The sequence below is a fragment of the Panulirus ornatus genome, chromosome 50 (assembly GCF_036320965.1).
Source record: "Panulirus ornatus isolate Po-2019 chromosome 50, ASM3632096v1, whole genome shotgun sequence".
NCBI lineage: Eukaryota > Metazoa > Arthropoda > Malacostraca > Decapoda > Palinuridae > Panulirus > Panulirus ornatus.
In genome coordinates, this window is record NC_092273.1 from 28,203,515 (window position 1) to 28,275,603 (window position 72,089).

Genomic DNA, 72,089 nt, shown 5'->3' on the forward strand with positions numbered 1-72,089 from the left:
TCGGTTTCCATTTTAGAAAGTTAATAAAAGGAGGGGGGATTTGGGGCCACCGCTCCGTCCTTAGTGCTTTTACGACACGCGAGGAATAGTGGGAAGTATTCTTCACCTATCCCCAGGGAAATATACATTTTATATACCACAAAACACACACCTCATTCACACACATACGCACATACCCCACACACACACACACATACATATATATGCATTTGAAAAAGTAAGAGAAAATTTTTGAAAAAAAACTTTTGGGCTTGAAAAGAATGAAAAATGAACGCAATAATGGTTCAACCTCTGGCTATGGAAAGGAAATTTTACATTTTTCACCAAAGTAAATAGCTTTTTCTCATCAATTTCACCACTAAATCAATAAGCTTCAATGTTAAGTACATTTTTTCAACTTCATATTTTTTTTTGGCCCAAAAACATGCATGAAAACATCCCCCAGTAAACAACTATAAAATTTACTTCCCTTTAAAAGTTTGGGGAAGTCTGTTCGATACACTGCGGCGAGGCGACGGGGACGCTGACACAATCATGTAAACATATCATTCCCTGCCTTTCAAGCGTTGTTTCGGGGAAATTTAATTTTCGGGTTGCTGAAGTCGCATAGGCGGGCCGATAGGGGGCCACATCAAAGACTAGGAGCCGGCCCGGGTTGTCCACGATTCAAAAACGCGCGTCGAGTCTCCTGGATCTTTTACCTCGTCGAGCGCGCGGTACACCGGTGTGTTGTCATTCACTGGGGCCGTGTTTAAAGTGTATATTTTATTTTAAATTATACTGGTTTTATTTTTTTATTTTTTTTTGTTTGTCGCTGTTTTCCCGCTTAGCAAGGTGCGCAAGGAAAGACGAAAGAATTTACCCACCGCCCACATACACATTTTATTACATACATGTCCACAAACGCACCCAAATTTACTCCTATACATCTAAATGTATACTTTTTATTTAAAACACAGGACTTATACATTATAAAATGTACATAATTCTACTGTCTGCCTTCATTTGTTCCATCGCGACCTCGCCCACGTGGAACATTCCCCCCCCCCCCTTCATGTGTGCGAGGGGAGCGTTGGAAAAGACACAAAGGCCACATTCGTTCACACTCAGTCTCTAGCTGTCTGCAATAATGCACCGAAACCCCCAGTCCCCTTTCCATACAGGCCCACACACTTTGCAGGGGTTTTTTCCCCGGGGCGCTTCACAGCCTGGGTTTAATCCATTGACAGACATCGACCCCGGTATACCACATCGTTCCAATTCACTCTATTCCTTGCACGCCCTTTTTCCCCCCCCTGCTTTTTCGGCCCCCCCTCCTCAAAATCTTTTTTACTCCATCCTTCCACCTCCAATTTGGTCTCCCACTTCTCCTCGTTCCCTCCACTTCTGACACATATATCCTCTTGGTCAATCTTTCCCCACTCATTCTCTCCATGTGAACAAACCATTTCAAAAGACCCTCTTCTGCTCTCTCAACCACACCCTTTTTATTTCCACACATCTCTCTCACCCTTACATTACTTACTCGATCAAACCACCTCGCAACACATATTGTCCTCAAACATCTCATTTCCAGCACATCCACCCCCCTGCGCACATCTCTATCCATAGCCCACGCCTCGCAACCATACATCATTGTTGGAACCACTATTCCTTCAAACATACCCATTTTTCCGACTTCCAAACATTCTTCAAGGCTCCCAGAATTTTCGCCCCCTCCCCCACCCTATGATTCACTTCCGCTTCCATGGTTCCATCCGCTGACAGATCCACTCCCAGATATCTAAAACACTTCACTTCCTCCAGCTTTTCTCCATTCAAACGTACTTCCCAATTGACTTGACCCTCAACCCTACTGTACCTAATAACCTTGCTCTTATTCACATTTACTCTTAACTTTCTTCTTTCACACACTTTACCAAACTCAGTCACCAGCTTCTGCAGTTTCTTACATGAGTCAGCCACCAGCGCTGTATCATCAGCGAACAACAACTGACTCACTTCCCAAGCTTGCTCATCCACAACAGACTGCATACGTGCCCCTCTTTCCAAAACTCTTGCATTCACCTCCCTAACAACCCTATCCATAAACAACTTAAACAACCATGGAGACATCACACACCCCTGCCGCAAACCTACATTCACTGAGAACCAATCACTTTCCTCTCTTCCTACACGTACACATGCCTTACATCCTCGATAAAAACTTTTCACTGCTTCTAACAACTTGCCTCCCACACCATATATTCTTAATACCTTCCACAGAGCATCTCTATCAACTCTATCATATGCCTTCTCCAGACCCATAAATGCTACATACAAACCCATTTGTTTTTCTAAGTATTTCTCGCATACATTCTTCAAAGCGTATTAGTGAAAGAGAAGAGAGAGGCATTTGGACGATTTTTGCAGGGAAAAAATGCAATTGAGTGGGAGAAGTATAAAAGAAAGAGACAGGAGGTCAAGAGAAAGGTGCAAGAGGTGAAAAAAAGGGCAAATGAGAGTTGGGGTGAGAGACTATCAGTAAATTTTAGGGAGAATAAAAAGATGTTCTGGAAGGAGGTAAATAGGGTGCGTAAGACAAGGGAGCAAATGGGAACTTCAGTGAAGGGCGTAAATGGGGAGGTGATAACAAGTAGTGGTGATGTGAGAAGGAGATGGAATGAGTATTTTAAAGGTTTGTTGAATGTGTCTGATGACAGAGTAGCAGATATAGGGTGTTTGGGTCGAGGTGGTGTGCAAAGTGAGAGGGTTAGGGAAAATGATTTGGTAAACAGAGAAGAGGTAGTAAAAGCTTTGCGGAAGATGAAAGCCGGCAAGGCAGCAGGTTTGGATGGTATTGCAGTGGAATTTATTAAAAAAGGGGGTGACTGTATTGTTGACTGGTTGGTAAGGTTATTTAATGTATGTATGACTCATGGTGAGGTGCCTGAGGATTGGCGGAATGCGTGCATAGTGCCATTGTACAAAGGCAAAGGGGATAAGAGTGAGTGCTCAAATTACAGAGGTATAAGTTTGTTGAGTATTCCTGGTAAATTATATGGGAGGGTATTGATTGAAAGGGTGAAGGCATGTACAGAGCATCAGATTGGGGAAGAGCAGTGTGGTTTCAGAAGTGGTAGAGGATGTGTGGATCAGGTGTTTGCTTTGAAGAATGTATGTGAGAAATACTTAGAAAAGCAAATGGATTTGTATGTAGCATTTATGGATCTGGAGAAGGCATATGATAGAGTTGATAGAGATGCTCTGTGGAAGGTATTAAGAATATATGGTGTGGGAGGCAAGTTGTTAGAAGCAGTGAAAAGTTTTTATCGAGGATGTAAGGCATGTGTACGTGTAGGAAGAGAGGAAAGTGATTGGTTCTCAGTGAATGTAGGTTTGCGGCAGGGGTGTGTGATGTCTCCATGGTTGTTTAATTTGTTTATGGATGGGGTTGTTAGGGAGGTAAATGCAAGAGTCTTGGAAAGAGGGGCAAGTATGAAGTCTGTTGGGGATGAGAGAGCTTGGGAAGTGAGTCAGTTGTTGTTCGCTGATGATACAGCGCTGGTGGCGGATTCATGTGAGAAACTGCAGAAGCTGGTGACGGAGTTTGGTAAAGTGTGTGGAAGAAGAAAGTTAAGAGTAAATGTGAATAAGAGCAAGGTTATTAGGTACAGTAGGGTTGAGGGTCAAGTCAATTGGGAGGTGAGTTTGAATGGTGAAAAACTGGAGGAAGTGAAGTGTTTTAGATATCTGGGAGTGGATCTGTCAGCGGATGGAACCATGGAAGCGGAAGTGGATCATAGGGTGGGGGAGGGGGCGAAAATTTTGGGGGCCTTGAAAAATGTGTGGAAGTCGAGAACATTATCCCGGAAAGCAAAAATGGGTATGTTTGAAGGAATAGTAGTTCCAACAATGTTGTATGGTTGCGAGGCGTGGGCTATGGATAGAGTTGTGCGCAGGAGGATGGATGTGCTGGAAATGAGATGTTTGAGGACAATGTGTGGTGTGAGGTGGTTTGATCGAGTAAGTAACGTAAGGGTAAGAGAGATGTGTGGAAATAAAAAGAGCGTGGTTGAGAGAGCAGAAGAGGGTGTTTTAAAATGGTTTGGGCACATGGAGAGAATGAGTGAGGAAAGATTGACCAAGAGGATATATGTGTCGGAGGTGGAGGGAACGAGGAGAAGAGGGAGACCAAATTGGAGGTGGAAAGATGGAGTGAAAAAGATTTTGTGTGATCGGGGCCTGAACATGCAGGAGGGTGAAAGGAGGGCAAGGAATAGAGTGAATTGGAGCGATGTGGTATACAGGGGTTGACGTGCTGTCAGTGGATTGAATCAAGGCATGTGAAGCGTCCGGGGTAAACCATGGAAAGCTGTGTAGGTATGTATATTTGTGTGTGTGGACGTGTGTATGTACATGTGTATGGGGGGGGTTGGGGAATTTCTTTCGTCTGTTTCCTTGCGCTACCTCGCAAACGCGGGAAACAGCGACAAAGTATAAAAAAAAAAAAAAAAAAAAAAAAATTCTTCAAAGCAAACGCCTGATCCACACATCCTCTACCACTTCTGAAACCACACTGCTCTTCCCCAATCTGATGCTCTGTACATGCCTTCACCCTCTCAATCAATACCCTCCCATATAATTTACCAGGGATACTCAACAAACTTATACCTCTGTAATTTGAGCACTCACTCTTATCCCCTTTGCCTTTGTACAATGGCACTATGCAAGCATTCCGCCAATCCTCAGGCACCTCACCATGAATCATACATACGTTAAATAACCTTACCAACCAGTCAACAATACAGTCACCCCCTTTTTTAATAGATTCCACCGCAATGCCATCCAAACCTGCTGCTTTGCCGGCTTTCATCTTCCGTAAAGCTTTTACTACCTCTTCTCTGTTTACTAAATCATTTTCCCTAACCCTCTCACTTTGAACACCACCTCGACCAAGACACCCCACATCTGCCACTCTATCATCAAACACATTCAACAAACCTTCAAAATACTCACTCCATCTCCTTCTCACATCACCACTACTTGTTATCACCTCCCCATTAGCGCTCTTCACTGAAGTGTCCATTTGCTCCCTTGTCTTACGCACTTTATTTACCTCCTTCCAAAACATCTTTTTATTTTCCCTGAAATTTAATGACACTCTCTCACCCCAACTCTCATTCGCCCTCTTTTTCACCTGCACCTTTCTCTTGACCTCCTGCCTCTTTCTTTTATAACTCTCCCACTCATCTGCATTTTTCCCCTGCAAAAATCGTTCAAATGCCTCTCTCTTCTCTTTCACTAATAATCTTACTTCTTCATCCCACCACTCCCTACCTTTTCTAATCAACCCACCTCCCACGCTTCTCATGCCACAAGCATCTTTTGCGCAATCCATCAGTGCTTCCCTAAGTACATCCCATTCCTCCCCCACTCCCCTTACCTCCTTTGTTCTCACCTATTTCCATTCTGTACTCAGTCTCTCCTGGTACTTCCTCACACAAGTCTCCTTCCCAAGCTCACTTGCTCTCACCACTCTTTTCACCCCAACATTCTCTCTTCTTTTCTGAAACCCCCCCCAAATATTCACCTTTGCTTCCACAAGATAATGATCAGACATCCCTCCAGTTGCACCTCTCAGCACATTAACATCCAAAAGTCTCTCTTTCGTGCGCTTATCAATTAACACGTAGTCCAATAACGCTCTCTGGCCATCTCTCCTACTTACATAAGCATACTTATGTATATCTCGCTTTTTAAACCATGTATTCCCAATCACCAGTCCTTTTTCAGCACATAAATCTACAAGCTCTTCACCATTTCCATTTACAACACTGAACACCCCATGTATACCAATTATTCCCTCAACTGCCACATTATCACCTTTGCATTCAAATCACCCATCACTATAACCCGGTCTTGTGCATCAAAACCACTAACACACTCATTCAGCTGCTCCCAAAACACTTGCCTCTAATGATCTTTCTTCTCATGCCCAGGTGCAAATGCACCAATAATCACCCATCTCTCTCCATCAACTTTCAGTTTTACCCATATCAATCTAGAATTTACTTTCTTACACTCTATCACATACTCCCACAAATCCTGATTCAGGAGTAGTGCTGCTCCTTCCCTTGCTCTTGTCCTCTCACTAACCCCTGACTTTACTCCCAAGACATTCCCAAACCACTCTTCCCCTTTACCCTTTAGCTTCGTTTCACTCAGAGCCAAAACATCCAGGTTCCTTTCCTCAAACATACTACCTATCTCTCCTTTTTTCTCATCTTGGTTACATCCACACACATTTAGACACCCCAATCTGAGCCTTCGAGGAGGATGAGCACTCCTCGCGTGACTCCTTCTTCTGTTTCCCTTTTTATAAAGTTAAAATGCAAGGAGGGGAGGATTTCTGGCCCCCCGCTCCCGTCCCCTTTAGTCGCCTTCTACGACACGAGAGGAATGCGTGGGAAGTATTCTTAATCCCCTATCCCCAGGGATAGGGGATAGGGATATATAATCCCCTATCCCCAGGGATAGGGATATATATATATATATATATATATATATATATATATATATATATATATATATATATATATATATATATATATATATATATATATATTTTTTTTTTTTGCTTTGTCGCTGTCTCCCGCGTTTGCGAGGCAGCGCAAGGAAACAGACGAAAGAAATGGCCCAACCCACCCCCATACACATGTATATACATACACGTCCACACACGCAAATATACATACCTACACAGCTTTCCATAGTTTACCCCAGACGCTTCACATGCCCTGATTCAATCCACTGACAGCACATCAACCCCGGTATACCACATCGATCCAATTCACTCTATTCCTTGCCCTCCTTTCACCCTCCTGCATGTTCAGGCCCCGATCACACAAAATCTTTTTCACTACATCTTTCCACCTCCAATTTGGTCTCCCACTTCTCCTCGTTCCCTCCACCTCCGACACATATATCCTCTTGGTCAATCTTTCCTCACTCATTCTCTCCATGTGTCCAAACCATTTTAAAACACCCTCTTCTGCTCTCTCAACCACCCTCTTTTTATTTCCACACATCTCTCTTACCCTTACGTTACTTACTCGATCAAACCAACTCACACCACACATTGTCCTCAAACATCTCATTTCCAGCACATCCACCCTCCTGCGCACAACTCTATCCATAGCCCACGCCTCGCAACCATACAGAATTGTTGGAACCACTATTCCTTCAAACATACCCATTTTTGCTTTCCGAGATAATGTTCTCGACTTCCACACATTCTTCAAGGCTCCCAGGATTTTCGCCCCCTCCCCCACCCTATGATCCACTTCCGCCTCCATGGTTCCATCCGCTGCCAGATCCACTCCCAGATATCTAAAACACTTTACTTCCTCCAGTTTTTCTCCATTCAAACTTACCTCCCAATTGACTTGACCCTCAACCCTACTGTGCGTAATAACCTTGCTCTTATTCACATTTACTCTTAACTTTCTTCTTTCACACACTTTACCAAACTCAGTCACCAGCTTCTGCAGTTTCTCACATGAATCAGCCAACAGCGCTGTATCATCAGCGAACAACAAGTGACTCACTTCCCAAGCTCTCTCATCCCCAACAGACTTCACACTTGCCCCTCTTTCCAAAACTCTTGCATTCACCTCCCTAACAACCCCATCCATAAACAAATTAAACAACCATGGAGACATCACACACCCCTGCCGCAAACCTACATTCACTGAGAACCAATCACTTTCCTCTCTTCCTACACATACACATGCCTTACATCCTCGATAAAAACTTTTCACTGCTTCTAACAACTTGCTTCCCACACCATATATTCTTAATACCTTCAACAGAGCATCTCTATCAACTCTATCATATGCCTTCTCCAGATCCATAAATGCTACATACAAATCCATTTGCTTTTCTAAGTATTTCTCACATACATTCTTCAAAGCAAACACCTGATCCACACATCCTCTACCACTTCTGAAACCACACTGCTCTTCCCCAATCTGATGCTCTGTACATGCCTTCACCCTCTCAATCAATACCCTCCCATATAATTTACCAGGAATACTCAACAAACTTATACCTCTGAAATTTGAGCACTCACTCTTATCCCCTTTGCCTTTGTACAATGGCACTATGCACGCATTCCGCCAATCCTCAGGCACCTCACCATGAGTCATACATACAATAAATAACCTTACCAACCAGTCAACAATACAGTCACCCCCTTTTTTAATAAATTCCACTGCAATACCATCCAAACCTGCTGCCTTGCCGGCTTTCATCTTCCGCACAGCTTTTACTACCTTTTCTCTGTTTACCAAATCATTTTCCCTAACCCTCTCACTTTGCACACCATCTCGACCAAAACTCCCTATATCTGCCACTCTATCATCAAACACATTCAACAAACCTTCAAAATACTCACTCCATCTCTTTCTCACATCACCACTTCTTGTTATCACCTCCCCATTTGCACCCTTCACTGAAGTTCCCATTTGCTCCCTTGTCTTACGCACTTTATTTACCTCCTTCCAGAACATCTTTTTATTCTCCCTAAAATTTAATGATACTCTCTCACCCCAACTCTCATTTGCCCTCTTTTTCACCTCTTGCACCTTTCTCTTGACCTCCTGTCTCTTTCTTTTGTACATCTCCCACTCAATTTCATTTTTTCCCTGCAAAAATCGTCCAAATGCCTCTCTCTTCTCTTTCACTAATAATCTTACTTCTTCATCCCACCACTCACTACCCTTTCTAATCAACCCACCTCCCACTCTTCTCATGCCACAAGCATCTATATATATATATATATATATATATATATATATATATATATATATATATATATATATATATATATATATATATATATATATATATATATATCCCTGGGGATAGGGGATTAAGAATACATCCCACGTATTCCCTGCGTGTCGTAGAAGGCGACTAAAAGGGGAGGGAGCGGGGGGCTGGAAATCCTCCCCTCTCGTTTTTTTTTTTTTTTTTTAATTTTCCAAAAGAAGGAACAGAGAATTGGGCCAGGTGAGGGTATTCCCTCAAAGGCCCAGTCCTCTGTTCTTAACGCTACCTCGCTAATGCGGGAAATGGCGAATAGTTTGAAAGAAAAGAAAAGATATATATATATATATATATATATATATATATATATATATATATATATATATATATATATATATATATATATATATATATTGGTGTCTGCCCATCTGAAGTAAGTAAATTCCACACCGTTTCTACTGGGCGTCCGTTCGTTCGTTCACTTCAAGTGGCGTGTTTCATTTCGTGACCCGCGGCTGCCTGGCCTCTAGGGATATTGCCTCCAGTCTCACCTCCCCACATCACTGCCTTACTCCACTGGACAACTGCACCCTAAAAATACCTTTTCATAAGACTGTGTGCAGCTGCCGGCCCCCCTCCCCCCTTTCCGACACACAATTTCAGCCCATCCCTTTCCCAGTCTCTCTCTCTCTCTCTCTCTCTCTCTCTCTCTCTCTCTCTCTCTCTCTCTCTCTCTCTCTCTCTCTCTCTCTCTCGGGGGGTGAGAGGGAGTGATCCCTGAACCCCCCGCCAGCTCCCAAACTTCGACAATGTCGCCGTCAGAATAACACAGGCTTGGGCGACCTCCGCCTAAGCCTGGGAATATTTCTCATACCCGACCATGTCCACAATCTACATTCACACAATGAAGGATACACAGCCATTACTGAAGTAGCATGTGAATATGTATAAAATGTCATACTTACCATCAAAACTATATATACAACAGAAACGTTTCTTTTCACAAATGTGAACATATGAAACGTTAGCGCTGTATGTGTGTGTGTCATGAGCATCCTCCCTGCATTTTACCAGAGGCTGACAATAATGCTTCCAAGTATCTGAGATCCAGTACCAACATCTACGTCTTTTCTTGAGGTTTTACACATTGCATGAGAGGGGCGGGACACACACACACACACACACACACACACACACACACACACACACACACACATATCGGCAGGCATATTCTGTACCTAAAAATCCCCATGTATAAAGTCATTACAAGGCATGCAAAATAGCAGCACCTTGATATGAAACGCCTCTTGTATATCTGGAGACTATATCACTCACTAAACATCTTACATACCTTACGACTTATAGGGAGACTACTGGGGTGAAGCGCCCTAACACAGACACACACAGACACACACACGAGGCTGCTCTGCTCGACAGGGCCTTTCTTATGAGTGGAAGCCAGACCATCAACCACCACCTGGATCACCAACAACACCGGGAGTACCCGCGGGAGGGAGGTGGCCGTGGTGGAGGGCGGTCATCTGGGGTCATACTTCTAGCAGGGTTTAACACACACACACACACACACACACGCGCGCGCGCGCGCATGGGGCGTGCCGCAAGGAGCGCGTCTCGAAGTGCTGCGCGGTCTGGATGAAGGAGGAGGGGTGGGCAGGCGCGGCGCCAACCGGGGTGGGAGAGATGCGGTCCTCTACATCATCCATCTCAAGCAGCTCTTTCCCGATACCCTTAGCCATCCCACTGACGTGAGATCCCCCCAGGAGGTACAGCAATCCTATCTAAAGAACCCGTGAGTCCTGAAGAACTTTTGGGAAAGAGGGGCGGGTTTCTGCTGCTCTGGTGATAACCGACCCGACCTCTCTCGGTCTGCGACACAGCAATCCACCACCAGGTGCACAGTCCCGGTCACCTCCCGCAGCGCTGCTCATCATGTCTTCGGCACAGACAACAGACCTTTTCCCAAGGTCGTGACTTCCTCAGAACGGTCCTGCCATAGGGGATTAAGAATACTTCCCACGTATTCCCTGCGTGTCGTAGAAGGCGACTAAAAGGGGAGGGAGCGGGGGGCTGGAAATCCTCCCCTCTCGGTTTTTTTTTTTTTTTTTCAATTTTCCAAAAGAAGGAACAGAGAATTGTGCCAGGTGAGGGTATTCCCTCAAAGGCCCAGTCCTCTGTTCTTAACGCTACCTCGCTAATGCGGGAAATGGCGAATAGTTTGAAAGAAAAAGATATATATATATATATATATATATATATATATATATATATATATATATATATATATATATATATATATATATATATATATATATATATATATATTATATATATATATATATATATATATATATATATATATATATATATATATATATATATATATATATATATATATATATATATATATATATATATATATATATATATATATTGTTACCAACGAAACCCAGGTTTTGTTACAGAATCCCAAAAGATAATAAAAGCATAATCCACCTTACTTTCCTTCTAGACTAAATCATTCTAAATAAACCTGCCAATACTGGTAACTACGGGACTTTCAAATATAAAATCAAATATTTCTATCCACGAGGAACTGATTCCCCTTCACCTGCCTAACACCACACACTAAACAGATCCAAACCTCAAAATGGGCAGAAGCTTCAGCCTGGACCCTGATCTACTAACGGGTAAAATATAAACAGAACATCCACGTTACAATATCATGGGACGTGTTTCATACTGCAGTCCACCTCCGTACTTCAATACTGGCGCGGGGGGGTTCATGTGGTCTGTCTCCTCTCTGCGCAAAAATGTCCACAAAGGAACTGTGTTGCGTATGAAGCCAACATGGAACAAAGAGACACTGAGATCCCAGCCAGAGGTTCTGTAGGTGATGACTGCAACCCAAATGCAGCACGACGGTTCGACCATGGAGAAACACTGCATGGCTAACGAAGGCACGACCTCTAACCAGGCCAAAGACCAGCCCATTAATACCACAGGGTCGCACCGTCGACCTGAAGAACTCAAGATTCACTAATTCAACACTAGAAGTCAAGTCCTAATTAGGCGCATAACTCAAGCATCAACTCACGGCATACTTATATATGTATGTATATATGCATGTATATACATACCTTAGCCTAAAACAGGCAACCAATCTATCGGCCATTCCATTGGGGAGGATGCATATTATAAGTTGACTAGACCGACTGCTGCAACCAGGATTCGAACCTATTGTGCTCGACCCTGGGCGACGCGTGAATGCGTCACTGTCCATTATGCTAACCGATACACCGCAGAAGTTTACTGTGGGTAAGTTTAGAGAGGATAGGACAATATGGATCATCACCCGAATATCCATAATACAATCTTGAAGTCAACAGCAAGTCCTTTAAGCGAGAAAATACGACCTAAGAACATGACGGTTGACTTTCAAGTACGACGGGACGACCTTTGAGAAAGACGGCACAAATATAGAACGCGACGGCACAGTCTTTAAGGCCGACAGTACGACCTTCAAGCAAGACGGTACAATCTTTGAACACGAAGGTACAATCTTGAAGCACATTTTTACTACCCTTAATGAAGACGGTACAACTTTTGAACACGATGGTACAACCTTTAAGTACGACAGTACGACCTGAGAGCACGACGCTACGATCTTTAGTTTAGACGGTACAACCACTGAGCACAACGGTACAACGTTTGAGCACGACGGTACGACCTATAAGCGATATTGTATAACGTTGCAGCACAATGGTAGAACTCTGTACCAAAAAGAATGTTTCTTTATCCTTTGACCTGACCCTCAAGTGTCAGGTCACAAGGATCAGACTATCATACCTAAAGGTGAAGCTCGAGGGATAAAAATGTACCGCCAGCCATGTAGGGACCTCCTGCACTACCTAACCATCTCTCCACCTTACAGAGGTGGACCACTATGATTCACCTGTGGTCAGGATGATAACATTAGTAAACATCCTTCCCCGGGAGGTCACACATCATAACAATACATTAATGTATATATTTCAATGTTATTTGCTAATTAGACTCTGGAAGCTGCAGCAGAAGATTAATTTTGCTCAGGTTAGGATTCCAGTAAATACAGTTTCTAATTACACTTCATGATGAGCAACTTACAGTTTTAAAGAGCGTGGAAGAGGTAGGTGCCTCACTGGATTCTCGTTCTCCATCGTAATATAGATTATAAGGTTGTGTCTGAAGGTGATAACACCTGCACGGTGTTACGAAAGGAATGAAAAGTAGAGATTACTTTAGTAAGTTTGAATCTTTTAAACTATGAGTGATTCTCCATTATCAACACTTCATATCATCACCCATTGACTACATCAGAAGTGAAAGTTCAGATAATTGATATATATATATATATACATATATATATATATATATATATATATATATATATATATATATATATATATATATATATATATATATATATGGCCCATATATATATATATATATATATATATATATATATATATATATATATATATATATATATATATATATATATATATATATATATATATATATATATGGCCCATATATATATATATATATATATATATATATATATATATATATATATATATATATATATATATATGGCCCAGGTCATTGACCCAGCGTCTGTGCCACAGGGATGGCGTGAAGGAGCACGAGAGGCATGGCCGGAGCACATCCTCTTCCCATCCCATCCCATCCCTTCCCACGGATCCTATTCTATAAGGACAGGATTTAAGGACGCGTTGGATCGGGTCGAACCCACGCCTCCACACGTTCGAGAACACATCAGCCACTTGAAGCCAAGATGGATAGCTTCATTGGCGCCTGTTGGAGACCAGGAGACACAGGAGACATGCTACTGATCCATTGCTATCAGAGCCTGTCACAAATCAAGTGAAGAGAGTGATGGAGGGTACCGGCGCCCGCACTACATGGGACGTGGCCAAGAGGAAGGACGTGCTGACCAACGACTGCAACTTCCTCAACGCAGACTTCATCCTGTACTCGTCCATATCCTCCTTCTACATCCCCTGCATCGCCATGATCTACCTCTACTACAGGATATTCAAGGAAGTCTGGTGAACAAGCAACAAGTTTTGAAATGATGCTACTACGTTTGTAAATCGGGAACCATTGCAACACAAACCTCGCCAGGTGGTAGAGTTTCCCGCAGTGTATCGAGACAGACTTCCCCAGAACTTTTTTTAAAGGGGAAGTAAATGTTTATAGTTGTGTTACTGGAGTGATAGTTTTCATATATGGTGTTTTGAAAAGAAAATAGTGAAATTGGAGAAAAATGTAGCTTAGACATTGAAGCTTATTGATACAGTGGTTAAATTGATGAGAACTGCCATTGACGTTTGTGTAAATAAATTATACATTTCCTTTTTTCCATAGCCAGAGGTTGAACCATTATGTGACATTCATTTTTTTTCATTCATTTCAAGCTAGAAGTTTCAGTTTCCTAAATTGTTTCTTACATTTTCATATGTATATATATGTATGTGTGTGTGTGTGTGTATATGTGCGTATGTATGTGTATGTGTGTGTATGTGTATATGTATATATATATGTATATTATCCCTGGGGATAGGGGTGAAAGAATACTTCCCACGTATTCCTCGCGTGTCGTAGAAAGCGACTAGAGGGGACGGGAGCGGGGGGCCAGAAATCCTCCCCTCCTTGTATTAACTTTCTAAAATGGGAAACAGAAGAAGGAGTCACGCGGGGAGTGCTCATCTTCCTCGAAGGCTCAGAGTGGGGTGCCTAAATGTGTGTGGATGTAACCAAGATGTGAAAAAAGGAGAGATAGGTAGTATGTTTGAGGAAAGGAACCTGGATGTTTTGGCTCTGAGTGAAACGAAGCTCAAGGGTAAAGGGGAAGAGTGGTTTGGGAATGTCTGGGGAGTAAAGTCAGGGGTTAGTGAGAGGACAAGAGCAAGGGAAGGAGTAGCAATACTCCTGAAACAGGAGTTGTGGGAGTATGTGATAGAATGTAAGAAAGTAAATTCTCGATTAATATGGGTAAAACTGAAAATTGATGGAGAGAGGTGGGTGATTATTGGTGCATATGCACCTGGGCATGAGAAGAAAGATCATGAGAGGCAAGTGTTTTGGGAGCAGCTGAATGAGTGTGTTAGTGGTTTTGATGCACGAGACCGGGTTATAGTGATGGGTGATTTGAATGCAAAGGTGAGTAATGTGGCAGTTGAGGGAATAATTGGTATACATGGGGTGTTCAGTGTTGTAAATGGAAATGGTGAAGAGCTTGTAGATTTATGTGCTGAAAAAGGACTGATGATTGGGAATACCTGGTTTAAAAAGCGAGATATACATAAGTATACTTATGTAAGTAGGAGAGATGGCCAGAGAGCGTTATTGGATTACGTGTTAATTGACAGGCGTGCGAAAGAGAGACTTTTGGATGTTAATGTGCTGAGAGGTGCAACTGGAGGGATGTCTGATCATTATCTCGTGGAGGCTAAGGTGAAGATTTGTATGGGTTTTCAGAAAAGAAGAGTGAATGTTGGGGTGAAGAGGGTGGTGAGAGTAAGTGAGCTTGGGAAGGAGACCTGTATGAGGAAGTACCAGGAGAGACTGAGTACAGAATGGAAAAAGGTGAGAACAATGGAAGTAAGGGGAGTGGGGGAGGAATGGGATGTATTTAGGGAATCAGTGATGGATTGCGCAAAAGATGCTTGTGGCATGAGAAGAGTGGGAGATGGGTTGATTAGAAAGGGTAGTGAGTGGTGGGATGAAGAAGTAAGAGTATTAGTGAAAGAGAAGAGAGAGGCATTTGGACGATTTTTGCAGGGAAAAAATGCAATTGAGTGGGAGATGTATAAAAGAAAGAGACAGGAGGTCAAGAGAAAGGTGCAGTAGGTGAAAAAAAGGGCAAATGAGAGTTGGGGTGAGAGAGTATCATTAAATTTTAGGGAGAATAAAAAGATGTTCTGGAAGGAGGTAAACAAAGTGCGTAAGACAAGGGTGCAAATGGGAACTTCAGTGAAGGGCGCAAATGGGGAGGTGATAACAAGTAGTGGTGATGTGAGAAGGAGATGGAGTGAGTATTTTGAAGGTTTGTTGAATGTGTTTGATGATAGAGTGGCAGATATAGGGTGTTTTGGTCGAGGTGGTGTGCAAAGTGAGAGGGTTAGGGAAAATGATTTGGTAAACAGAGAAGAGGTAGTGAAAGCTTTGCGGAAGATGAAAGCTGGCAAGGCAGCAGGTTTGGATGGTATTGCAGTGGAATTTATTAAAAAAGGGGGTGACTGTATTGTTGACTGGTTGGTAAGGTCATTTAATGTAAGTATGACTCATGGTGAGGTGCCTGAGGATTGGAGGAATGCGTGCATAGTGCCATTGTACAAAGGCAAAGGGGATAAGAGTGAGTGCTCAAATTACAGAGGTATAAGTTTGTTGAGTATTCCTGGTAAATTATATGGGAGGGTATTGATTGAGAGGGTGAAGGCATGTACAGAGCATCAGACTGGGGAAGAGCAGTGTGGTTTCAGAAGTGGTAGAGGATGTGTGGATCAGGTGTTTGCTTTGAAGAATGTATGTGAGAAATACTTAGAAAAGCAAATGGATTTGTATGTAGCATTTATGGATCTGGAGAAGGCATATGATAGAGTTGATAGAGATGCTCTGTGGAAGGTATTAAGAATATATGGTGTGGGAGGAAAGTTGTTAGAAGCAGTGAAAAGTTTTTATCGAGGATGTAAGGCATGTGTACGTGTAGGAAGAGAGGAAAGTGATTGGTTCTCAGTGAATGTAGGTTTGCGGCAGGGGTGTGTGATGTCTCCATAGTTATTTAATTTGTTTATGGATGGGGTTGTTAGGGAGGTAAATGCAAGAGTTTTGGAAAGAGGGGCAAGTATGAAGTCTGTTGGGGATGAGAGAGCTTGGGAAGTGAGTCAGTTGTTGTTCGCTGATGATACAGCGCTGGTGGCTGATTCATGTGAGAAACTGCAGAAGCTGGTGACTGAGTTTGGTAAAGTGTGTGGAAGAAGAAAGTTAAGAGTAAATGTGAATAAGAGCAAGGTTATTAGGTACAGTAGGGTTGAGGGTCAAGTCAATTGGGAGGTGAGTTTGAATTGAGAAAAACTGGAGGAAGTGAAGTGTTTTAGATATCTGGGAGTGGATCTGGCAGCGGATGGAACCATGGAAGCGGAAGTGGATCATAGGGTGGGGGAGGGGGCGAAAATTCTGGGGGCCTTGAAGAATGTGTGGAAGTCGAGAACATTATCTCGGAAAGCAAAAATGGGTATGTTTGAAGGAATAGTGGTTCCAACAATGTTGTATGGTTGCGAGGCGTGGGCTATGGATAGAGTTGTGCGCAGGAGGATGGATGTGCTGGAAATGAGATGTTTGAGGACAATGTGTGGTGTGAGGTGGTTTGATCGAGTGAGTAACGTAAGGGTAAGAGAGATGTGTGGAAATAAAAAGAGCGTGGTTGAGAGAGCAGAAGAGGGTGTTTTGAAGTGGTTTGGGCACATGGAGAGAATGAGTGAGGAAAGATTGACCAAGAGGATATATGTGTCGGAGGTGGAGGGAACGAGGAGAAGAGGGAGACCAAATTGGAGGTGGAAAGATGGAGTGAAAAATATTTTGTGTGATCGGGGCCTGAACATGCAGGAGGGTGAAAGGAGGGCAAGGAATAGAGTGAATTGGAGCGATGTGGTATACCGGGGTTGACGTGCTGTCAGTGGATTGAATCAGGGCATGTGAAGCGTCTGGGGTAAACCATGGAAAGCTGTGTAGGTATGTATATTTGCGTGTGTGGACGTATGTATATACATGTGTATGGGGGGGGTTGGGCCATTTCTTTCGCCTGTTTCCTTGCGCTACCTCGCAAACGCGGGAGACAGCGACAAAGTATAATAAAAAAAAAAAAAAAAAATATATATATATATATATATATATATATATATATATATATATATATATAGATAGATAGATAGATAGATAGATAGATATCTACATATTATTTATTTATTTTATTTTGCTTTGTCGCTGTCTCCCACGTTTGCGAGGTAGCGCAAGGAAACAGACGAAAGAATGGCCAAACGCACCCACATACACATGTATATACATACACGTCCACACACGCAAATATACATACCTATACATCTCAATGCATACATATATATACACACACAGACATATACATATATACATATGCACATAATTCATACTGTCTGCCTTTATTTATCCCCATCGCCACCTCGCCACCCATATAATTACAACCACCTCCCCCCTCATGTGTGCAAGGTAGCGCTAGGAAAAGACAACAAAGGCCACATTCGTTCACACTCAGTCTCTAGCTGTCATGTAATAATGCACCGAAACCACAGCTCCCTTTCCACATCCAGGCCCCACACAACTTTCCATGTTTACCCCAGACGCTTCACATGCGCTAGTTCAATCCATTGACAGCACGTCGAGCCCCGTATACCATATCGTTCCAATTCACTCTATTCCTTGCACGCCTTTCACCCTCCTGCATGTTCAGGCCTCGATCACTCAAAATCTTTTTCACTCCATCTTTCCACCTCCAATTTGGTCTCCCACTTCTCCTCGTTCCCTCCATCTCCGACACATATATCCTCTTGGTCAATCTTTCCTCACTCATTCTCTCCTTGTGACCAAACCATTTCAAAGCACCCTCTTCTGCTCTCTCAACCACGCTCTTTTTATTTCCCCACATCTCTTTTACCCTTACATTACTTACTCGATGAAACCACCTCACACCACATATTGTCCTCAAACATCTCATTTGCAGCACATCCACCTTTCTGCGCACAACTCTATCCATAGCCCACGCCTCGCAACCATACAGCATTGTTGGAACCACTATTCCTTCAAACATACCCATTTTTGCTTTCCGAGATAATGTTCTCGACTTCCACACATTCTTCAAGGCTCCCAGAATTTTCGTCCCCTCCCCCACCCTATGATTCACTTCCGCTACTATGGTTTCATCCGCTGCCAGATCCACTCCCAGATATCTAAAGCACTTTACTTCCTCCAGTTTTTCTCCATTCAAACTTACCTCCCAATTGACTTGACCCTCAACCATACTGTACCTACAAACCTTGCTCTTATTCACATTTACTCTCAACTTTCTTCTTTCACACACTTTTACCAAACTCAGTCACCAGCTTCTGCGGTTTCTCACATGATCAGCCACCAGCGCTGTATCATCAGCGAACAACAACTGACTCACTTCCTAAGCTCTCTCATCCACAACAGACTGCATAATTGCCCCTCTTTCCAAAACTCTTGCATTCATCTCCCTAACAATCCCTTACATCCTCGATAAAAACTTTTCGCTGCTTTTAACAGCTTGCCTCCCACACTATATATTCTTAATACCTTCCACAGAGCATCTCTATCAACTCTATCATATGCCTTCTCCAGATCCATAAATGCTACATACAAATACATTTGCTTTTCTAAGTATTTCTCACACACATTCTTCAAAGCAAACACCTGATCCACACATCCTCTACCACTTCTGAAACCACACTCCTATTCACCAGTATGATGCTTTGTACATGCCTTCTCCCTCTCAATCAATACATACACACACACACACACACACACACACACATATATATATATATATATATATATATATATATATATATATATATATATATATATATATATATATATATATATATATAAGTGTGGAAGGTATTAAGAATATATGGTGTGGGAGGAAAGTTGTTAGAAGCAGTGAAAAGTTTTTATCGAGGATGTAAGGCATGTGTACGTGTAGGAAGAGAGGAAAGTGATTGGTTCTCAGTGAATGTAGGTTTGCGGCAGGGGTGTGTGATGTCTCCATGGTTGTTTAATTTGTTTATGGATGGGGTTGTTAGGGTGGTAAATGCAAGAGTTTTGGAAAGAGGGGCAAGTATGAAGTCTGTTGGGGATGAGAGAGCTTGGGAAGTGAGTCAGTTGTTGTTCGCTGATGATACAGCGCTGGTGGCTGATTCATGTGAGAAACTGCAGAAGCTGGTGACTGAGTTTGGTAAAGTGTGTGGGAGAAGAAAGTTAAGAGTAAATGTGAATAAGAGCAAGGTTATTAGGTACAGTAGGGTTGAGGGTCAAGTCAATTGGGAGGTGAGTTTGAATGGAGAAAAACTGGAGGAAGTGAAGTGTTTTAGATATGTGGGAGTGGATCTGGCAGCGGATGGAACCATGGAAGCGGAAGTGGATCATAGGGTGGGGGAGGGGGCGAAAATTCTGGGGGCCTTGAAGAATGTGTGGAAGTCGAGAACATTATCTCGGAAAGCAAAAATGGGTATGTTTGAAGGAATAGTGGTTCCAACAATGTTGTATGGTTGCGAGGCGTGGGCTATGGATAGAGTTGTGCGCAGGAGGATGGATGTGCAGGAAATGAGATGTTTGAGGACAATGTGTGGTGTGAGGTGGTTTGATCGAGTGAGTAACGTAAGGGTAAGAGAGATGTGTGGAAATAAAAAGAGCGTGGTTGAGAGAGCAGAAGAGGGTGTTTTGAAGTGGTTTGGGCACATGGAGAGGATGAGTGAGGAAAGATTGACCAAGAGGATATATGTGTCGGAGGTGGAGGGAACAAGGAGAAGAGGGAGACCAAATTGGAGGTGGAAAGATGGAGTGAAAAAGATTTTGTGTGATCGGGGCCTGAACATGCAGGAGGGTGAAAGGAGGGCAAGGAATAGAGTGAATTGGAGCGATGTGGTATACCGGGGTTGACGTGCTGTCAGTGGATTGAATCAAGGCATGTGAAGCGTCTGGGGTAAGCCATGGAAAGCTGTGTAGGTATGTATATTTGCGTGTGTGGACGTATGTATATACATGTGTATGGGGGGGGTTGGGCCATTTCTTTCGTCTGTTTCCTTGCGCTACCTCGCAAACGCGGGAGACAGCGACAAAGTATAATAAATAAATAAAATATATATATATATATATATATATATATATATATATATATATATATATATATATATATATATATATTGTTACGAACTCAACACTAATTCAGGCAAGGTCGCCAGTAACATGTTACAAATACTACTGTTCCTTGTCTTGCAAGGACGTTATAGATTTGTCAAGTTGCACAACTCAGGATAACACAATAATAAAGTTATGGGATTGAATTAAAGACCAGCATTACATTAATTCTACTTATAATGAAAGAATTCAAGTGTACAAAGATAGGCACATAAATTAAGCATGAAACGTAACGTTAACTTTGAAAGTGAGTTTAACATTGAACATAAGATTACATTCCAGATAAGATTTCAAGCCAGGAGTTCTCTTTCCTCTATGGCAGTTCTTCGATAACATTACACTGATGATTATAACGGGCTTACAGCACAACACTCGGGTAACGGGCTTATAGCACAGCAGGGCTTACAGGCTTACAACACAACAGGACTTACAGCAGGGGTGGACCACTTACCTCGTTGGGCTAGAAAGATGGAGACTCAACGGGTGTCATGGGTGTATATTACAGTAAAGACAAGCGTTCCCTGCTAGCTATACAACCTTACATTTTGATTGGCTATGGGACTCAGAAATATTCTGATTGGTTGGAGGAACAGTCACACAAAACTGCGTAGATCACCCTCCCTCTTGTAAGCCGACAGGGATGACATGTTCAGTACGGTGGTGAAATTAATCCCCCCGTCTCGGAGAAGGGTCGGGGTGCTCAAGGACAAATGACCATCTGGTTTCAAAATTAAATCAAAATTAGATTATTACGCCTAATGCTTGGTGTGAACTGAAGCTCCGAGGACGTCTCAGAGGGAGGCCTTAATCCTCGTCCTGATAAGAAATAACAACACCATACACAAGGACACACACACACGTGTCCCGTAACACCCACCTCCTTAAAGGAGAAAATTCCTGGAAGAGGAATTTTCTTAAGAGCGGGATAAACAATCAGCTAACACAATCTGTTAACACATGAGGTGTGCTGAAAACGATGTAACGTAAAAATTATACATAATTTAACAAGACCCACCTATTTAATTTCTGACTCCGTTCCCATAACTTGTGAACATTTTGAAAGGTTTGGTAGTCAGTACACTCTAAATTCATTGGCTGAAGAACACAAATATATAAAATGTTATAATACACATAACAAAAACAAAGGTTACTTCTACGATTGCCTGAAGAACACATACAGAAAGTACTACAATACAAATAGCAAAACAAAAGTTCCCTCTTCATGGTGGGGCTATCTGTTTGGGCTCAACCTTCTCTCTGTCCTCCTGCATGGGGACCTCACCAGCCTTTACAACACTGGCGGCATTCACAGCTAATCTGGTTGGAGCCTGCACAATAAAACAGTTGAAAAGTAGGGTTCCTAACTAATAAGAGAGACTGTCTCACACTGCTCATTCCAAACATCTGATATCATTCTTCAATAAATCTGTCAGAGGGGTACGACTGCTGCAAAATTTACAATGAACATCCTATAGTACCCAACTATATCCAAGCAACACTTCAGTTCTCTTACGCCTCCGCCCGGGTCCCAGGTCTCCGAGGCACTCGCAACTACGTCGTCGACTTCGTCACACACGGCTACCGCTGGACGTAAGATGATGCAGACTGGCACCTTCGGTTCCAAGGGGGGAGGTTCACGACTGAAATATGGCTTAGGCATGTTGACGTGGCATAATCTCCGACCTCTGCGCCTATCGGGGGTAGAGACAAGGTAATTTGAGTCTCCTACACTTCGGATAATGGTGTAGGGGCCCTGAAACCGGGCAGCCAAGGGTTGACCTGGTTGCGGTAGTAGAAGCAACACCTCGTCGCCTGCCTCAAACCTTCTTGAACGAGATCGTTTGTCATACCATACTGTCCTCCGTTCCTGAGTCTCTCTTGAATGGGCGCGAGACATATCTTCAGTCTCACCCACTGATTCTTGTACGGACTCGTAACTAGCACAGGAGGTATCACATAGCTTCTCCTCACTAATTTCATCCTCAGAAGACGTCCTCAAATCTTGAGTCTCTCTTGAATGGACATGAGACAAATCCTCAGTCTCAACGGAGTCTACACCAGGGGAGAGGGTATCACACAGCTTCCTCTCGCTGGCCTCACTCTCATGAAGAGTCTTTAAGTCCACTGTCTCAACGGAGGCTACACCAGGGGAGAGGGTATCACACAGCTTCCTCTCACTGGTCTCAGTCGGGGGGAGAGTCTTAACTTCCTGCGTTTCAACGGAGTCTATACCAGGGGAGAGGGTATCACACAGCCTCCTCTCGCTGGCCTTCACTTCCTTCGTTTCAACGGCTATGTCCTCAGGCACACGGCCTGCCGTGCCAGCTGTCATAGACCTGGCATCATCGTGGTTGGAGACTAACTCTGGTACTTCTTCATCAAGCTGCACTGCCTCCGTGGACTCCACCGGGCCCGTAGGCAACACCGGCATTGGGTTCATCTTCCCATCCGCTAGGTCATTGCCTAACACAAAGTCCACACCTGAGACAGGTAACCTATCTACAACCCCTATGAGAGCATGGCCCGTGAAGAGATCTGTTTCTACCCTCACATCGACTAGTGGAGCTTCCTTGGGACCCGACAGTCCATCTAGCAAGACTCGGTCTCCAAACTCTCCTCGCGGCACCAAGCCATCCAACATCAAGGACTGCAGAGCACCAGAATCCCGTAATACGGTTACTTTTCGTCGTACACCACATCTACTAACATAGCCCTCAGACAGGAACGCATTGTAGTTCTCACAAAACGGATCCTTAACTACACTCTCGCAACCCCTCTTTTTCCTAAGAGCAGGGACAGCCTCACCTACTTTACTAAGTGGCCCTAAAGTTGAGACGAGATTCACCGGTCTACTCTTGGTAGAATCTCTAAATTCCTTCACTCGAGCCCAGCAATCCCTCACCTGGTGCCCAGCCTTGCCACAATAAAAACAACTCTTAACTCTGTTGGAGTATTTCCCCTTACTTTCATGAGTTATCGGCAAGGTAGCAGATTCAGGTGGGATTACATAATCATTGGTCCTCTCTCTGCCGTCGTATCCCTTTGAACGCCTGCCCGCGTCAAGCTTGACATCTAACATGTACTCATCTGCTAGTTTCCCAGCCTCCTCAAAATCCTTCGCTGATTTAGTTATTACGTACTGCCGTACATCACGGGGTAGACCGTCCTTACATTCCTCGAACACAAATAGTTTCAGGACCGATTCAGCATCTATATAAGCTCCCGCGGAACGTACCCACCGCACGGCTAACTTGTACTTCTCACAAAAGTGATCTAGGTAAGGTTGCTCAGGGCGTCATCTCCCATGACAGAGAACAACATGGTTTATAACAAACAGATAAATCAAAATGATTTAAGAAGAGACGTCCAATACTTTCTTTCTCACTGTCACAACTTTACAGACCAATAGAATTGATGAATCCTGTCACATGGGATACACGACCCTTGTAGACGTGCTCCACATGTGAACGGTTGGAGTCGGTCACTACCCCGTGTTGTTCTTGTGCTCACCTCACTGTGGAGAGGAGGTAGGAGGTCTCTGTGCCTGCCGTCACTGAGCAGACCCTTCGTAAGTTGATCGGATGTGGCATTGTACTTCTTCAGCATGTGTAGCATGTAAACGAGTCTAGATGCTCGTGATGTGATATCACTCGTGTGTTCAGCCCAGGTCAGGTCAGACTTTATGGCGACTCCTAACAGTGTACAACCGTTGACCACTGGAATGCTGGTGTTCCCTCTGGTTACACGGTAAAACTAGTGGGTCTTTTTTTTCTTAGCTTTAGATATATGCATAACTTGGGATTTACCGTTGTTTAGCGACATGTTCCTTACTAATGCTGGTGTGTACTGCTCCTAAGTTGTGTCCTCCTCAGGAAGGTGTTCTACTGAGCATATTTTATACCTGGTGAGGTCGTCTACGTACTTCAGGCGTTTTCCCATGTGTTGTTCAGCTCCAATGAAGTTGATAGGATCCTAGAGAGTTGCCTGAGGGGCTCCACAGGAGGTATAGCTACCACTACTCATACGTCCAAAGGGGTTACGTACTATTTGATAATGGTTCTGAAGAGATTCAACAAACTATCTAAGTAGGAAGGCCTTTAATCCCATCCCTAAGTGGTGACTCGCCACAATGGTCTATTAGGTCGAAGACTTCGCTAATATTATACATAATAAATGAAATTCTTTTTTCCCTGGTTTGTCAAGATCAGACGGCATTTCATGAACGAGTCGCACGAGATAGTGAGTCATGGAGGAGTCTATGTTCCCAAATCGTCTAGGGTTGATAATAGGCCTGATGTCAGACATTATTTTCTGGGACGACAAAGTTCTCGAAAACCTTACGAAAAGGTTAGAGTCAGGCTCATCGGTCTGAGATTATCAACTGAGGAAACTTTATGTTTCTTAGATATTGGTATTATTATTGTGTGGATGGGTAACTTAAGTGGATGTTGACATATATGTCCTGAGTTTACCCAAACGTCTGGATACATCCCAAGGCTGGGGTAACAGTGTTCGCTTCTGCTGATGGGTACGTGGGCTATACGACTGCAGATTTTAAAGAAAAGTGCATTAATTTATTCTGCTAATGCATCATCATCTAGCGTCACTGACCGATCAATTTTTCAGGGTTTTGGTTCATGATTTGGAAAGGTCGACTCTTCTCTGTACCAAGAGGTTTGTAATCTGACGTCCATATCATTTTTCTTTGGCTTTCCTAATCTCGTTGCTGACTTGCAGTCACTGAGAAAAGAAAAATGTTGAAGATAACTTTGTAAGATATGATTAACTGCTTAATTGTGTGTTGATAAGAGCGATCTCACAGAAGTTAAATGTATTCTGAACAGACCTGCAGATAAGGTTACACAATTCCAGCCCTATCGATCCTAACCCAGAGAATAGAACGCGATGGTCCTTTTCGTAGCCCTTTACCTCATCAAGATGGACCAGTTTCATTCTCCTCCATTTCCCATCTCTTGTAATCCCTCCACTTCTCTGTAACACCTTCGACTCGATCCCATTAATGCAGAGTTCTGTTCGTTCCTTGAAGATCAAAAGAATTGATTAGTAGCTTAACATGCTTTCCAGCCTGCCAGTGGCGCAGTAATGTACCTTTGCAACAAGCTGTGTCACCCCTTCAGTCATACCCCAACATCACAGAACATGTATCATGTATAATATCTAATATAGGGACGTCACAGGGTAAGGAATCTCAGCCCCACCCTAGCCCCACACCACTGTGTGTCAGAAGGAGAGAGGTACCTCGCAGTTGCCTGGACAAACATTATACCACAGTCTGCACAAGCCCAAGTGGCCACAAAACTTATTTTCAGGTCAAAACCTTGTCCCCCTAGATGGGCGTAATAAAACATTCACCTTCCACCTGGCTGCTCCACCGAATCACAGCCTAATCCAGTACTTATAAATAGCTTTAAAAGACAATCACATGTTTACCAAATGGCGTCCTAGCTTTGAAGAATGTGTGGAAGTCGAGAACATTATCTCGGAGAGCAAAAATGGGTATGTTTGAAGGAATAGTGTTTCCAACAATGTTGTATGGTTGCGAGGCGTGGGCTATGGATTGGGTTGCGTGTAGAAGGGTAGATGTGTTGGAAATGAGATGTGTAAGTTGGTTTGATCGAGTAAGTAATGAAAGGGTAAGAGAGATGTGTGGTAATAAAAAGTGTGGTTGTGAGAGCACATGGAGAAAATGAGTGAGGAAAGATTGACAAATAGGATATATGTGTCAGAGGTGGAGGAAACGAGAAGTGGGAGACCAAATTGGAGGTGGAAGCATGGAGTGAAAAAGATTTTGAGCGATCAGGGCCTAAACATGCAGGAGCGTGAAAGGCGTGCAAGGAATAGAGTGAATTGAAACGATATGGTATACCGGGGTCGACGTGCTGTCGATGGATTAAACCAGGGCATGCGAAGGGTCTGGAAAGTTTTCTGAGGCCTGGATGTGGAAAGGGAGATGTGGTTTCGGTGCATTATGCATAACGGCGAGACTGAGTGTGAACGAATGTGGCCCTTGTTGTCTTTTCCTAGCGCTACCTCGCGCACGTGCGGGGGAAGGAGGGTGTCCTTTCATGTGTGGCGGGGTGGCGATGGTAATGAATAAGGGCAGCAAGTATGAATTATGTATATGTGTATATATGTATATGTCTGTGTATGTATATGTATGTATACGTTGAAATGTATAGGTATGTATATGTGCGTGTGTGGACGAGTATGTATATACATGTGTATGTGGGTGGGTTGGGCTATTCTTTCGTCTGTTTCCTTGCGCTACCTCGCTAACGCGGGAGACAGCTACAAAGTATAATGAATTAATAAATATGAATATACATGTATATATGTGTGTGTGTGTGTGTGTGTGTGTGTGTGTGTGTGTGTGTGTGTGGAGAGAGAGAGATTTGACGAAAGGAAACAAGAGGACCAAAACTTCAACGTGGTAAAACCAATCTTGTAATTCAGTTCATTATCTTCCCAAACTATATAATCAAATCACAACCCTCTAGTTGTAGGTAATATTTCCTCCTACATTCACTACATAACCAATATGTTCTTATAGACTCCTCATAAACTCACAAAACACAGTAAAACTCAAAGTCTATTTACATCGGAAAGAAAATGTGAATTGTTTGAGAGTTGCCAGCGGCCACAGAGTTCGAAGCGTCGACCGAAGCAGTCTCGATCAGAGGACACTCACGGTTCCGGTGGTTAGAGAACCGGACACTCATGGTTTCCGGTGGTCAGAGAACCGATCACTCATGGTTCCGATGGTCAGAGAACCGGACACTCATGGTTTCCAGTGGCCCGGGGACCGGTTACTCACGGCTCCGATGGTCAGAGAACCGGTCAGTTACGAATCCGGAACTATGTCTTCGGTGCCGTACGGGTTGTAGAGCCAGGGGTAGAACTCCGGCTTGGGTCGGGTGCAGGTAGCCATGATAACCTCCCGGAGGCCGTAGGGAAGGTTGTTCGTCTGGGTGAAGGTGTTCTCGTCCACGTCCGGGCAGGTGGTCTCCGGGTCGAAGACCTGGCAGCGGAAGGCGTCGATGGTGTTGATCTCGGACAGGGGCACGGGGTTCCTCACCCACTCCAGCACCCGGTCCAGCGACACCACGTACACGTCGTCCATGACGCTCAACCACTCCAGGAACCTGTGAAGGTGGGATGTAGTAGTCACCACGACAGGTGTAGTGGTCACCATAACAGGTGTAGTGGTCACCATAACAGGTGTAGTGGTCACCATAACAGGTGTAGTGGTCACCACGACAGGTGTAGTGGTCACCACAACAGGTGTAGTGGTCACCACGACAGGTGTAGTAGTCACCACGACAGGTGTAGTGGTCACCATAACAGGTGTAGTGGTCACCATAACAGGTGTAGTGGTCACCATAACAGGTGTAGTGGTCACCATAACAGGTGTAGTGGTCACCACAACAGGTGTAGTGGTCACCACGACAGGTGTAGTAGTCACCACGACAGGTGTAGTGGTCACCATAACAGGTGTAGTGGTCACCATAACAGGTGTAGTGGTCACCACGACAGGTGTAGTGGTCACCACAACAGGTGTAGTGGTCACCACAACAGGTGTAGTGGTCACCATAACAGGTGTAGTGGTCACCATAACAGGTGTAGTGGTCACCATAACAGGTGTAGTGGTCACCATAACAGGTGTAGTGGTCACCATAACAGGTGTAGTGGTCACCACGACAGGTGTAGTGGTCACCACAACAGGTGTAGTGGTCACCATAACAGGTGTAGTGGTCACCATAACAGGTGTAGTGGTCACCACGACAGGTGTAGTGGTCACCACAACAGGTGTAGTGGTCACCACAACAGGTGTAGTGGTCACCATAACAGGTGTAGTGGTCACCACAACAGGTGTAGTGGTCACCATAACAGGTGTAGTGGTCACCATAACAGGTGTAGTGGTCACCATAACAGGTGTAGTGGTCACCACGACAGGTGTAGTGGTCACCACAACAGGTGTAGTGGTCACCACAACAGGTGTAGTGGTCACCATAACAGGTGTAGTGGTCACCACGACAGGTGTAGTGGTCACCATAACAGGTGTAGTGGTCACCATAACAGGTGTAGTGGTCACCATAACAGGTGTAGTGGTCACCATAACAGGTGTAGTGGTCACCATAACAGGTGTAGTGGTCACCATAACAGGTGTAGTGGTCACCATAACAGGTGTAGTTGTCACCACAACAGGTGTAGTGGTCACCACGACAGGTGTAGTAGTCACCACGACAGGTGTAGTGGTCACCATAACAGGTGTAGTGGTCACCATAACAGGTGTAGTGGTCACCATAACAGGTGTAGTGGTCACCATAACAGGTGTAGTGGTCACCACGACAGGTGTAGTAGTCACCACGACAGGTGTAGTGGTCACCATAACAGGTGTAGTGGTCACCACAACAGGTGTAGTGGTCACCATAACAGGTGTAGTGGTCACCACAACAGGTGTAGTGGTCACCACGACAGGTGTAGTGGTCACCACAACAGGTGTGGTGGTCACCATAACAGGTGTAGTGGTCACCATAACAGGTGTAGTGGTCACCACGACAGGTGTAGTGGTCACCACAACAGGTGTAGTGGTCACCACAACAGGTGTAGTGGTCACCACAACAGGTGTAGTGGTCACCACGACAGGTGTAGTGGTCACCACAACAGGTGTAGTGGTCACCACAACAGGTGTAGTGGTCACCACAACAGGTGTAGTGGTCACCACGACAGGTGTAGTGGTCACCACAACAGGTGTAGTGGTCACCACAACAGGTGTAGTGGTCACCACGACAGGTGTAGTAGTCACCACAACAGGTGTAGTGGTCACCACAACAGGTGTAGTGGTCACCACGACAGGTGTAGTGGTTACCACAACAGGTGTAGTGGTCACCATAACAGGTGTAGTGGTCACCACAACAGGTGTAGTGGTCACCATAACAGGTGTAGTGGTCACCACAACAGGTGTAGTGGTCACCACGACAGGTGTAGTGGTCACCACAACAGGTGTGGTGGTCACCATAACAGGTGTAGTGGTCACCATAACAGGTGTAGTGGTCACCACGACAGGTGTAGTGGTCACCACAACAGGTGTAGTGGTCACCACAACAGGTGTAGTGGTCACCACAACAGGTGTAGTGGTCACCACGACAGGTGTAGTGGTCACCACAACAGGTGTAGTGGTCACCACAACAGGTGTAGTGGTCACCACAACAGGTGTAGTGGTCACCACGACAGGTGTAGTGGTCACCACAACAGGTGTAGTGGTCACCACAACAGGTGTAGTGGTCACCACGACAGGTGTAGTAGTCACCACAACAGGTGTAGTGGTCACCACAACAGGTGTAGTGGTCACCACGACAGGTGTAGTGGTTACCACAACATGTGTAGTGGTCACCACGACAGGTGTAGTAGTCAGCATGACAGGTGTAGTGGTGACCACGACAGGTGTAGTGTAGTGTTCTCCACAGGACATAACGTTTGATTATGTGGTAAATAGCGACATTAAGAGGTAAGAGACGTGATAAGACCCAAAGAGTAGATACAATCGTAGACACTCCACAAACCTCACCAATTTCTATGGCAACATAGACTGAGAAATGGAATTCAGTGGTCAGGAAGGAACCAATGCATGTGTTGAGAGGGTCTGTGAAATTTACAGTGAAGGAGCAGGAACATGGGTAACTGTAGCCTCAAATACAGAGGGAAGTTTTTTTTTAGGCTGAAGGCTCCAGTCACGGACAGAAGTCCACATCAAGGCCAGGACTTAATTGAAATATAGAGAGAATTATTAAATGTAAAAAGAAAAGTTATGGGAAAGTATTTACGAATTTTGGAGGAAGTAAAAGACCTGTCTTTTGAAATGCGCCAGGTCATTGTTATTGAGAAAGACATGAGAAGGTGGAGAGTTCCAAAGCTTCGACGTGTAGGGAAAGAAACATTTATCAAAACGGCCCACCCTTCAGTTGCTGATGGCCTCTTTGAGATGTACAGTGAAGATATAGGCGATATAGGTATAAGAAGGTAAGGGACAAGTATACCAGGATAAGAAGGGAGGAACAAACAAACTTTGAAAAGACTATTGTCGACAAAGGAAAAAGAATCCTAACATTCCCATAAATTCGTCAGAAGTAAATTGTCAGTTTAAGGGCAGGTGATCAAGGTAAGGGATACAGAGAAAATGTAGAGGATGATGCAGGTATATATGTGTGGAGATGTACAACACGTTCAAGGGTGTTTTCATACTGGAAGACATTGTAGACCTAACACCAGTAAGATGGAACGAGGAGGAGATTTTGAAAAGCATCGGGATGTCTAGAAAAGACAGTAACAGAATACTAAAATGTCTTGATCCACTCAGAGCTCATGGACCTGATGATATCCAACCATATGTGTTGACGATGTGTGCAGATACGCTAGATAAACCTGATGAAATACTACTCCAGATGTCGCTGGAGAGAGGCAGAGTGCAAAGGAAATGGAAAAGGGCAAACGAAATACCAGTATATAAGAATGGAGACTGGGTAGTGGCGCTGAGCCAGTCTCCCTGACGAGTGTGGCCTGTAAGGTACTGGAAAAGATGATCAGGAAGCAGATGGATGACATTATACAGAGGAGAAATTCCCTAAATGAGAGACATCAATGTATCAGGTAAAGAAAGTCATGTGTAACGAATCTCTTAGATTTCCACGAGAGTGTAAGCTTCGCCTTAGCTAAACAAAAGGGAAGGCTGGTTGGATGTTTGTATCTGGACTACTAGAAAGCATTTGACACTATCTTACATGACAGGCTAATTAAGAAGCTGGATCACCAGACAGAAAGAAAAAGGCGGAATCCTTCAGTGGACTGGTTTTCTTCGTAGAAGGAGACAAAGGAGCCTTTGGAAAATGAGGTGATGTCACCGGTGGATTGCTGCAAGGTTCTGTTTTGGCACCGCTACTCTTTCTTGATCTATGAAAATGACGTGCGTGAAGGTATAGACTCCTGAATATGTTTGCAGATGACCCCGAGATCACGAGTGAAGTGGAAAAGCATGGAGGATTGCATCACCTTACAAGGGGACCTTGACAAACTCCAAATCTGGTCTGATATTTGGTTGATGAAGTTCATCCCAAATAGCTGTAATGAGAATGGAACACAGGGAGATAAAGCCTCGACATTATTATGATCTAGCAGGCAATAAGCTGAAGGGATCTGTGTGAGAAAGACTTGGGAGTTAACATTGTCCTTAACCTGTCACCAGAGTTCGACCTTAGGAGAACAGTTAAGGAGACCAAGCTGTTCACATCTTACATAGGGACAGAAGTAGAACATGTCACTCAGGTTTGGTCACCACAGCCAAAGTAGCACAAAGAGAATGGATGAAGGCTTTATATTTTCAGAACAGACGTAGACAGTGAACAATTCTTTTGTGGGGATAGAACAACCGGAGGATATAACATGAAATCAAGCAAGAAACCTTTTACGAAAGATATGAAAAAAGGACTTTTATAGTGTAAGAATGGTGGATGAATGGGATGAAAGAAATGTAGTCATGGTAAATGCACACAACATGAAGAAATCTTTTTCTAAACCTGAAGTTAGAGTACTTTACGACCCCAAAATGCAACCCAGACAAAGACATCATACTCGAGAGGCGAGTCAACTCCTTCATCACAAGGGCGCGACTCTAGGATTCTGATGGTCTGGCCTTTGACCTGACGAAGGTCAAAAGGTCACCCCACCATACCCAGAGAGATCAAGGTCAGAGTTTGCCACACTTGGAATGTCTCTTCGGAACAGGTCTTTGAGGGGAAAGGTCCATCTCTGACACCGACCACGCCTCTCACAGATCCATAACCCCTTGGCTTCCACTTCCTCCTTCAGCGCTTCCGTCAGAAACCCCTCACCATCTTCCTCCTTCAGCGCTTCCGTCAGAAACCCCTCACCATCTTCCTCCTTCAGCGCTTCCGTCAGAAACCCCTCACCATCTTCCTCCTTCAGCGCTTCCGTCAGGAACCCCCACCATCTTCCTCCTTCAGCGCTTCCGTCAGGAACCCCTCACCATCTTCCTCCTTCAGCGCTTCCGTCAGGAACCCCCCACTATCTTCCCCCTTCAGCGCTTCCGTCAGGAACACCCACCATCTTCCTCCTTCAGCGCTTCCGTCAGGAACCCCCACCATCTTCCTCCTTCAGCGCTTCCGTCAGGAACCCCTCACCATCTTCTCCCTTCAGCGCTTCCGTCAGGAACCCCTCACCATCTTCCTCCTTCAGCGCTTCCGTCAGGAACACCCACCATCTTCCCCCTTCAGCGCTTCCGTCAGGAACCCCCGCCATCTTCTCCCTTCAGCGCATCCGTCAGGAACCCCCACCATCTTATCCCTTCAGCGCTTCCGTCAGGAACCCCCGCCATCTTCTCCCTTCAGCGCATTCGTCAGGAACCCCCACCATCTTATCCCTAGGGGCTTCCCTCTCCAAGTGCCCCTGCCAGACAGTGGCTCACCTGGTGTAGCCCTCCATCCGGGCGTCTGAGTTGTTCAAGGTGCCCTCGTAGAACCAGGAGTGGTGGACGTAGAGACCGTAGGGCGCCTTGTTGTTGAGGTAGTTGATGTTGAAGTTCCTCTTCAGGAAGTAGAAAACGGCGTCGGGGTTGGTCAGGAGTTCGTCATCCAGGCTGCGGGTATACGCATGATATACTCTGGGTTATACTGGGGAGCAGGCTAAGGCTACACCTTCCATTTGGTTATATTACATCTAGACTATACTTGGGCTAGCGATATATTACACCCATTCAAAAGGTTCAGGTTATACTCACAATATACCTCCGTTATATTTAGGGCATACCAGGATTATGCTCTGGGTAGGTTATATTTTTCTTATATTTAGACCAGCCTAAGATATATCAACACTTTATCATGCCTTCACTGGGGGTATAACCGATTATTTTCCATCTATGGTTATACTCTTATGATCCCAGATTTCTTCACACTGAGAATTTAGTTTAGTTATACTCTAAGATGCTCTGAAATTAATATACAGTCCCATGATAACCAGGGTATGCTGGAGTTATCGTTATACTGTGCTTATATGTTAAGTTATACTTAGGATGAGTTATAGTAGACTACCTTGAACAAACTAAGTATTTACCCATGGTTATACCTAAAACATACCATGATTACCAATGTTGGAGATATATATGGATGGAAAGCCCGCCCCCCCTCCCACAATTATATCTGATGGGTATATTTTCATTGTATTTAGGAGGATATACTCATGGACGACCACTGCAATGGTATTCGATAAGTGTGTTGTTTATACCGAGGTCATTTACGCAAGTCGAGTGGCACTCGGGTTCATGGGTCAGATGTGATTTATAAATGGTCAAGTGTGAGCAGTCGAGGTCACGTAGGGTTGAAGAATGGTCGTGTGTGACCTATGTTGTTGGTGGGGTTATAGGAGGTTGTATGTGGACGGGTCGAGCTCAGCGGGGGTTACAAGTGGCCAGGAGACGTTACCTCCTGCAGGTGTCCAGCATCGCGCAGGCCTCCCCAGTGTTGTCGTTCAAATCCACCATGGGCATGACCCACTGGCCTTTGAACTTCTTCGAGGGGCACCGTCCCAGCTGACAGTCCTGGCAGAAGAAGGAGAGGAGAAGAAACGAAAAAAAAACAGTTCATTTTGGAGAATCTTCTTCGCTGACTGCTGTCAGGGGAGGGATTATATACCGGCAGTATCAGAAGAGGGAGAATATATTCATCTTTTCATGTGGTGAACGTACTCTGACCTCCAGAGAGGCACTGGATTCTTTCCTTTACGGTATAAGGACGAGTTTTCTTTATCTCGAGGAGGACTCGAAGGCCCAGAGGGTATCTGAGGTGCTTTACAAGCCCTATCGTCCAAGGGGCCCCGCTGGTCGCCCGGGCGGGGCAGGTGAGATAAGGTATCTGGGAGAGGGATGGAAGGAGGAGGATAAGAGGCCAGATAAGGTATCTGGAAGAGGGATGGAAGGAGGAGGATAAGAGGCCAGATAAGGTATCTGGGAGAGGGATAGGAGGAGGAGGATAAGAGGCAAGGGATCCAACACTCACTTGGATGCTCGGGTAGTCCAGGGTGTAGGGCCACAGGGCACCCTTGGGGTTGGCGCCGTGCCAGTTGGTGTACTCCAGTGTGGGCCAGGAGGAGTCGTAGGTGAGGCCCGCCTCGCTCAGGGCCGTGAACATCTCGTTACCTCCCACCTCCAGGAAGGGCGCGCGCCAACCCTGCCTCAGAACAGCACCACAATGAGATAAGCTGCCCCTCCTCATGGCTTCGTGTACATGTGTGTGTGTGTGTGTGTGTGTGTGTATGTGTGTATGTGTGTGTGTGTGTGTGTGTGTGTGTGTGTGTGTGTGTGTACCTATGTACACACGCACTAGGTACCCATTCATCGTCCAGCCCCAGAGGGGTTATCTGGGAGAGCCAGGTAGACCCACCCTGTCCAGGATTCGAACTGGGACCGTTCGATTGGTGGAGTGCATCGCTAGCCATTGGTATTGTGTGTGTGTGTGTGTGTGTGTGTGTGTGTGTGTGTGTGTGTGTGTGTGTGTGTTGGTCGTACCTTGAGGTCGTTCCTGGGGATTTTGGCGTTCTCGACGATGATATCTCTGACGTCATCCATCTCCCGCTGCCAGACGCTCTCGTTGGCCGGACGCCAGTAGTTCTGGACGTCGCTCTTGTGTCTGGTGGGCGGGGGAGGTGGGTCCTTCGTTAGTGGTGGGTTTAGGGTGGGTGAGTGGGGGTGGAGGGAGACTAATGGGTAGGGGGCTGGTCGGTGGGGCGTTTGAGTGAAGGTAGATTGGTTGAGGTGGGACTGGTAGACGTGGGAGGGAGGAGAAAGATGACCTGGTCGAGGAGGTTTAGCACCTGGCAGGTGTATGAGGGTGTACATGACCTCTGCAAACAGGTGTTGACCTCATAGAAGGGTCATCTATCTGGTCCGCATCTATCATTAAGCTGGGACGAAATGTGAAATATTGGGTCAAAATGGGATGGGATTCTAGTGGCAGGTAACTCAACACTCAGACGGTAAAGTTATCCCGAATCTATAGTGGGATTATGAGCCAGAGATACGCTGTGGGAAGCCAGCAGCTCACGAGCAGTGGTGGCCCACCGTAACCTGTAGCTGGGTAGTGTTGGACCCTTCTGAAGTGAGAGGTCCCATGAACCTTGCCTGAGATGACCACATGCAGGCGGAGCCCGGTAAAACGAACACACACACACACACACAGACACACACACACAAACGAACAATCATATATATATATATATATATATATATATATATATATATTTTTATTTTTTTTTTTTTGCCGCTGTCTCCCGCGTTTGCGAGGTAGCGCAAGGAAACAGACGAAAGAAATGGCCCAACCCACCCCCATACACATGCCTTGATTCAATCCACTGACAGCACGTCAACCCCGATATACCACATCGCTCCAATTCACTCTATTCTTTGCCCTCCTTTCACCCTCCTGCATGTTCAGGCCCGGATCACACAAAAGCTTTTTCACTCCATCTTTCCACCTCCAATTTGGTCTCCCTCTTCTCCTCGTTCCCTCCACCTCCGACACATATATCCTCTTGGTCAATCTTTCCTCACTCATTCTCTCCATGTGACCAAACCATTTCAAAACACCCACTTCTGCTCTCTCAACCACGCTCTTTTTATTTCCACACATCTCTCTTACCCTTACGTTACTTACTCGATCAAACCACCTCACACCACACATTGTCCTCAAACATCTCATTTCCAGCACATCCATCCTCCTGCGCACAACTCTATCCATAGTCCACGCCTCGCAACCATACAACATTGTTGGAACCACTATTCCTTCAAACATACCCATTTTTGCTTTCCGAGATAATGTTCTCGACTTCCACACATTCTTCAAGGCTCCCAGAATTTTCGCCCCCTCCCCCACCCTATGATCCACTTCCGCTTCCATGGTTCCATCCGCTGCCAGATCCACTCCCACATATCTAAAACACTTCACTTCCTCCAGTTTTTCTCCATTCAAACTCACCTCCCAATTGAATTGACCCTCAACCCTACTGTACCTAATAACCTTGCTCTTATTCACATTTACTCTTAACTTTCTTCTTTCACACACTTTACCAAACTCAGTCACCAGCTTCTGCAGTTTCTCACATGAATCAGCCACCAGCGCTGTATCATCAGCGAACAACAACTGACTCACTTCCCAAGCTCTCTCATCCCCAACAGACTTCATACTTGCCCCTCTTTCCAAAACTCTTGCATTCACCTCCCTAACAACCCCATCCATAAACAAATTAAACAACCATGGAGACATCACACACCCCTGCGGCAAACCTACATTCACTGAGAACCAATCACTTTCCTCTCTTCCTACACGTACACATGCCTTACATCCTCGATAAAAACTTTTCACTGCTTCTAACAACTTGCCTCCCACACCATATATTCTTAATACCTTCCACAGAGCATCTCTATCAACTCTATCATATGCCTTCTCCAGATCCATAAATGCTACATACAAATCCATTTGCTTTTCTAAGTATTTCTCACATACATTCTTCAAAGCAAACACCTGATCCACACATCCTCTACAAACTTCTGAAACCACACTGCTCTTCCCCAATCTGATGCTCTGTACATGCCTTCACCCTCTCAATCAATACCCTCCCATATAATTTGCCAGGAATACTCAACAAACTTATACCTCTGTAATTTGAGCACTCACTCTTATCCCCTTTGCCTTTGTACAATGGCACTATGCACGCATTCCGCCAATCCTCAGGCACCTCACCATGAGTCATACATACATTAAATAACCTTACCAACCAGTCAACAATAGTCACCCCCTTTTTTAATAAATTCCACTGCAATACCATATATATATATATATATATATATATATATATATATATATATATATATATATATATATATATATATATATATACATTTTTTTTTTGCTTTGTCGCTGTCTCCCGCGTTTGCGAGGTAGCGCAAGGAAACATACGAAAGAAATGGCCCAACCCACCCCCATACACATGTAGTATATACATACGTCCACACACGCAAATATACATACCTACACAGTTTTCCATGGTTTACCCCAGACGCTTCACATGCCCTGATTCAATCCACTGACAGCACGTCAACCCCGGTATACCACATCGATCCAATTCACTCTATTCCTTGCCCTCCTTTCACCCTCCTGCATGTTCAGGCCCCGATCACACAAAATCTTTTTCACTCCATCTTTCCACCTCCAATTTGCTCTCCCACTTCTCCTCGTTCCCTCCACCTCCGACACATATATCCTCTTGGTCAATCTTTCCTCACTCATTCTCTCCATGTGCCCAAACCATTTCAAAACACCCTCTTCTGCTCTCTCAACCACGCTCTTTTTATTTCCACACATCTCTCTTACCCTTACGTTACTTACTCGATCAAACCACCTCACACCACACATTGTCCTCAAACATCTCATTTCCAGCAAATCCATCCTCCTGCGCACAAATCTATCCATAGCCCACGCCTCGCAACCATACAACATTGTTGGAACCACTATTCCTTCAAACATACCCATTTTTGCTTTCTGAGATAATGTTCTCGACTTCCACACATTCTTCAAGGCTCCCAGCATTTTCGCCCCTCCCCCACCCTATGATCCACTTCCGCTTCCATGGTTCCATCCGCTGCCAGATCCACTCCCAGATATCTAAAACACTTTACTTCCTCCAGTTTTTCTCCATTCAAACTTACCTCCCAATTGACTTGACCCTCAACCCTACTGTACCTAATTACCTTGCTCTTATTCACATTTACTCTTAACTTTCTTCTTTCACACACTTCACCAAACTCAGTCACCAGCTTCTGCAGTTTCTCACATGAATCAGCCACCAGCGCTGTACCATCAGCGAACAACAACTGACTCACTTCCCAAGCTCTCTCATCCCCAACAGACTTCATACTTGCCCCTCTTTCCAAAACTCTTGCATTCACCTCCTTGACAACCCCATCCATAAACAAATTAAACAACCATGGAGACATCACACACCCCTGCCGCAAACCTACATTCACTGAGAACCAATCACTTTCCTCTCTTCCTACACGTACACATGCCTTACATCCTCGATAAAAACTTTTCACTGCTTCTAACAACTTGCCTCCCACACCATATGTTCTTAATACCTTCCACAGAGCATCTCTATCAACTCTATCATATGCTTTCTCCAGATCCATAAATGCTACATACAAATCCATTTGCTTTTCTAAGTATTTCTCACATACATTCTTCAAAGCAAACACCTGATCCGCACATCCTCTACCACTTCTGAAACCACACTGCTCTTCCCCATATATATATATATATATATATATATATATATATATGTGTGTGTGTGTGTGTGTGTATCTATGGATGTTAATGTGCTGAGAGGTGCAACTGGAGGGATGTCCGATCATTATCTTGTGGAGGCGAAGGTGAAGATTTGTAGAGGTTTTCAGAAAAGAAGAGTGAATGTTGGAGTGAAGAGGGTGGTGAGAGTAAGTGAGCTTGGGAAGGAGACTTGTGTGAGGAAGTACCAGGAGAGACTGAGTACAGATTGGAAAAAGGTGAGAACAAAAGACGTAAGGGGAGAGGGGGAAGAATGGGATGTATTTAGGGAAGCAGTGATAGTTTGCGCAAGAGATGCTTGTGGCATGAGAAGCGTAGGAGATAGGCAGATTAGAAAGGGTGGGATGAAGAAGTAAGATTATTAGTGAAAGAGAAGAGAGAGGCATTTGGACGATTTTTGTAGGGAAATAATGCAAATGAGTAGGAGATGTATAAAAGACTTAAGAGGTCAAGACTTAGTCAAGACTTGACTTGGAGATGTAGAAAAGAAAGAGGCAGGAGGTCAAGAGAAAGGTGCTAGAGGAGAAAAAGAGGGCAAATGAGAGTTGGGGTGAGAGAGTATCATTAAATTTTGGGTTTGGAGATGGTATTGCAGTGGAATGTATTAAAAGAGGGGGGTGACTGTATTGTTGACTGGTTGGTAAGGTTATTTAATGTATGTATGACTCATGGTGAGGTTGCACTGGACTTAGGAATGCTTCAAGTGCCACTGACAGCACGTCCCCCGGTATACCACATCGATCCAATTCACTCTATTCCTTTGCCCTCCTTTCACCCTCCTGCATGTTCAGGCCCGATCACACAAATCTTTTTCACTCCATCTTTCCACCTCCATTTGCTCTCCCACTTCTCCTCGTTCCCTCCACTCCGACACATATATCCTCTTGGTCAATCTTTCCTCACTCATTCTCTCCTGTGCCCAAACCATTTCAAAACACCTCTTCTGCTCTCTCAACCACGCTCTTTTTATTTCCACACATCTCTCTTACCTTACGTTACTTACTCGATCAAACCACCTCACACCACACATTGTCCTCAAACATCTCATTTCCAGCAAATCCATCCTCCTGCGCACAAATCTATCATAGCCACGCCTCGCAACCATACAACATTGTTGGAACCACTATTCCTTCAAACATACCCATTTTTGCTTTCTGAGATAATGTTCTCGACTTCCACACATTCTTCAAGGCTCCCAGCATTTTCGCCCCTCCCCCACCCTATGATCCACTTCCGCTTCCATGGTTCCATCCGCTGCCAGATCCACTCCCAGATATCTAAAACACTTTACTTCCTCCAGTTTTTCTCCATTCAAACTTACCTCCCAATTGACTTGACCCTCAACCCTACTGTACCTAATTACCTTGCTCTTATTCACATTTACTCTTAACTTTCTTCTTTCACACACTTCACCAAACTCAGTCACCAGCTTCTGCAGTTTCTCACATGAATCAGCCACCAGCGCTGTACCATCAGCGAACAACAACTGACTCACTTCCCAAGCTCTCTCATCCCCAACAGACTTCATACTTGCCCCTCTTTCCAAAACTCTTGCATTCACCTCCTTGACAACCCCATCCATAAACAAATTAAACAACCATGGAGACATCACACACCCCTGCCGCAAACCTACATTCACTGAGAACCAATCACTTTCCTCTCTTCCTACACGTACACATGCCTTACATCCTCGATAAAAACTTTTCACTGCTTCTAACAACTTGCCTCCCACACCATATGTTCTTAATACCTTCCACAGAGCATCTCTATCAACTCTATCATATGCTTTCTCCAGATCCATAAATGCTACATACAAATCCATTTGCTTTTCTAAGTATTTCTCACATACATTCTTCAAAGCAAACACCTGATCCGCACATCCTCTACCACTTCTGAAACCACACTGCTCTTCCCCATATATATATATATATATATATATATATATATATATGTGTGTGTGTGTGTGTGTGTATCTATGGATGTTAATGTGCTGAGAGGTGCAACTGGAGGGATGTCCGATCATTATCTTGTGGAGGCGAAGGTGAAGATTTGTAGAGGTTTTCAGAAAAGAAGAGTGAATGTTGGAGTGAAGAGGGTGGTGAGAGTAAGTGAGCTTGGGAAGGAGACTTGTGTGAGGAAGTACCAGGAGAGACTGAGTACAGATTGGAAAAAGGTGAGAACAAAAGACGTAAGGGGAGAGGGGGAAGAATGGGATGTATTTAGGGAAGCAGTGATAGTTTGCGCAAGAGATGCTTGTGGCATGAGAAGCGTAGGAGATAGGCAGATTAGAAAGGGTGGGATGAAGAAGTAAGATTATTAGTGAAAGAGAAGAGAGAGGCATTTGGACGATTTTTGTAGGGAAATAATGCAAATGAGTAGGAGATGTATAAAAGACTTAAGAGGTCAAGACTTAGTCAAGACTTGACTTGGAGATGTAGAAAAGAAAGAGGCAGGAGGTCAAGAGAAAGGTGCTAGAGGAGAAAAAGAGGGCAAATGAGAGTTGGGGTGAGAGAGTATCATTAAATTTTGGGTTTGGAGATGGTATTGCAGTGGAATGTATTAAAAGAGGGGGTGACTGTATTGTTGACTGGTTGGTAAGGTTATTTAATGTATGTATGACTCATGGTGAGGTGCCTGAGGATTGGAGGAATGCTTGCATAGTGCCATTGTACAAAGGCAAAGGGGATAAGAGTGAGTGCTCAAATTACACAGGTATAAGTTTTCTGAGTATTCCTGGTAAATTATATGGGAGGGTATTGATTGAGAGGGTGAAGGCATGTACAGAGCATCAGATTGGGGAAGAGCAGTGTGGTTTCAGAAGTGGTAGAGGATGTGTGGATCAGGTGTTTTGCTTTGAAGAATGTATGCGAGAAATTCTTATAAAAGCAAATGGCTTTGTATGTAGCATTTATGAATCTGGAGAAGGCATATGATAGAGTTGATAGAGATGCTCTGTGGAAGGTATTAAGAATATATGGTGTGGGAGGCAAGTTGTTAGAAGCAGTGAAAAGTTTTTATCGAGGATGTAATGCATGTGTACGTGTAGGAAGAGAAGAAAGTGATTGGTTCTCAGTAAATTTAGGTTTGCGGCAGGGGTGTGTGATGTCTCCATGGTTGTTTAATTTGTTTATGGATTGGGTTGTTAGGGAGGTGAATGCAAGAGTTTTGGAAAGGGGGGCAAGTATGCAGTCTGTTGTGGATGAGAGAGCTTGGGAAGTGAGTCACTTATTGTGTTCGCTGATGATACAGCGCTGGTGGCTGATTCGGGTGCGAAACTGCAGAAGCTGTTGACTGAGTTTGGTAAAGTGTGTGAAAGAAGAAAGCTTAGAGTAAATGTGAATAAGAGCAAGGTTATTAGGTAGAGTAGAGATGAGGGACAAGTCAATTGAGAGGTAAGTTTGAATGGAGAAAAACTGGAGAAAGTGAAATGTTTTAGATATCTGGGATTGGATTTGGCAGCGGATGGAACCATGGAAGCGGAAGTGAATCATAGGGTGGGGGAAGGAGCGAAACATACCCATTTTTGCTTTCCGAGATAATGTTCTCGCCTTCCAAACATTCTTCAACGCTCCCAGAACCTTCGCCCCCTCCCCCACCCTGAGACTCACTTTCGCTTCCATAGTTCCATCCGCTGCCAAATCCACTCCGTGTCACCTACAAACAGCAACGGATTCGCACTTCACCCCCAGCCCATGGCATCTTCCACTTCTCCCTCTCTCCAGAACTCTCGTATCTATCTACCTTTTCACCTAGGATTAAACAGCCATGGTGACATAACTTACCTTTGATACAGATCCACCTTCACCAAGAGCCACCACTTACCCTCATCTCCTCTTACTCGCAGCCACGCCTCACTCTCGAAAGCACCATCCTCAGCTCTACCAACCTCCTCATGTGCTTTCTCCAGACCCACAAATGCCACTTGCAGCTTCCTCACTGGAGCCACTGAACGCTTTTTCCTGTCCTGTACACACACACACACACACACACACACACACACACACACACACACACACACACACACACTATTAGATCACACTTCTTGATCTGTGATCCCTCGCGAAGGACGTAAATGACTTCCTGAGAGGTGTGGAGGCGCCATAGAAAGGGCTTCTGAGACGGGAAGGTGAAGGCATATGTTCATATATATGAAGTATAAAGATACTAACCAGAAACGATGTATCTCTCCGTTACACTTCGACATACGACAAAAACTACCCCAAAGCTCTGGTTATTTGAGACTTCTTGAACAGTGAAGATAAACAGAGAAGTTGATGGTAGAGCAGTTAAATGAGCCACTACTGGGGAATCAGGCAGTCAGAACTGACGTGAATGAGACAATGAGACCAAGAATGAAGCAGTTAGAGTGGTTGATACCGTGAAGGCTGATTATGAACCACTGAGACAGGGAATGAATCAATGAGACCTGCAGTGAAGCAGTTGAGGACTCACGTGACGGAGTGGAGCGCGATCTCGTGTCCGAGGCGATGCAGCTCGTTGACCATGGAGTAGTTGGTGTAGAGATGAGACACGAAGAAGGTCATGGTGATACGGCACTTGTTCGGGTTCTTGATGTTCTTGAAGCGCAGGTAGAAATCGTAGTTGTCCTTGGTGATGGCGTCGTCGAAGGAGAGCACCACGAACTGCGGCACCTGCTCCAGCGGGATGTCGCCTGGGTGGTGGACCGAGCCACACAGGCAGTCGGGCAAGAAGCAGTTCTCATCCTGTTTACATTCCTCAGGTTCCTCGTCCTACGAAGAAGGAAAAGGCTCTGTATCAGAGGGCGCGGCCGCTGGGGCACGTCACAGTCACCAGCAGGTTAGGGTAGTGAAATGGGAGACGATCACAACGAAGATGTTGGAGGTCTTTTGTCTGGCTTCAACCCTCAGGGTGGAGATAGGGAGGTCTTCGAGTTGGGAAAAATGAAGGGGAGTAGGGAGGCGACGTACGCATCAGTGGCCTTACCTGAGTGACCTCAGCAGGGGCAGAGAAAGCAGGGGTAGTAATGGCGAGCAGTGCCACCAGAGCCAGTAGCAGCGGGGAACCTTCAGACGTCCACATCTTACGAGGGAACATCGACCACTGGGACAGAGGAGGGCTGAGGTCGCCTTTATATACCTTATTGGGGCCTTGGGGGGGGGGGGGGGGGGGGGGGGGATGGAGTTTAGTTGCCTAATCTGGATCTTGATAAGCTCGAGAGGTTTTTCACCATTACGATAAGTGCTTCGAGGAACAACTGCATATACCCATTGCCTCATCTCTGTGTACAGTTTCCCCGAGGAAGACCATGTCTTAGGTAATGAGAGGCGAATTTAGACGCGCCAATGCCAAAGCCATTTCTGTGAGCACGAGTAGGCTCTTCCACTGGCATACATGTAATGACAGAGAACATTTTAGTGCCACATTTAATTGATGGCTCATGTGAACGATGTTTCTAGGCTGGGCCAAAGGTAAACAGCATGGAAAACGTTTCCGAACGTTTGTTATCAGGTGTATTAACGTTTCACGAATCCCTCGCAGGAGTCAGTCAGGTTCACATGTGTCCTGTACACATCAAGTCCGCTCGACCCACCCTGGAAGGATCGACGTCTCGCCTCGAACTCCAGCCTGTCCATCGCTGAGGAAGAATATGACACCATCATCTGCCATGAGGATATAGTGAGGCTACACCATTCCCCGTGGGGATATAGTGAGGCTACACCATTCCCCGTGAGGATATAGTGAGGCTACACCATTCCCCGTGGGGATATAGTGAGGCTACACCATTCCCCGAGAGGAGCATTGAAGCTCCACCAACCCGCATGTGGAACAATGAGGCTCCACCATCAACCCTACGAAGAAACTGGGGTTCCACAATACCCCATAGGGAGCAATATGGCTCCATTGTCCCCATAAGGAACATTGAGGCTCCATCATCCCCCATAAGTAGCAGTGAGGCTTCACCATCCACATAAGGAACAGTGAGTCTCCACCATCCCCCATGAGAAACAATGAGTCTTTACCATCCCCATGAGAATAATCAAAGCACTACCTTAATCATGAGGAACACTGAGGCTCTGCTCTTCCCTGTGAGGAACATAGTACTACAATCTCTCAAAAGGAACAGAGAGGCTACACCAATGAGGGTCAATGAGGCTTCTCAATCCCATGAAGGAGAATGAGGCTCAGCCATCCCCAGTGGGAACAGTAAGGCTCCTCCAAACGCTACGACGAACAGTGAGGCTCCCTCCCTCGGGTGGTTATGATCAGACGACTTGTTTCATAGATAATTAAGGAAATGGTAACAGGCAGGGACGAGATGAAGAGGAGATGGAGTGAGTATTTTGAAGGGCTGTTGAATGTGTTTGATGTTAGGATGGCAGATGTAGGGTGTTTGGGTCGGGGGCAGTATGGGAAGTGAGAGAGTCAAGCCAAGTGGCTTGGTGAAAAGAGAAGAGGTGGTGAAACCACTGCGTAAGATGAAATGTGGCAAGACAGCGGGAATGTATGGCAATCGCGTTGAATTTCTTAAGAAAGGTGGTGACTGTGTTGTTGAATGTTTAATTGGGATTTTCAGTGTATGAATGGATCCCCATCCACAAGTAGTCCAATGCACTCATACGTTGACGACTCACCGTTGCATTTATCCACATGCTTCAATTCTGCTCCCTCTTCTCTCAGTCGATTTGCATCTCGACTTGTTACAGTCTCCTCAGTAGACTCACGCTTGGGCAGGATATCTCAGTGGAGGTAGACGTAATCTAGTTAAGTTTATTGTCTCCAAGACTCAGTTTCTACTCATCTCTCTATAGAAAACTCCTCACAGCTCTTGTCACTCTTTTGAAGGTTCTGTAATTCCACCTCTTAACTCAGTGAATATGCTTGGTATCACTGTAACATCCTCTCTTTCTCGGAAACCCCACATACGGGTATAGCTAAGTCTGCCTCTAAGAAGCTGGGTGTCCTTTTTAGACGTCGAAACTTTTTTTCTCTTGAACAGCTGCTTCGTTTATACAAGGAATTGATTCGTCCTTGTTCTAAGTACTGCTCTCACATCTGGGGTGGTTCTACCTCTTGACAGAGTTGAGTCACAGACGGTCTGACTTATAAAGTCTCTTATGCTGACTTCCAGATTTGGCCCCCTTGCCCTACGCTGCAATGTTGGTTCACTTTCCCTCTCCACTAGGTATTACTTTGGTTTTTGCTCCTAAGAGCTGGCTGCTTGCGTGCACCTCCATTAGCTATACCAAGCAACACTCGGCACGCTGCTGCGTCACGTGATTACTGTGTGGCTGTTGGCAACTCAAAGATGGGCCGTTCTGAAAACTGTTTCTTTCCCTGCACCTTGAAGCTTTGGAACGCTCTACGTTCTCATGTCTTTCCCAAAAACTATTACCTGACACAATGTAAAAGACAGGTTTTTCACATTCATAATTCGAAAATGCTTTCCCTTGTCTCTCCTCTTTCCCTTTCAAAATCCTCTATATTTCAATTAAGGCCTAGCCTTAATGTTGACTTTTGTCCATGATTGGAGCCTTTAGCATAAAAATGAAGAATGTATAGAGCATCAGCCTGGAGAGGAATAGTGTGATTTCAGTAATGGTAAAGGATGTGTGAATCAGATGTTTGCTTTGATGAATATGTGTGATAAAGAAACAGATGGATTTGTAAATGGCATCTATGGATTTGAAGAAAGCATATGCCAGTGGTAAATAGAGATGCCTTGTGGAAGGTGTTACGAATATATGCTGTGGGAGAAAGGCTATTAAAAACAGTGATGAGCTTTTATCAAGAGAGTAAGGCCCATGTGCGAGTAGGAAGAGAGGAGAGTGAGTGGTTTAAGGTAAAGGTCGATCTGAGGCAGGGGTTTGTAATGTCACCATGGCTGTTTAATCTATTTATGGATGGGATGGTCAGGGAGATAAATGCAAGAGGTCTAGAGAGAAGGGCAGGTATGCAGGGTTGTTGAGGTGGGAGATGAGTAATTGTCGTTTACTGATGACGGCGCTGGTGGCAGAATCGAGTAAGAAATTGTAAAAGTTCGTAGGTGAGTTTGGGAGAGTATTTGAAAGGAGAAAGTTATGAGTAAAGTGAGTGAAGGTTAGGTTATTAGCAGTACAAAGATAGAGGTTAGATATGGTGTCAGTTTGAATGCAGAAAACTTGGAGGAGTGTTATAGATACCTAGAAATGGACGTGGTTAGTGAATGGAGCCATGGAATCTGAGGCGATTCTTTAGGTGGATGAGGGGGCGAAGGTCCTCGAAACACTGAGGAATGAGTGGGAAGAGGGTCACTAACTGGGAGGGCGAAGATGGGTATTTTTGAAGTTATGGTGGCCCCAGCGGTTGTGTGTGGATGCGAGGCATGAGAGTGTACGGAGGAACATGGGATGTGTTGGATATGAAATGGCCTATGATAATGTTTGACAGATGTGTGGTTGTAAGAAGAGTGTGGCTGAGAGAGATAAAGAGGGTATGTTGAAATGGTCTCGATTTTTTTAGAAAATAAGTGAGGCGAGGTTGACAAAGAAGATACATGTATGAGAAATTGAGGATAGAAGAAGAGAGTGACCGAATTAGAGATGAAAGGATAGAGTGAAGAAGATTTTGAGTGGTCGAGGCCTGAACATGCAGGAGGGTGAAAGGCGTGCACGGGATAGAATGAACTGGAACGGTGTAGTATACAGGAACCGACGTACTGTCAGTGGACATCACAGCTAAAGATTGGCTCTAAATGAATGAGGCCTTTTCTTCCTCTTTTTCTGGAGCTTTCTCGCTGACGCGGGACACGGAAAACAGGTGTGAAAGACAAGAAAGCACACAATACCAAGACTCAGTTTTATACAGCATTCCATCCTCCGCAGAGCCCAGTGGCTATACGAATCTCCAAGTACAGAAAGTCCATTGATACAGTGTTAAGTCTTCTTGCTGAGCCTTCTGATGCGTGTTAGGAACTTTTGATCACTTGCTGAGGGACACTTCACTTACTTATAATAGGGTCTGTGTGTGTGTGTGTATGTATATGGCTTGTTTTGTGATGTAAAGCCTATCGAAGAGAAATTATTATCATTACCGTTATTAGTAGTATTAGTATTACTTTATCATTATAATGATTATTATTATTAAAGGAATTATTATTACTTTATGATCATTTATATCATAAATATTATTATCACTAATATTATTATCATTATTATCATTATCATTATCATTACCATTATCATAATCATCATTATTATCATTATCATTACTATTATCATTATTATTATTATTATTATTATTATTATTATTATTATTATTATTATTATTATTATTATTATTATTATTATTATTATTATCATTATCATTATTATTCATATTGTTATTTAGTTGTTTATGATTACCTTGCTACCTCCATTATTGATAAGAGTGTTATCAGCAGGGGTGATGGGCGGCTGTGTGGGTAATTGGACGAGTTAAGCTCTTGTGTGGAGACTTTTATGGCCGCCAGACACGGCCGCTTCAGGAACCTCCTCCTCCTCCTCCTGCTGGGGGAACCCACGAAGACCCGGGACGTCGGTACAAATCCCTGCCCCCCCCCCCAGGGCCGTGACGTCACTCCGTCCGCCCAGTGGTCGCCGGGTCATGGTAATATATTACGTAGGAAACATGTTTGAACGGAATGTGTTCAGTGAAGCCGCCTCGGTCAGTCGCTCCAGCGTGTCGCGTTGGCAGACGACAAAATTTTTATCTTTTTTTTTTTTGACGAGGAAAAAGATATACTGATTATCTGTGGTATCTGCGACAGTGATGAATGTGAGAGGGGGTTGATTGTGAGAGGGGGTTGATTGTGAGAGGGGGTTGATTGTGAGAGGGGGTTGATTGTGAGAGGGGGTTGATTGTGAGAGGGTTAACCTGGGGAGTGAGAGAGAGAGAGAGAGAGAGAGAGAGAGAGAGAGAGAGAGAGAGAGAGAGAGAGAGAGATTTGGGACATAAAGCTCTTTCTTATCATTCAAAGGATGCTTATCGCCCTTGAAATCTCTCTCTCTCTCTCTCTCTCTCTCTCTCTCTCTCTCTCTCTCTCTCTCTCTCTCTCTCTCTCTCTCTCTCTCTCTCTCTCTCTCCCAACATCAGGCTGTGACAAATTACGAGGGCGTAAGCCACACTGGATTAACGGCCAGTTTGGTCCTAAATCCCCTCGGGTAGGTCATGTGATCCTGGGGTTGGGGTGCTTATCACCCCAGCTGCTGATAACGCGGGGAGACCGAGGGGCCTCTCCGGACGGCGTGAAGTCGTCAACATCCAGGTCCAGGTGGCGGCGTCGGCTTGAGGAACGGGAGGGCAAGAGAGAGAGAGAGAGAGAGAGAGAGAGAGAGAGAGAGAGAGCCATGTCCCCCGGCTCACCCATGGCCAGGATGCGACACTTTCCGTGGATGGTGTTGGTCGCGACCCCTGCTTCCTGCTGCTGGTGCTGCTGCAGTAGGGAGGAGGCGTGAAGTGTGCAGCCCATCGGACAATCAGTCATATGTGAGCCTCAGATTAGGGTTTTTTCCCCCTCAGTAACGTGTCAGGTATATGGGATTTCACCCAAGCATAGCTACAGCCATCAGGTCTCTGGACATTTTGTCTATGTTGACGAAAAGTTCGTCTCCTTATGGCATCATCTGGCGTGTCGTATACCTGAATGGAAGATACATGTCCGTGTGATGGGTTGGAAATGGTGTACAATGTTATGGTGGTCTTCTGTGGCCCCTGACCCTCTGGTGGTGATACATGATGAAGGAGGTCTTTTTTGGCTCCTGGCCCTATTGAGAGAGGTCTTCTGTGGCCCCTTAACCCTAATTGAGGGAGGTCTTCTGCGGCTCTTGACCCTATTGAGGGAGGTCTTCTGCGGCTCTTGACCCTATTGAGAGAGGTCTTCTGTAGCTCTTGACCCTGTTGAGGGAGGTCTTCTGTGGCCCCTGACACTATTGAAGGAGGTCTTCTGACCCTCTCGTGGCAATACAGACTGTAGGAGGTCTTCCAACGTAGATCTGAAATCAAAGTAGATATCTGTGACATGGATTCGAAACCCGACTGCTTGAAAGCAGAGCGCTCGCTCCAGGTGGGGAGTGACGCAAGGGAGTAACTGTCTAATGCCCCTCAGGACACTACACCACCTGTGGCGACTGTAGGAGCCACACCTCCCTCCTTACCTCGAAGAATGTCGCCCACTGTCTCAGTGTTCACAGGTTCCCACCACCCCAGGCGTAGTATAGAGAGGAACTCGCCCTGGCGTTGGACAGTGCTTCTGTAATCTCCCGCCATGAGAGTTCGTCTTCGTTTCCTCTTATTCTGATACACAGAAAGACGATAGACGGCTGATACACAGAGAGACGATAGATGGATGATGCGCAGAAAGCTGAGAGACGTAGTTCCAATGTGATGACTGTGCAGCAGCGGCAGACCCACTCAGTAGGAGGGGACCTAGCTCTTCCCTAATCCTCCTCCAGCCTAGCCCAAGAGGTCTTGAAGACCCATTACCAGGCGACATCTTTGTGGTCATTCATGTGTTACTGGTATTATGCACGACCTCTGCTGGACAGACCCAGGTAGGCAACTGTATTAGCAACACAGGAATTTCATCTCCAATTTCGGTGTCTATCGTCTTATGCGTGTCGTAGATGGCGACGAAGATTGGTGAGACCGGGAGGATCGTGGGCTTGAAATCCTCCCCTCCTGTACGATTACTGTCCAAAAGAAGAAATAGGTAGAGGAGCCAAACGAAGAGTTATGCTCTGAGGCTCGGTTTGCCCCTTCTTGACGCTGACTTGCTACTGTGGGAAACGGCGAATGGGTATGAAAGAATGTTAGACCATCGGCAAAACGGTTCTGCAGCATAATATCTTCGCACAACATGAATTTAGTGCATATCAACGCGCACTTCATAGAACGGATATACCCTCCAACAGCCAGGACTCGAACCCAGGACATTTTGCGTTTGTACAGTAAGGTTCTGTAAAATGGTAGCTGCTGGTAATGTGAGCCTGATGGGAGTTGACCGGTCTAGACCCCGTTACTCATAGATGTGAGATGAAAGGTATTCGATTAATTGTAATCGAATGGTCATTTCCCTATTAGGAGCGATTATAGCCGAGCGGTTAGCGTTCCCAAATACCACGCAAAAAGTCCTGGGTTCAAGTCCTGGCTGTTGGAGGGTATTACGTGTTCTATGAAATTGCATGGCGTCCATATGCACTATATTCGTGTTCATATATATATATATATATATATATATATATATATATATATATATATATATATATATATATATATATATATATATATATATATATATATATATATATATATATATATATATAAGTCTGATTTGTTATTGCCTCCCTATTAGCCCCCTTCACCGATGTTACCATTTGTTCTCTTGTCTTACGCACTTTATCTACCTCCTTCCAAAACATCTTTTTATTCTCCCTAAAATTTAATGATACTCTCTCACCCCAACTCTAATTTGCCCTCCTTTTCACCTCTTGCACCTTTTCTTGACCTTCTGCCTCTTTCTTTTATACATCTCCCAGTCATTTGCATTATTTCCCTGCAAAAATCGTCCAAATGTCTCTCTCTTCTCTGTCACTAATAATCTTATTTCTTCATCCCACCACTCACTACCCTTTCTAATCTGCCCACCTCCCACGCTTCTCATGCCACAAGCATCTTTTGCGCAAGCCATCAATGCTTCCCTAAATACATTCCATTCCTCCCCCACTCCCTTTACGTCCTTTGCTCTCAACTTTTTCCACTCCGCACTCAATCCCTCCTTGTACTTCCTCACACAAGTCTCCTTCTCAAGCTCACTTACTCTCACCACTCTCTTCACCCCAACATTTTCTCTCCTTTTCTGAAAACCTCTGCAAATCTTCACCTTCGCCTCTAGAATGTAATGATCAGACATCCCTCTAGTTGCACCTCTCAGCACATTAACATCCAAAAGTCTCTCTTTCAAGCGCTTATCAATTAACACGTAATCCAATATTGCTCTCTGGCCATCTCTCCTACTTACATACATATCCTTATGTATATCTCTCTTTTTAAACCAGGTATTCCCAATCACCAGTCCTTTTTCAGCACACAAATCTACAAGCTCTTCACCATTTCCATTTACAACACTGAACAACCCATGTACACCAAGTATTCCCTCAACTGCCACATTACTCACCTTTGCATTCAAATCACCCATCACTATAACCCGATCTCGTGCATCAAAACTGCTAACACACTCAGCTGCTCCCAAAACATTTGCCTCTGATGATCTTTCTTTTCATGCCCAGGTGCATAGGCACCAATAATCACCCATCTCATTCCATCCGCTTTCAGTTTTACCCATATCAGTCTAGAGTTTACTGTCACATACTCCCACAACTCCTGTTTCAGGAGTAGTGCTACTACTTCCTTTGCTCTTGTCCTATCACCAATCCCTGACTTTACTCCCAAAACATTTCCAAACTACTCTTTCCTTTACCCTTGAGCTTCGTTTCACTCAGAGCCAAAACATCCAGGTTCCTTTCCTCAAGCATACTGCCTATCTCTCTTTTTTCTCTCATCTTGGCTACATCCACACACATTTAGACACCCTAATCTGAGCCTTCGAGGAGGATTAGCACTCCCCGTGTGACTGCTTCTTCTGTTTCCCCTTTTAAAAAGTTAAAATACAAGGAGGGGAGGGTTCCTAGCCCCCCGCTCCCGTCTGTCCCTTTTAGCCGCCCTCTATGACATGCGGGGAATGCGTGGGAAGTATTCTTTCTCCCCTATCCCCAGGGATAGCAAGTAGTGGTGATGTTGAATGTGTGCTAGAATGTGTGTTAGATGATAGAGTGGCAGATATAGGGTGTTTGGTCGAGATGATGTGCGAAGTGAGAGGGTCAGGGAGAATGATTTGATAAACAGAGAAGAGGTAGTGAAAGCTTTGTGGAAGATGAAGGCCAGAAAGGCAGCGGGTTTGAATGGTATTGCAGTGGAATTCACTTAAAAAAAAGGGGGTGACTGTGTTGTTGACTGGTTGGTGAGGATATTCAATGTATGTATGGCTCATGGTGAAGTGCCTGAGGATTGGCGGAATGCATGCATAGTGCCATTGTACAAAGGCATTTTGGATAAAGATGAGTGTTCAAATTATAGAGGTATAAGTTTGCTGAGTATTCCTGGGAAATTATATGGGGGGGGGGGGGGTATTGATTGAGAGGGTGAAAGCATGTACAGAGCTTCAGATTGGGGAAGAGCAGTGTGGTTTCAGAAGTGATAGAGGATGTGTGGGTCAGGCGTTTGTTTTGAAGAATTTTTTTTTTTTTTTTTTTTTTTTTTATACTTTGTCGCTGTCTCCCGCGTTTGCGAGGTAGCGCAAGGAAACAGACGAAAGAAATGGCCCAACCCCCCCCCCCATACACATGTACATACACACGTCCACACACGCAAATATACATACCTACACAGCTTTCCATGGTTTACCCCAGACGCTTCACATGCCTTGATTCAATCCACTGACAGCACGTCAACCCCTGTATACCACATGACTCCAATTCACTCTATTCCTTGCCCTCCTTTCACCCTCCTGCATGTTCAGGCCCCGATCACACAAAATCTTTTTCACTCCATCTTTCCACCTCCAATTTGGTCTCCCTCTTCTCCTCGTTCCCTCCACCTCCGACACATATATCCTCTTGGTCAATCTCTCCTCACTCATTCTCTCCATGTGCCCAAACCATTTCAAAACACCCTCTTCTGCTCTCTCAACCACGCTCTTTTTATTTCCACACATCTCTCTTACCCTTACGTTACTTACTCGATCAAACCACCTCACACCACACATTGTCCTCAAACATCTCATTTCCAGCACATCCATCCTCCTGCGCACATCTCTATCCATAGCCCACGCCTCGCAACCATACAACATTGTTGGAACCACTATTCCCTCAAACATACCCATTTTTGCTTTCCGAGATAATGTTCTCGACTTCCACACATTTTTCAAGGCTCCCAAAATTTTCGCCCCCTCCCCCACCCTATGATCCACTTCCGCTTCCATGGTTCCATCCGCTGACAGATCCACTCCCAGATATCTAAAACACTTCACTTCCTCCAGTTTTTCTCCATTCAAACTCACCTCCCAATTGACTTGACCCTCACCCCTACTGTACCTAATAACCTTGCTCTTATTCACATTTACTCTCAACTTTCTTCTTCCACACACTTTACCAAACTCAGTCACCAGCTTCTGCAGTTTCTCACATGAATCAGCCACCAGCGCTGTATCATCAGCGAACAACAACTGACTCACTTCCCAAGCTCTCTCATCCCCAACAGACTTCATACTTGCCCCTCTTTCCAGGACTCTTGCATTTACCTCCCTTACAACCCCATCCATAAACAAATTAAACAACCATGGAGACATCACACACCCCTGCCGCAAACCTACATTCACTGAGAACCAATCACTTTCCTCTCTTCCTACACGTACACATGCCTTACATCCTCGATAAAAACTTTTCACTGCTTCTAACAACTTGCCTCCCACACCATATATTCTTAATACCTTCCACAGAGCATCTCTATCAACTCTATCATATGCCTTCTCCAGATCCATAAATGCTACATACAAATCCATTTGCTTTTCTAAGTATTTCTCACATACATTCTTCAAAGCAAACACCTGATCCACACATCCTCTACCACTTCTGAAACCGCACTGCTCTTCCCCAATCTGATGCTCTGTACATGCCTTCACCCTCTCAATCAATACCCTCCCATATAATTTACCAGGAATACTCAACAAACTTATACCTCTGTAATTTGAGCACTCACTCTTATCCCCTTTGCCTTTGTACAATGGCACTATGCACGCATTCCGCCAATCCTCAGGCACCTCACCATGAGTCATACATACATTAAATAACCTTACCAACCAGTCAACAATACAGTCACCCCCTTTTTTAATAAATTCCACTGCAATACCATCCAAACCTGCTGCCTTGCCGGCTTTCATCTTCCGCAAAGCTTTTACTACCTCTTCTCTGTTTACCAAATCATTTTCCCTAACCCTCTCACTTTGCACACCACCTCGACCAAAACACCCTATATCTGCCACTCTGTCATCAGACACATTCAACAAACCTTCAAAATACTCATTCCATCTCCTTCTCACATCACCGCTACTTGTTATCACCTCCCCATTTGCGCCCTTCACTGAAGTTCCCATTTGCTCCCTTGTCTTACGCACCCTATTTACCTCCTTCCAGAACATCTTTTTATTCTCCCTAAAATTTACTGATAGTCTCTCACCCCAACTCTCATTTGCCCTTTTTTTCACCTCTTGCACCTTTCTCTTGACCTCCTGTCTCTTTCTTTTATACTTCTCCCACTCAATTGCATTTTTTCCCTGCAAAAATCGTCCAAATGCCTCTCTCTTCTCTTTCACTAATACTCTTACTTCTTCATCCCACCACTCACTACCCTTTCTAAACAGCCCACCTCCCACTCTTCTCATGCCACAAGGATCTTTTGCGCAATCCATCACTGATTCCCTAAATACATCCCATTCCTCCCCCACTCCCCTTACTTCCATTGTTCTCACCTTTTTCCATTCTGTACACAGTCTCTCCTGGTACTTCCCCACACAGGTCTCCTTCCCAAGCTCACTTACTCTCACCACCTTCTTCACCCCAACATTCACTCCTCTTTTCTGAAAAACCCATACTAATCTTCACCTTAGCCTCCACAAGATAATGATCAGACATCCCTCCAGTTGCACCTCTCAGCACATTAACATTGAAGAATATATGTGAGAAATACTTAGAAAAACAAATGGATTTATCTGTAGCACTTATGGATCTGGAGAAGGCATATGATCCCGTTGATTGAGATGCTCTGTGGAAGGTATTCAGAGTATATGGTGTGGGAGGCAAGTTGTTAGAAACAGTGAAAAGTTTTTATCGAGGATATAAGGCATGCGTACGACTAGGGAGGAAAATGATTGGTTTCCAGTAAATGTCGGTTTGTGGCAGGGGTGCGCAATGTCTCCATGGTTGTTTGATTTGTTTATGGATGGGATTGTTAGGGAGGTGAATGCAAGAGTTTTGGAGAGAGGGGCAAGTATGCAGTTTGTTCTTGATGAGAGGGCTTGAGAAATGAGTCAATTGTTATTCGCTGATGATACAACGCTGGTGGCTGATTTGGGTGAGAAACTGCAGAAGCTGGTGACTGAGTTTGGTAAAGTGTGTGAAAGAAGAAAGCTGAGAGTAAATGTGAATAAGAGCAAGGTTAATAGGTACAGTAGGGTTGATAGGTTTCCAGTAAATGTCGGTATGTGGCAGGGGTGCGTAATGTCTCCATGGTTGTTTAATTTGTTTATGGATGGGATTGTTATGGAGGTGAATGCAAGAGTTTTGGAGAGAGGGGTAAGTATGCAGTTTGTTCTTGATGAGAGGGCTTGAGAAGTGAGTCAGTTGTTATTCGCTGATGATACAACGCTGGTGGCTGATTTGGGTGAGAAACTGCAGAAGCTGGTGACTGAGTTTTGGTAAAGTGTGTGAAAGAAGAAAGCTGAGAGTAAATGTGAATAAGAGCAAGGTTATTAGGTACAATAGGGTTGAGGGACAAGTCTATCGGGAGGTAAGTTTGAACGGAGAAAAACTGGAAGAAGTGAAGTGTTTCAGATATCTGGAAGCGGATTTGGCAGCGGATGTAACCATGGAAGCGGAAGTGAGTCACAAGGTGGGGGATAGGCCGAAGGTTCTGCAAGCGTTGAAGAATGTGTGGAAGTCGAGAACATTATCTCGGAAAGAAAGAATTGGTATGTTTGAAGGAATAGTGGTTCCAACAATGTTATATGGTTGCGAGGCGTCGCTATAGATAGGGTTGTTCGGAGGAGGGTGGATGTGTTGGATATCAGATGTTTGAGGACAATGTGTAGTGTGAGGTGGTTTGATCGAGTAAGTAATGATAGGGTAAGAGAGGTTGAGAGAGCAGAAGAGGGTGTGTTGAAATGGTTTGGTCACGTGGAGAGAATAAGTGAGGAAAGATTGACAAAGACGATACATGTGTTAGAGGTGAAGGGAACGAGGAGAAGTGGGAGACCAAATTGGAGGTGGAAGGATGGGGTGAAAAAGATTTTGAGTGATCGGGCCTTGAACATGCAGGAGGGTGAAAGGCGTGCAAGGAATAGAGTGAATTGGAACGATGTGGTATACCGGGGTTGACCTGCTGTCAATGGATTGCACCAGGGGATGTGAAGCGTCTGGGGTAAACCTTGGAAAGTTTTGTGTGGCCTGGATGTGAAGGAGTTGTGGTTTCGGTGCATTATACATGAAAGCTAGAAAATGAGTGTGAACGAATGTGGCCTTATTTGTCTTCTGCTAGCGCTACCTCGCGCGTGTGCGGGCGGAGGGGGGTGTCATGTGTTGTGGGGTGGCGTTGGGAAAGAATAAAGGCAGCTAGTATGAATTTTGTACATGTGTATATATGTATGTCTGTGTATGTATATATATATATATATATATATATATATATATATATATATGTATATGTATACGTTGAAATGTATAGGTATGTATATGTGCTTGTGTGGACGTGTATGTATATACATGTGTATGTGGGTGGGTTGGGCCATTCTCTCGTCTGTTTCCTTGCGCTACCTCGCTACCGCGGGAGACAGCGACAAAGTATAATAAGTCCGATTTCGTTTCCTGTGCTAATATCTAATCAGACAATCTGTTTATTTCTTATCTGGGTGTAAATGATTGTGATCCGATGATATGAAGGAGTTCAGGCTTTGATCCCCTGTGGATCACTTCGTAAGCCCCTTATCTTCACCTTTGACCCTGGGGTGTTCGAGTGCGCCGCTCTGTGGAGGTAAGATAGATAAAAAAAAAGCCTTTGAATATTTTTGTTGTTGTTTTGTCGAAAATCGAAGACTTGACGTCTGGTATTCTGGAGTCTGACTACCGCAGTGGCTCTCTCTCTCTCTCTCTCTCTCTCTCTCTCTCTCTCTCTCTCTCTCTCTCTCTCTCTCTCTCTCTCTCTGACGCACACGACTAACGAAAAAGGGACTTATCTAACCCCCCCTTACCCCCGTGAGCCTGTCGATCTATCGCTGGAGGTGTTGTGAAGCCCATCGTCGTCTGCTAACTCCACGTGATGATGTTACAGCGAAAGAGTTCCGTGTCGTTGACCAGTTGACTGGATTGACTGTAGCCACAGGCTGAAGGTGTACACAGGATCCGGGCTCTGAAAGGAGGTGATTAGATAGTCAGCGTTTACACAAACGCTCGATTGGCAGTTACTAATAATGTTTACAATGGCTGTTCTCGGCTCGGTTTGGACGAGTTCAGATGGCTTCGATGCACTTGTGGTGTCCAACTGCTACTCAAGGACAAGGGATCTCCGGTGGAAGGAGGTGAAGGTGGCGACGCTGTTGCAAAGATTTCTTCTCCAATTGCAAGTAAACTAATGGACAGAACTTAGGGGCGGGGTGACCAAGGTGTTTTGAGGGCCTCTTTAGCAGATGAACACCGAAACTGATCTTGCATGATCCTTACTCCAACGCTTGTAGCGCCCCTTGTCGTGGTGGGTATGAAGGAAGACCAGGAGGCACAAGGGAGAGCACAAGGGCTACGAAGACGGTCCCGAGTTCATACGCAGGGAGGCCAAGTGTCCCGAGTTTACGAAGAAGTGTGAGACGGACACCTGGAGGATCTGATGACGAAGGTGACGTGGTCCATCCAGCTTAGCTTGACGTCTCCTAAGTGCCACTCATGAAACAACATGTAATGCAGCTGTACCTATGAATCAGCAGATAATATGGCTATATTGTTCATAAACCAGCAGATAATATGGCTATATTGTTCATAAACCAGCAGATGATATGGCTATATTGTTCATGAACCAGCAGATGATATGGCTACATTGTTCATAAACCAGCAGATGATATGGCTACATTGTTCATAAACCAGCAGATGATATGGCTATATTGTTCATGAACCAGCAGATGATATGGCTATATTGTTCATGAACCAGCAGATGATATGGCTATATTGTTCATGAACCAGCAGATGATATGGCTATATTGTTCATGAGCCAGCAGATGATATGGCTATATTGTTCATGAACCAGCAGATGATATGGCTATATTGTTCATGAACCAGCAGATGATATGGCTATATTGTTCATGAACCAGCAGATGATATGGCTATATTGTTCATGAACCAGCAGATGATATGGCTATATTGTTCATGAACCAGCAGATGATATGGCTATATTGTTCATGAACCAGCAGATGATATGGCTATATTGTTCATGAACCAGCAGATGACTGTACTCACGAATCAACACATATGTCTCTGTTCTTGTGAATCAAGAGATGATACAGATGTAATCGTGAATCGCCAGATAACGTAAGTGTACCCACGAATCAGCAGATAAATGGAGCTGTCTGTACCCAGAAATGAAGAGATATCCAGTACCTCACACACACACACACACACACACACACACACTTCCCATGCTGCTACAGATGTGGGCCAGTATTGCTGGCATGTCGAACCCTGTGATCCCACTGTGTCGTCGTGGGCCACATCCCTAGTGAGAATGTATGTGGTCACAGAAGGCGTTGCAGAGATTTTCGTGGTCGGTGAACGTAACTTGAGGTTAATGGCCATAATGGCAGTTGATGATTGGTCTCAAGCCCATTTTTACCTGCTATTCAACGAGCCGTCTGTGACACACTGAGACAGAGAACCTTCCTTCCTACGTTGGATAAATCTGTTGAGAATCTAAGGCCCTCTCCCCCTCCATCTTGTCAGAATTAAGGAAATCATACACATTATTTTGTCATGAGATGATATTAGATTGTTCAATCATACGCCCATTTTTTTTATTGCCTCGTTGTTTATTTCACAGCTTGAAAAGAAAGGAATAATACACACACACACACACACACACACACACACACACACCAGCAACAGACCACCTCGAGGCAGCGTACGTTAGTAAATACACACACACACACACACACTCACACACACACAGGAGCAACAGACCACCTCGAGGCAGCGTACGTTAGTAAATACACACACACAGGAGCAACAGACCACCTCGAGGCAGCGTACGGTAGTAAATACACACACACAGGAGCAACAGACCACCTCGAGGTAGCGTACGGTAGTAAATACACACACACAGCAGCAACAGACCACCTCGAGGCAGCGTACGGTAGTAAATACACACACACAGCAGCAACAGACCACCTCGAGGCAGCGTACGGTAGTAAATACACACACACAGCAGCAACAGACCACCTCGAGGTAGCGTACGTCAGTACCACTGCATCTCTCTGTATGTGCGTACGTGTGTGGAGGGCCAGGAGACGCAGTGCGTTCCGGCCGGGCTTGTGGTCCCTATTGAGTTCAGCTCAGTACTGATGAATTGTGCGTTACGTACATGCGTAGTAGTGCATGGCTTCAGATTAGGTTAGGTTAGGTAGCAAACCTTACCCACCTCCCTCAGGTAGCGCCATGGGGCTACCCATGAATATGACTTTCTGACCTTTGACTTTTGAAGTCCAGGTCACAGGTGATTCCAAGGGTCGAACCATGGTGGTGTTATGGAGGCCAGGTCGGGCCCGTTGTGCTCAGGGTCGGAAAGTAAAATTTGGTTGACAGATATGAAATATATTTTTCTCTTTTTCTTCAGAACTTAAATGAAATGACTAATTCTATTAAGGGGAACCCCGGGTATTACAGAGTAATATAGGTGAGTTTATACTACACAATATGTATTGGTTCATGTATTACTGATATTATTATTTATTACATATGTGCACCCACAGAGGGATTCGAACCCTCGGTAGGGCGCCTGGCTGCTTCGGGCACACGGAGGGTAAAGCACACACAAGACTTATAGTGTTAGTACGTCCAAACCTCATCTGGTTGGGGGTCACATGGACTATAATCTCATTCGACTCCGATGGTGTGAATCCTTCTGTTCGTGTATATACATTTGTCTGTCCATACATTTACACATGTATAAGACATGCATAAACAGAGAGCAGATATCTCTTTTTGAGCAGCAGTAGTCATCAGTATGTAGAGCAATAAAGACAAATGAGTCAAATTGACCCATTCAGTGATCTGTATAATACTCAGGAACCAGGCATTGTTCTGAGTGATACATGGGAATCATCTGGTGCTCTATGTGATATATAGCACTCGTACATATTGTTTTGTATGATACACAGGGCAAAGAGAACTTAATTTTAAAACAAACAATAGCTATACTGGTTGCAGGATCATACAGGTAATCAAACCTACGGATGAAGACTAATACTCAATAATTTTGTATCAGTTTTACGCAATAAGTACCGTTATTTGCAAGGTAATTCCACATTTCTAGGACATTCTAATCACTTAATTATCCCTGGTAAACACCGTCTCGAGTTTTCTCCCTCATATGATCCCAGCAGTGTCGAGTTGGAGAAGGTCCTGCTCGCTGGAATACGTCTTGGAGTAGCGATGGCCAAAGAACTTGACGACGCAGAACCACACCAGGGAGAGCAGAAGGCTACAGTGGAAGAGCGCCCCGGCTACCGTGTGGTAGCCAGCCAGGAGCAGGAGGAGCAGCGACACCGCCGTCAGGGCCAGGTAGGGTAAGGGCCAGGCACAGCAGGAAGCAGGCGTCCCCTGGAGAGTGGGTCATCTGCTTCAGGAGGATGACAAAGCTCTCCCGCAGGGTAGGGGCGTCCGGGTCCTCATTGTAGGCGTGGCAGCGGCGACACCTGAGGGCGGTTCATAGTGTTAGTACGGTGCAAGATGGCCCTTGTGGGCTTGAGAATATGGGGAAGAAGTGGTCGAGTAACGAGGATGACACTTCCAGGATTGGAAACAACGAAGGAAATATGAAAGGTCGTGAATTCCCTGGTGACTTAAATAGTGAAGACAACCCAGGTTATTCTTCATATTGATAATAACGTCGTAATAATGATCATAGAATTAATGATAATGATACTAACAATAACGATATATGAACTGCCTCAGTATTTCCCGCCAGTTCAGAGTCATGTTTTGTTGGGTATGGTACAGACGGGCGAAAAATACTGCCGCGGGCTCTATCACGCCAATTCTTTCTTCCAAGACTGTATATATATATATATATATATATATATATATATATATATATATATATATATATATATATATATATATATATTATCCCTGGGGATAGGGGATTAAGAATACTTCCCACGTATTCCCTGCGTGTCGTAGAAGGCGACTAAAAGGGGAGGGATTGGGGGGCTGGAAATCCTCCCCTCTCGATTTTTTTTTTTTTTTTTTTTTCCAAAAGAAGGAACAGAGAATTGGGCCAGGTGAGGGTATTCCCTCAAAGGCCCAGTCCTCTGTTCTTAACGCTACCTCGCTAATGCGGGAAATGGCGAATAGTTTGAAAGAAAGATATATATATATATATATATATATATATATATATATATATATATATATATATATATATATATATATATATATATATATATATATATTATCCCTGGGGATAGGGGATTAAGAATACTTCCCACGTATTCCCTGCGTGTCGTAGAAGGCGACTAAAAGGGGAGGGAGCGGGGGGCTGGAAATCCTCCCCTCTCGCTTTTTTTTTTTTCTCCAAAAGAAGGAACAGAGGGGGCCAGGTGAGGATATTCCAAAAAAGGCCCAGTCCTCTGTTCTTAACGCTACCTCGCTAACGCGGGAAATGGCGAATAGTTTGAAAGAAGAAAGAAGATATATATATATATATATATATATATATATATATATATATATATATATATATATTTTTTTTTTTTTTTTTGCTTTGTCGCTGTCTCCCGCGTTTGCGAGGTAGCGCAAGGAAACGGACGAAAGAAATGGCCCAACCCACCCCCATACACATGTATATACATACGTCCACACACGCAAATATACATACCTACACAGCTTTCCATGGTTTACCCCAGACGCTTCACATGCCCCTGATTCAATCCACTGACAGCACGTCAACCCCGGTATACCACATCGCTCCAATTCACTTTATTCCTTGCCCTCCTTTCACCCTCCTGCATGTTCAGGCCCCGATCACACAAAATCTTTTTCACTCCATCTTTCCACCTCCAATTTGGTCTCCCTCTTCTCCTCGTTCCCTCCACCTCCGACACATATATCCTCTTGGTCAATCTTTCCTCACTCATTCTCTCCATGTGCCCAAACCATTTCAAAACACCCTCTTCTGCTCTCTCAACCACGCTCTTTTTATTTCCACACATCTCTCTTACCCTTACGTTACTTACTCGATCAAACCACCTCACACCACACATTGTCCTCAAACATCTCATTTCCAGCACATCCATCCTCCTGCGCACAACTCTATCCATAGCCCACGCCTCGCAACCATACAACATTGTTGGAACCACTATTCCTTCAAACATACCCATTTTTGCTTTCCGAGATAATGTTCTCGACTTCCACACATTCTTCAAGGCTCCCAGAATTTTCGCCCCCTCCTCCACCCTATGATCCACTTCCGCTTCCATGGTTCCATCCGCTCCCAGATCCACTTTCCAGATATCTAAAACACTTCACTTCCTCCAGTTTTTCTCCATTCAAACTCACCTCCCAATTGACTTGACCCTCAACACTACTGTACCTAATAACCTTGCTCTTATTCACATTTACTCTTAACTTTCTTCTTTCACACACTTTACCAAACTCAGTCACCAGCTTCTGCAGTTTCTCACATGAATCAGCCACCAGCGCTGTATCATCAGCGAACAGCAACTGACTCACTTCCCAAGCTCTCTCATCCCCAACAGACTTCATACTTGCCCCTCTTTCCAAAACTCTTGCATTCACCTCCCTAACAACCCCATCCATAAACAAATTAAACAACCATGGAGACATCACACACCCCTGTCGCAAACCTACATTCACTGAGAACCAATCACTTTCCTCTCTTCCTACACGATAAAAACTTTTCACTGCTTCTAACAGCTTGCCTCCCACACCATATATTCTTAATACCTTCCACAGAGCATCTCTATCAACTCTATCATATGCCTTCTCCAGATCCATAAATGCTACATACAAATCCATTTGCTTTTCTAAGTATTTCTCACATACATTCTTCAAAGCAAACACCTGATCCACACATCCTCTACCACTTCTGAAACCACACTGCTCTTCCCCAATCTGATGCTCTGTACATGCCTTCACCCTCTCAATCAATACCCTCCCATATAATTTACCAGGAATACTCAACAAACTTATACCTCTGTAATTTGAGCACTCACTCTTATCCCCTTTGCCTTTGTACAATGGCACTATGCACGCATTCCGCCAATCCTCAGGCACCTCACCATGAGTCATACATACATTAAATAACCTTACCAACCAGTCAACAATACAGTCACCCCCTTTCTTTATACATTCCACTGCAATACCATCCAAACCCGCTGCCTTGCCGGCTTTCATCTTCCGCAAAGCTTTTACTACCTCTTCTCTGTTTACCAAATCATTTTTCCTAACCCTCGCACTTTGCACACCACCTCGACCAAAGCACCCTATATCTGCCACTCTATCATCAAACACATTCAACAAACCTTCAAAATACTCACTCCATCTCCTTCTCACATCACCACTACTTGTTATCACCTCCCCATTTGCGCCCTTCACTGAAGTTCCCATTTGCTCCCTTGTCTTACTCACTTTATTTACCTCCTTCCAGAACATCTTTTTATTCTCCCTAAAATTTAATGATACTCTCTCACCCCAACTCTCATTTGCCCTTTTTTTCACCTCTTGCACCTTTCTCTTGACCTCCTGTCTCTTTCTTTTATACGTCTCCCACTCAATTGCATTTTTTCCCTGCAAAAATCGTCCAAATGCCTCTCTCTTCTCTTTCACTAATACTCTTACTTCTTCATCCCACCACTCACTACCCTTTCTAATCAACCCACTTCCCACTCTTCTCACGCCACAAGCATCTTTTGCGCAATCCATCACTGATTCCCTAAATACATCCCATTCCTCCCCCACTCCCCTTACTTCCATTGTTCTCACCTTTTTCTATTCTGTACTCAGTCTCTCCTGGTACTTCCTCACACAAGTCTCCTTCCCAAGCTCACTTACTCTCACCACTCTCTTCACCCCAACATTCACTCTTCTTTTCTGAAAACCCATACAAATCTTCACCTTAGCCTCCACAAGATAATGATCAGACATCCCTCCAGTTGCACCTCTCAGCACATTAACATCCAAAAGTCTCTCTTTCGCGCGCCTGTCAATTAACACGTAATCCAATAACGCTCTCTGGCCATCTCTCCTACTTACATAAGTATACTTATGTATATCTCGCTTTTTAAACCAGGTATTCCCAATCATCAGTCCTTTTTCAGCACATTAATCTACAAGCTCTTCACCATTTCCATTTACAACACTGAACACCCCATGTATACCAATCATTCCCTCAACTGCCACATTACTCACCTTTGCATTCAAATCACCCATCACTATAACCCGGTCTCGTGCATCAAAACCACTAACACACTCATTCAGCTGCTCCCAAAACACTTGCCTCTCATGATCTTTCTTCTCATGCCCAGGTGCATATGCACCAATAATCACCCATCTCTCTCCATCAACTTTCAGTTTTACCCATATTAATCGAGAATTTACTTTCTTACATTCTATCACATACTCCCACAACTCCTGTTTCAGGAGTACTGCTACTCCTTCCCTTGCTCTTGTCCTCTCACTAACCCCTGACTTTACTCCCAAGACATTCCCAAACCACTCTTCCCCTTCACCCTTGAGCTTCGTTTCACTCAGAGCCAAAACATCCAGGTTCCTTTCCTCAAACATACTACCTATCTCTCCTTTTTTCACATCTTGGTTACATCCACACACATTTAGGCACCCCAATCTGAGCCTTCGAGGAGGATGAGCACTCCCCGCGTGACTCCTTCTTCTGTTTCCCATTTTTTAGAAAGTTAAAAAATACAAGGAGGGGAGGATTTCTGGCCCCCCGCTCCCGTCCCCTCTAGTCGCTTTCTACGACACGCGAGGAATGCGTGGGAAGTATTCTTTCACCCCTATCCCCAGGGATAGTATACATATATATATACACATACACACACATACACACACACACGCACATATACACACACACACACATACATATATATACATATGAAAAATGTAAGAAACATTTTAGAAAACTGAAAACTTCTAGCTTGAAATGAAATGAAAAAATGAATGTCACATATATATATATATATATATATATATATATATATATATATATATATATATATATATATATATTATATTTATTTATAATGTGTGTGTATGTGTGTGTTTGGATATATTACACCATACAAGTTTGCCATTCTTCAATAGCACCAGAAACAGACAAACAAGGACCTGATTTGCTCACGGCAGAACTAGAAACTAGATCCTCCTCTCCATAGTAGAGCTTCTCAGAGCTTTCCATGGTTTCCCCTCACCACTTCGTATGACCCGGTTCAGCTTATTAAAAGCACATCACCCCCTGTGTACCACATCACTTTAATTTGATCCATCTCATGCACGCCCACATTCCGGCATTTCCAGACCGCTGTGAATCTAAACCTCTTGTCGTCTTTGTTTCCCTTTCCCCTTTGCTCCCTCCACTTTTGTACACATATCCAGTTGGTCGGTCTGTCTTCACTCATCTTCTCCATGTGTACAGCCACCCAGAACTTCGGGAATTCGTCTCTTAAAGAACCATTCAACATCGCCTGCTAAAGAACCTTTACATTAACTTCTGCAGGCCAGCTGCCAAACCCCAGCTTACGAAGGAAATAAAACGCAAACGATCTTCATTTGCAGAGAACTGCAAGGACTGGAGTGAGCAACAGGGAAGTAAAGTAGGGGAGGGTGAGGAGGCCAGAGAATGCAAGCCCGTATGACTATTGCTTCGCAGTGGAGACGGTGAAACACTACAGAAAGTGTGATGATCTGGGGTTACATTGGTGGTGTAATGAGTAAGGGGAGGGTTGTCTTTACCTAAAAGCGCTACTATGAGTGGAGAGTAGTACATTAAAGAGCTAGGGATCCATCTACTTCCTTTTCATGAGGTTGACGTGTGTGATCACCTTATGTAGTATAGATCCCCCTGCCATAAGGCTAGAAAGGTGGTCATAATATCGGTGGCCTGATAACACCATACGATTTAACCTGACGGGAAACTGCTGGATTTAACTGAAGATCAAGTTTGCTTCCTACTACACCTCATCGGCGCCTCGCCTCATTCACATCATGACCCTATAGACCCAAAACATCGACCTAGATTACTTCAGGAACCTTGCCAATTCCACACACACGGGTCTGCAGATGCTAAACAAGGCCAGACGAGATATGGAAAAGTACTGAATTGTGAGTGTGGCAATATATGGGGTCGGGTGAAGAAGGGTATATATATATATATATTCTGTTTCCCATTTTAGAAAGTTAAAATACAAGGAGAGGATTTCTGGCCCCCCGCTCCCGTCCCCTCTAGTCGCCTTCTACGACACGTGAGGAATGCGTGGGAAGTATTCTTTCTCCCCTATCCCCAGGGAATGAATAAAGGCAAACAGTGTGAATTGTGTGCATGTGTATATTATATATGTCTGTGTGTGTATATATATGTGTACATTGAGATGTATGGGTATGTATATTTGCGTGTGGGGACGTGTATGTATATACGTGTGTATGAGGGTGGGTTGGGCCATTTCTTTCGTCTGTTTCCTTGCGCTACCTCGCAAACGCGAGAGACAGCGACAAAGCAAAATATAAATAAATGGATAATATATATATATATATATATATATATATATATATATATATATATATGAAGAATGTATGCGAGAAATACTTAGAAAAGCAAATGGATTTGTATGTAGCATTTATGGATCTGGAGAAGGCATATGATAGAGTTGATAGAGATGCTCTGTGGAAGGTATTAAGAATATATGGTGTGGGAGGCAAGTTGTTAGAAGCAGTGAAAAGTTTTTATCGAGGATGTAAGGCATGTGTACGTGTAGGAAGAGAGGAAAGTGATTGGTTCTCAGTGAATGTAGGTTTGCGGCAGGGGTGTGTGATGTCTCCATGGTTGTTTAATTTGTTTATGGATGGGGTTGTTAGGGAGGTAAATGCAAGAGTCCTGGAAAGAGGGGCAAGTATGAAGTCTGTTGGGGATGAGAGAGCTTGGGAAGTGAGTCAGTTGTTGTTCGCTGATGATACAGCGCTGGTGGCTGATTCATGTGAGAAACTGCAGAAGCTGGTGACTGAGTTTGGTAAAGTGTGTGGAAGAAGAAAGTTAAGAGTAAATGTGAATAAGAGCAAGGTTATTAGGTACAGTAGGGTTGAGGGTCAAGTCAATTGGGAGGTGAGTTTGAATGGAGAAAAACTGGAGGAAGTGAAGTGTTTTAGATATCTGGGAGTGGATCTGTCAGCGGATGGAACCATGGAAGCGGAAGTGGATCATAGGGTGGGGGAGGGGGCGAAAATTTTGGGAGCCTTGAAAAATGTGTGGAAGTCGAGAACATTATCTCGGAAAGCAAAAAATGGGTATGTTTGAAGGAATAGTGGTTCCAACAATGTTGTATGGTTGCGAGGCGTGGGCTATGGATAGAGATGTGCGCAGGAGGATGGATGTGCTGGAAATGAGATGTTTGAGGACAATGTGTGGTGTGAGGTGGTTTGATCGAGTAAGTAACGTAGGGGTAAGAGAGATGTGTGGAAATAAAAAGAGCGTGGTTGAGAGAGCAGAAGAGGGTGTTTTGAAATGGTTTGGGCACATGGAGAGAATGAGTGAGGAAAGATTGACCAAGAGGATATATGTGTCGGAGGTGGAGGGAACGAGGAGAAGAGGGAGACCAAATTGGAGGTGGAAAGATGGAGTGAAAAAGATTTTGTGTGATCGGGGCCAGAACATGCAGGAGGGTGAAAGGAGGGCAAGGAATAGAGTGAATTGGAGCGATGTGGTATACAGGGGTTGACGTGCTGTCAGTGGATTGAATCAAGGCATGTGAAGCGTCTGGGGTAAACCATGGAAAGCTGTGTAGGTATGTATATTTGCGTGTGTGGACGTGTGTATGTACATGTGTATGGGGGGGGGGGGTTGGGCCATTTCTTTCGTCTGTTTCCTTGCGCTACCTCGCAAACGCGGGAGACAGCGACAAAGTATAAAAAAAAAAAAAAAAAAATATATATATATATATATATATATATATATATATATATATATATATATATATATATCCTCTCTTCCTACTCATACACATGCCTTACATCCTCGATAAAAACTTTTCAATGCTTTTAGCAACTTGCCTCCCACACCATGTACTCTTAATACCTTCCACAGAGCATCTCTATCAACTCCATCATATGCCTTCTCCAGGTCCATAAATGCTACATACAAATCCATTTGCTTTTCTAAGTATTTCTCACATACATTTTTCAAAGAAAACACCTGATCCACACATCCTTTACCACTTCTGAAACTACACTGCTCTATACATGCCTTGACCCCTCTCGATCAATATCCTCCCATAAAATATCCCATGAATACTCAACAAACATATACCTCTGTCATTTTAGCACTCACCTTTATCCCCATTGCCTTTGTAAAGTGACTGGTTCCCAGTGAATGTAGGTTTGCGGCAGGGGTGCGTGATGTCTCCATGGTTGTTTAATTTGTTTATGGATGGGGTTCTTAGGGAGGTAAATGCAAGAGTTTTGGAGAGACGGGCAAGTATACAGTTTCTTAAGGATAAGAGGATTTGGGAAGTGAGTCACTTGTTGTTTGCTGATGATACAGCGCTGGTGGCTGATTCGGGTGAGAAACTGCAGAAGCTGGTGACTGAGTTTGGTAAAGTATGTGAAAGAAGAAAGCTTAGAGTAAATATATATATATATATATATATATATATATATATATATATATATATATATATATATATATATATATATATATATAGAGTGCGCCTTTTCCCAGCAGTGTGAACGAACAGGACGGTAAAAAACGTGTGAGTCATCGTCAGATGGTGACCTTTAGTGACCTTACCTGTTGGGCAACTTGATGTTGACGTGGCTCTCGTCGAAGGTGACCTGACCTCTGGCCATCGACTCGCCCATCCCTGGCGCTCACCACTGAGGCACTGGATCCCGTGAGGCGCTCGATCTGCAACACGTAATGGCCATGGGTTCTGAATGTCCATCTTGGTACCTTCAGACAAGCTTCAGGAGCAAGTGGAATCTTAGATCATTGTTGTGTAGGATCGAGAGGGGAGATTATAGACGATGTAATGAAAGACACTCGTGGAATTATGATGCTGCTTCGCTCGAAAACAACCTAACCTAAAACCTAACCTAACCTAAAACCTAACCTAACCTAACCTAAAACCTAACCTAACCTAACCTAAAACCTAACCTAACCTAACCTGAAACCTGACCTAACCTAAAACCTAACCTAACCTAAACCTAACCTAACCTAACCTAACACTAACCTAACCTAACCTGAAACCTGACCTAACCTAAAACCTAACCTAACCTAAAACCTAAAACCTAACCTAACCTAAAACCTAACCTAACCTAAAACCTAACCTAACCTAACCTGATCTAACCTCCTGAAAGGCACTCTTGGAAGGACGGTGCTGCTTCGCTCGAAAACAGAAGTGAGAGAGATGAAAAAAACGGATCTCACTAACTCACTTCTTTGGCGGGTTCCTCTCTGTAGGTGGATTGGTGTGTCCCTTAGTAGTCGAGGTCTTGCCTCGAACCCTTGCACAGACGTGGCGCTAGGCGGATTCAGGGTCGGTTTGTTTATTTTTTGTGAGTGATTAACTGGCACTGCCTTGACTCTCAATCATAGAGGTGATTTGATGTGCTTTGTTTCAACCCTGTGTTGGAGAAGGTGGGTAGACTGTGTGTGTGTTTTGAGCGGCAGGAAAAGGCGGGTGTGGGAGCGATGCTGAACACTGTCACCGAATACTACACTCCCAAATGTAAACCGTGTCCCCTCCCACACACACACACACACACACACACACACACGCGCGCGCGCGCGCATACCACAGGTGTGAGAGATACACCTGCTCCACCCAACACCTGTCTTCGTCATCAGAAGTGTTCGTTCATGTAATGTCTATGGCTTTGTAACCATTCTAGACCAGTTGCCTTGTTTTTCCTCCATCCCCCGACCCCTTCCCTAGTATCTCTCAAGGTAAACGGTGTCCATAGGCGAGCCAGGCCACACAGTATGAAGGAGGTGGTCAGGACTCGATTTCCAGTATGGAGACAGCATTCGACGTCGTCTCACAAGTCAGGAGGACGCTCTGGGTCGCTTGCTGGGCACAGGTGTTCGATCTCATTCGTGTTATGAAGACACGAGCACACAGGTGGGGCAGGGGTACCGCAGTGTTGCTACAGGAGGGAGGAGGCGATGACCGGTCCTGTGATTCTGTTGCAGGAGGGAGGAGGCGTTGGTGAGGTTCCCCGATTGTGGTGGTGTAGGAAGGGGGAGGGAGGCGTTGCTGTGGCCTCATGGTTGTGCTGCAGGAGGGGGTGAGAGGCGTTGCCAAGGTTGGAAGGAGGTTCAAGATATACTTTCTCAGTGGGAGATGTGTGACTGGATGTCCACTATCGAAGTGACCGTCGACCAGGGGTCAGTGTGCCGCTCGAGGCCCCGGAAGGCTCCAAGGTCATTTATGTCAACTGAGGTGTGAACTGCGGGTGTAAACACGAGAGTTGCGAC

General features: G+C 44.6%; 1 protein-coding gene and 1 pseudogene across 1 annotated transcript; both read right to left on the minus strand.

Moving 5' to 3' along the window:
* Positions 1 to 26,560: 26,560 nt before the first annotated feature.
* LOC139764431 (chitin deacetylase 7-like) lies at positions 26,561 to 49,755 on the minus strand. The gene is made up of 10 exons (XM_071690982.1): positions 49,650 to 49,755; positions 45,902 to 46,006; positions 44,795 to 44,904; positions 44,253 to 44,369; positions 43,740 to 44,038; positions 35,459 to 35,579; positions 34,950 to 35,120; positions 34,377 to 34,492; positions 33,365 to 33,535; positions 26,561 to 28,028 (listed from the first exon to the last, which is right to left on the minus strand). Exons 1-10 carry the CDS (start codon positions 49,753 to 49,755, stop codon positions 27,728 to 27,730), a joined length of 1,617 nt encoding a protein of 538 aa, XP_071547083.1. The 3' UTR covers positions 26,561 to 27,727.
* An 11,182-nt stretch (positions 49,756 to 60,937) lies between these two features.
* Positions 60,938 to 71,371, minus strand: LOC139764695 (uncharacterized; annotated as a pseudogene).
* Between the last annotated feature and the right edge of the window lie 718 nt (positions 71,372 to 72,089).

Bases quoted from the DNA above. Each gene is read 5' to 3' on its own strand.
- LOC139764431 (XM_071690982.1), bottom strand. From the start codon at position 49,755: ATGGGCTGCACACTTCACGCCTCCTCCCTACTGCAGCAGCACCAGCAG. The intron at 44,905-45,901 runs GTGAGTCGTCAA...ATTCTTCCTCAG, and splicing joins GCATGTGGATAAATGCAACG to CGATGGACAGGCTGGAGTTC. The intron at 34,493-34,949 runs GTGAGTGTTGGA...TTCTTCTGCCAG, and splicing joins TGGACTACCCGAGCATCCAA to GACTGTCAGCTGGGACGGTG.